The sequence below is a fragment of the Moschus berezovskii genome, chromosome 14 (genome assembly GCF_049115385.1).
Source record: "Moschus berezovskii isolate FMDL1 chromosome 14, NW_MosBer_1.0, whole genome shotgun sequence".
Taxonomy (NCBI): Eukaryota; Metazoa; Chordata; class Mammalia; order Artiodactyla; family Moschidae; genus Moschus; species Moschus berezovskii.
The window spans coordinates 51,202,102-51,274,190 of record NC_142473.1 but is presented as its reverse complement, the minus strand read 5'-3'; the positions used below and the strand labels follow the sequence as shown (position 1 = coordinate 51,274,190).

The window sequence follows — 72,089 nt, the reverse complement described above, 5'->3', positions numbered from 1 at the left end:
ATGACAGTCCAGGGTTCACTGGGACAATGTTATAGTTAACCTAGGGTTAGGGGTAAGTGCTTAGAAACAGGAAGTGTATGCCTAAGTCAAGATTTATAGTCTACATAAGAACTTCTTCAATCATCATATTGATCCTTTGTGTTTCTCTCTTTTTCTTTGATGATCTTACCAGGATTTTATCAATATTATCAATCTTTCCAAAGTACTAGTTTTGCTCTTTTGTTGAATTGCTAAATTTTCTCTATTGTTTCTCCTTCCAATTTTATTCATTCTACTATTATCTTTAATAATTCCTTAATCTTATTAACCTTGTCTAAATCTATAATTCTTTTTCTAATTTCTTAAGTTGTCACCTTAGGTAATTGATATTAAATCTTCATACTTTCCTAATATAAACATTTAAAAGTGTAATTTTCCCTCTACTTTAGCTATATTCCACAACTTTTACTACAGGTCATTATAGTTTGAAATATTTTCTAATATTCTCTATGATTTCTTATTTGAATCACAGATTATTCAGAAGTATTTTGTTTAATTTCTGGTTGTTTGGACCTTATCATGACATATATTGTTATTGTTTCCAGTTTAAATATATGTTGTGTTTTTTCTTTGAAATTTATTAAGACATAATTAATGACCCAGCAAAAAAATGTACCCCGCTCCCCCCACATTTTCCAACTGTCCTTTAACATTATCAAGTGACAGTCGCTCAGTTGTGTCCTACTCTTTGTGACCCCATGGACTGTAATCTGTCAGGCTCCTCTTTCCATGGAATTCTCCAGGCAAGAATACTGGAGTGGGTAGCCATCCCCTTCTCCAAGGGATCTTCCCAACCCAGGGATCAAACCCAGGTTTCCCGCATTGCGGGCAGATTCTTTACCATCTGAGCCACCAGGGAAGCCAAAGAATACTGGAGTGGGTAACCTATCACTTCTCCAGGCATCTTCCTGACCCAAGAATTGAACTGAGGTTTCCTGCATTGCAGGGGGATTCTTTACCAGCTGAGCTACTAGGTAAGCCCTTGTAACATTATCAAGCTCACCCAAAGAAAGTGAAAGGCACCCTCTGCTGCCTACTAAAATAGAACCTTATCTTCTACTTTCTCTTGCTTGTTTCTGCATACGGGAAGAAAGGTCACTAACTGGACAGAGACTGTTGGAGTAGTGGTGGGTTGTTGAGTCTAAGAGTAGGTAGCGTGTTCCAACCTGTCCATTTCACTGACTGCCTAGAGGATCTATAAGGACAACAGCGGACTCTGTTTTGCTTCACATTCAAATGTCATAAGTTCACTTGCATGAGTACCCATGATCGGCTTCCCAAAGAAAACTTGGGAGCCAGCCACTATCTTTTTGTAGTTTACATTTTTCTAGATCTTCATCCATTTATGGGGATCCTACAGATGGCTCAGTGGTAAAGAATCCTCCTGCTAATACAGGGGATGCAGGTTTTATTCCTTGGTTCAGGGAGATCCCCTGGAGATGGATATGGCAACCCACTCCAGTATCCTTGCCTGGAAAATCCCATGGACAGAGAAGCCTGGCAGGGCTACAGTCCATGGGGTCGCAAAAGAGTCAGACAAGACTCAGAAACTAAGCAAGAACAACAAAGATATTTGTACTTGGAGCCAAATTTTCACATCAAGTATATCCCCCCAGATTGGGGAAGGGAGTAAGCAGCGATCCTAAGATCTAGAATTAAGGGAATGAAATTGATGGCCCCCTCTGTTTTCTCTGGTTCCACATATATCAGTCATGACTTACTGGAGAGCTATGCTCTATTATCAGTTCAGTTCAGTTCAGTCGCTCAGTCGTGTCCGACTCTCCACGACCCCATGAATCACAGCATGCCAGGCCTCCCTGTCCATCACCAACTCCCGGAGTTCACTCAAACTCATGTCCATCGAGTCGGTGATGCCATCCAGCCATCTCATTCTCTGTCGTCCCCTTCTCCTCCCGCCCCCAATCCCTCCCAGCATCAGAGTCTTTTCCAGTGAGTCAACTCGTCTCATGAGGTGGCCAAAGTATTGGAGTTTCAGCTTTAGCATCAGCCCTTCCAATGAACACCCAGGATTGATCTCCTTTAGAATGGACTGGTTGGATCTCCTTGCAGTCCAAGGGACTCTCAAGAGTCTCTATTATTACTTTCAGTCAATTCAGTCATTCAGTCATTTCTGACTCTTTGCAACCCTATGAACTGCAGCATGCCAGGCTTCCCTGTCCATCACCAATTCCTGGAGCTTGCTCAAACTTATTTTCATTCAAATGGTGATGCCATCCAACCATCTCATCCTCTATTGTCCCCTTCTCCTCCTGCCTTCAATCTTTCCTAGCATCAGGGTCTTTTCCAATGAGTCAGTTCTTGCATCAGGTGGCCATTACAAAATATTGGAGCTTCAGCATCAGTCCTTCCAGTGAATATTCAGGGTTGATTATCTTGCTGGTTTGACCTCCTTGCTGTTCAAGTGACTCTCAAGAGTCTTCTCCAACACCACAGTTCAAAAGTATCAATTCTTTGTCCCTCAGCTTTCTTTATAGACCAGCTTTCACATCCATACATTACCTTGGCTCCTCTTTAATTCCTTGTGGGTGATCGCTACTACTAAGAATACAGGGAGGATTAAGAGTAGAAAACCTGCGCTTCTAATCTAAAGCAGTACTCCTGAGTTTTTTTCTCTCAAAGAGGCACTCTGTTTCTACCAAGTTGAGGAACATCTAATTCTTGGATGAGAGATCTGTATTCCTAATCCTAAACAAAAACCACACCAGAAACTACTAACAGAGTAAAAGAAGCACTCTCTGCAGAGGTGCCAAGTTTGTGCGTTCATCCTGTATCACAACTACTGAAGACATTTCTTGCTTTGGAGATTAAGTCGAACACTTAGCTTTGAGAAGTTAATGAAACACAAAATACTCCTATCTACCAGAAGCTTATGGCTTAAAATGAAAGCTATATACAAAACTTCTAATACCACAAAATGAAATCTAAACTGTAATCATTCTGATTCAGGAGCCTGGATTGAAAATATGATGCACTTTCTCTCTCTCCCAAAAGTCTCCTTCAATAGACAAAGAATTATGAAAATAACAATAACAGTTCTAGGATACAGGGAAGTGTAAAACGATTGGTTCGAATATTTTCTGAATTTTCTGGATCCATAAGTCAAATTGGATTGGAAATATAGAAAAAAACAAAATGAAAAAATCTGCAAACCAATGTAAATGTGGATGATAGAATTATGAGTTAAGGAAAGAGTAATTGGAGAAGTTAAAGCTTGGTTTAGAGATAGGAAATGTTCTTGTTAAGAGATCTAGGGAATACTCCAAGCTTAGAATAAATAGATATAATAACATAAAAGAAAAATCATTCAGTGAATTGATGAAGAAATTATTCTTGTAGTCTCAGAGGAGATGGGTCAGTTTAGTATCCTGTGCTAAAAAAAGTGACAGGGAAACCAGCTCCCTCTATAAATGAAGGAGATGTTGCTGAATCTCCAAGCCCTGTCATCGCTGTGGGACCATACAGAGAGAATCAGTTAATTCTGAGGTAATGTCAGTAAACCAGCAGAAAAGACAAAAAGGTTAATCCAAAGCATCAGTACCAACATTTAGCTGAATGGCTACACAGTGAAATACTTAAATAAAATTGATAAATGTTTATCATGGGTAATCAAGGAAAAGAGAAAAAGCACAAGTAAACACTGCTAGGAATGAAATAGAGGATATACCACAGACACAGCAGAAACTTAAATAATAAAATAATTTAAATAATTTTCTCATACTAAATTTGGCTGTGAGTAAAATAAATAGATTTTTAGACAAGAACCACAGATCTTTTCAAAAGGAAATTTTAAGACGTCCTTCAGGCAGAGAAATACGTATACTACTAGAAAGATCTGAGATGAAAACTGTATACTGCTTAAGCTATAGGTTAGTCTGTTGTAACAAAGAGCCCCCCAAAATATAGTGGCTTAACCAACTTCAAGTTCATTTTTGTCACAGATTTAAGTCAGGTTTGGTGACCCAGGAAGAATCAAGGCACAGACTTTTCTATAACGTAGCCTTGCCATTTTCAACACACATTTCCATCTTTTGATCCAAGGAAGCTGCTTCACATCCACATTCCAAGCACTGGAAAGTAGTATAAATGGAAGGACAAAGCAAATTACTCCTTTTATAATCTACTCAAACTAAATACCTCTAGTGTCAAAGTAGTTGCTTTCCAGTGTGTGTGATATAGCATAGGCTGGCTTCCCCAGGACAATTTACCATAGCTTAAATCCCACACCTAGAACAGAGTGATGAGAATATGTAATCCCTCCTGCAATAAGACCAATCTTCCTTTACTCACCCAAGTGTGACAACCAAATTAAAGACTTCATACTCAGCTTTGTAATAGAAAACTACTTATTAGAAGTAAAATTTACAACGAAAGGAGAAATTGGAAACACTAACCATCTACCCTACCACTTCTACCATGATGGAATCTCAAGATAGGATACTCTGATCACTTGAGCGTCTCACTTGTAAGTACCAGTGACTTGATTTCTTCCAGGACTAAAAATTATTGTAACTGTTTTAGGGACTCAAAATAATTTAGATCAATATTAAGGCAATATCCTACAGACAGGCAACAAATAAATTATGACAATCCTCTTATAACTTTTTACCCAGTTCCTGTTGGCAGAGATGGAGGGAGGCCTCATTGAAATCACTCCATATCCACATTTCAGAAAGAGTAACTCAGTTTAAGTGGCATAACTGCTTCTCAATTTACTAATAAACCTATGTTTATCAACATCATATTCTAGCATATGTTATAGTTGTGAGATACAAATAATTACATGGTTACTTTTGCTTTGCTAAATTAATACTTATCAAATACATAAATTCAACACTTTATCTTATTCCTTCTTTATCCAAAGAAAAATATAGGTAAATTAAAACACAATAAATCTGAAATACAACAGATCTTTTAAAAAAGAAAACCACTATTCACATGTGTTTCTTCACTAAATATAGGGATATCACATTATTCCCTATCACAGTATCTGCTCCACATAAGTTTGTTTTAAATAAAAAACACCCATATTTCAGTAAAAGGTATTTTCTCACATTGTGACTGTCTCAAATGATTTGAGAAAGGTTCTTACTACACAGGAGCCTAGTGACCTGAAGCTCATAGCACTTATAAGTTTTGATGACACTCAAACTAAAACCAAGCAAACATTGGAACTTTCCATACACACTCTAGGAGATGTTGCACAGTCAGTCATTAGATAGAAAAAATGGCATATCCAGAGCCATCATCTGTGTCTCCTAACCCCAAACCCCTCCATCACCGGGAATAGAGAAATGTTCAGATTAGGAAATAAAGGACAGAGGAAATATTCACAATCAGGCTATCTAGGCACATCCCAATCAGCTGTGGAGCCAAGTGTTCATGATGTTCTTTGCCATGAGACTATTATGACCAGAAAGATTTCTCATGATAACAATGGACTCGATCCACGTGGTGAAGACCAACCATGGGCTCCTGGCAGCATGGCTGGCAAGAACCTTTGAATAAAATGATTGGGATGTGCTCAGATCTGTCCTTTTATGTCAAACACCCTGAGTACTCGCTGGCGGATCTGCTGAGTCTTCACCCCATAGACCAGAGGATTGAGTGCAGGTGGCACCAGGAGGTAGAGTGTGGCCAGAAGAACATGGACGTGATGAGGCACCTGCTGGCCAAAGCGGTGAGTGAGGAAGGAGAACATTCCAGGCACATAGAAGACCAGGATGACACAAATATGAGATCCACATGTGCTAAAGGCCTTAAGTCGGGCCTCACCCCCTGGTACCTTCAGCACCGCCTGCAGGATGAGGGCATAGGAAACACCAATGGCCAGGACATCTAGACCAACCACAAGCAGTGCCACTGCCAGCCCATAGGCTCGGTTCACTGTGCTTTCTGAGCAGGCGAGTTTTACCACAGCCATGTGTTCACAGTAGGCATGACCTATGACGGTGGCCTGGCAGAAGACAAGTCTCCTCAACAAGATGGGGAAGGGGAGAAGGAGGAGTATCCCCCGCACCAGCACCGCCAAACCAACGCGCCCTATGACCCTGGGATGCAGGATGGTAGAATGGTGCAGGGGGTGACAAATGGCTACATAGCGATCCAGAGCCATGGCCACAAGTACACCCGACTCCATGGAAGAGAACGCGTGGATGAAGAACATCTGGATCAGACAGACGGTGTAGCCAATCTCATGGGCGTGAACCAGGAGCACTGCAAGGGTTTTGGGTGCAGTGGAGGAGGCCAGGACCAGGTCAATGCCAGAGAGCATGGCCAGAAAGAGGTACATAGGCTGGTGCAAGGACGGGTCAGTCCAGATGGTGAAGAGGATGGTGACATTGCCCAGCAGGGCAAGGAGGTAAAGAACACACAGCGGCAGTGCTATCCAGTGCTGGCTTTCCTCTAACCCTGGGACGCCGATCAGGAAAAAGGACGGCTGGATCAGCCTCCAGCTGGAATTACTCAGGGTTGTCATCAATGGCTTGGAAAGGGAAGAGGCAAGAAAACCAAAATCATGATTTCTTCATTCTTTATGGATTATCACATTGTCCAGATCTGGCTACCATCTTCATGAGATGAAGAAGGAAGTTTAAACTGTAACACAAGGGAATAAAATCAGATACTAGGAGGAAAATCTCTTTTTCTTCAGATAATTTAGTGAAGGCAAGATATCCACATATCTTAATTAAGGGAGAGTTGGACACGACTGAAGTGACTTAGCAGCAGCAGCAGCAGCAGTTTCATTTAGCGGAGAAGGCAATGGCACCCCACTCCAGTACTCTTGCCTGGAAAATCCCATGGATGGAGGAGACTTGTGGGCTACAGTCCATGGGGTGGCTAAGAGTCGGACACGACTGAGTGACTTCACTTTCACTTTTCACTTTCATGCTTTGGAGAAGGAAATGGCACCCCACTCCAGTGTTCTTGCCTGGAGAATCCCACGGGCGGGGGAGCCTGGTGGGCTGCCGTCTATGGGGTCGCACAGAGTCAGACACGACTGAAGCGACTTAGCAGCAGCAGCAGTTTCATTTAGCGGAGAAGGTAATGGCAAGCCACTCCAGTACTTTTGCCTGGAAAATCCCATGGACAGAGGAGCCTGGTAGGCTCCTGGGGTCGCTAAGAGTCGGACATGACTGAGCGACTTCAATTTTACTTTTCACTTTAATGCATTGGATAAGGAAATGGCAACCCACTCCAGTGTTCTTGCCTGGAGAATCCCACGGACGGGGGAGCCTGGTGGGCTGCCGTCTATGGGGTCGCACAGAGTCAGACACGACTGAAGTGACTTAGCAGCAGCAGCAGTTTCATTTAGGGATAAGGGTAAGCGTAGGCTGCTTTTAGAGATATGTTAAAACTCAAACATTCAATCACTTCTAGTCTGCAAGTGTCTACACAGAAGAATTCTTTTTCTGCCCCTTGACATTGATCAATACTATAAATCAGCCTGCTATTTTTTAAATTAGTATTCCTCAGATTCCATGACTTAGTACTCTACCAGTGTTTCTCTTATATCTCCAGTCCACCGCTTTCTCCATCTACCTATTAGTTATATGTTGCTGATTGCAAGGGTTCACTCTTTCCTCTCTTCCATATTCTGTACTTTATCTCTGATTGAGCTCACATGAGTTTAAGTATTTATATACTTTAATTTATATACTTCCAAACAGCTTTTTTAAGTCAAATATCTTTCTGAAACACAAATCCACTTTTCCACTTGCTTCCTAAATATCTATACCACATGCTCAACATATTCAAGACAATTAACTTAGCTATTCTTCCTAAATCTGCTCCACTTCACTTTTGCCATATTTTTGTGAATTACATCACCATCAACCTATCCAACCCAATATACAAACTTGAAATTACCCTTGCTTATTATGTCTCTCTTGCCTGCAAAGTCCCATGGTCAGAAGAGCCTGGAGGGCTACAGACAGATTCTGCCATTACTTAGTGTGAGTGACTGAGCATGCACAATTCTGTCTCTCATCCTTTTTACATAATCACAGTATCTGTTGACTGGATTATTAACCCTTCTTATATCCACTTCTTTTTCTCAACCCCCAGTGTCAATGTTTAGGTCATACTCCCTACTCCTCCAAACTGGATTGTTTCCTTAAATCTCTCTGCTTTTGTCACTTATCCTTTCAACCCACTCTCTATTCTCAAGTCATTTATTCTTAAATGCATCTAAAATGCAGATGTCATCATGTCACTCCTACAGTTCAATTTAATCTGTGAAATAAAACCTACATTGATGACTGGTATACAAGGTTTGCAAAGTCTATCTTTTTGTATCACTTTGACTTGTACTTAAAATATTCCCACATGTATAGTTTACTTTAACCATTTTTATGTTTTTGGAATTATATGAGTATACCATCCTATTTTACAAGGGCCTTTTTATGTATTCTTTCTCCTCCTCTTTATCTGAATTGCTGTTTCTTCAAACTTCAGAGTCCACTTTCTTCTGCCTCTTAAAAAGGATACGATGACTATGTTTGAACCACTGATTGAGTTATGAGCATTTTATTTTATTATCTTTCTTTATTCATCCACAATTTTCTGTTTTATCTATATCATAGAAATTCTTTCAGTGTCTTAATGGTTTATATCAAGCAAAGGAACATGTCTCATTGAAATTTATAATTATCAGCTAGCTGGCAGAGACTTCAAGATGTAACAGGCTAACATAAGCCGTGCAGAAAGACATTAAAATTTTAATTCTGCACCATTCACAGTCTATAAATGAAATCTTGGTGTGATACTTAAAAACTCTCTGCCTATGATGCCTCATCTGATGGTAAAGCAAATACTATGTCTTATAAGTGTTTATAAATATTAATTAAATGATGTATATCAGTTATACTATAAATTATACACAAACTCATAGCTGGTTCTGTAATCTTACCCTCAAAGGCAAAGCCTTTTATGATACTTCTCCAAAGCAGTTCTGGTGACTGTGAACAAAGTACTGAGCAGGGAAGATGTTATTACCAATTGACAGGTCCCAGAGGCCACCCAATGGAGAAGGCAATGGCAAGTCACTCCAGTACTCTTGCCTAGAAAATCCCATGGATGGAGCAGCCTGGTGGGCTTCAGTCCGTGGTGTCACTAAGGGTCGGACACGACTGAGCAACTTCACTTTCACTTTTCACTTTCCACTTTCACACATCCGTTCCGTTCCGTTCCGTCGCTCAGTCGTGTCCGACTCTGCGACCCCGTGGCCTGTAGCCTACCAGGCTTCTCCGTCCATGGGATTCTCCAGGCAAGAATACTGGAGTGGGTTACCGTTTCCTTCTCCAGGGGATCTTCCCGACCCAGGGATCAAACCTGGGTCTCCCACATTGGAGGCAGACGCTTTAACCTCTGAGCCACCAGGGAAGCCCACTTTCACACATAGGAGAAGGAAATGGCAACCCACTCCAGTGTTCTTGCCTGGAGAATCCCAGGGACGGGGGAGCCTGGTGGGCTTCCGTCTATGGGGTCGCACAGAGTCGGACACGACTGAAGTGACTTAGCAGCAGCAGCAGCAGAGGCCACCCAAACCCATCTGAATAGAGCCAAAGGTAACCTCCCGATTGGTTAGAGGCACACAGAGCTAAGTCTGCTGTCCCAGGGACAGGTGATTGGGTAAGCAAAGAGTGGTACCTACCCCTGACCAGATGGCTAATGTTGGTCCAGTGTTGGTCATCACTCCTAAGCCTGTACATCCTGATTACTATGATAAGAAATCTCATATTCAGGAAGCTAAGAAACCCCACATTGCTGTGTAAGCTCAGACTTCTCATATTCACAGGTCAAACTCAGACCCAATAAATACTTTAATGGATTTTGTACTTCAGTATGTTCTATCTTCCATCTATTGTGAATGTTGTGGGCTAAAAGTTATCATAATTGAGCCATTCCTTTGGACAAAGAGCTGATTCACACAAAATTGCTTCTCTTTCTTGAGTGTAGATCTTGCTCAATGACTGGTCTATGTACAAATACAACATCCTGACATATTTTCTCCTATATGACACAACACTGAAGTACCATCCCAGCTCAAGAGCATCCCTATGGAATCAACATCAGAACCTGGGATAACTGGATCACAGTTTAACTTCTTTCTCTGCTTCATCCTGCTTCCTCCCTCTTGACATGTGTTATTTCCAAGTATACTTCAAAATAAGCTGCCTACGTACAAATCTCTGCATTAGGTTTATTCTAGAGGACCTAACCTAAGATAAATGCCACCTGTCTCAGGTGAATTGAGCACTCTGCTTCTCTTTGGGGAATTCTGGCAAGCATACAAACATCAACTTCAATACTATACCAAGTATAGGATAAATACACATCTCAGACAACTCATTCCAGGAAGTTTCTAATGAGGTAGGCTAAGATCTTCTTTATCATATCTTTCCATCACCAGGTAAACTCTTCAGTCCACCCCAGGGACCATGTTCTCCTTTGGAATAAAGTTTCAAGTGCAGTTTTTTTCATTCTTCCAGTCTACAAACATTTCACTTATAGCTAGTGGGAAGCCCCAGTTATTCATTTATTCAATAGATATTAAATATCTATCAGATCTAAGTACTCTAATAGATACTGGACAAAAAAACAGCCACCAACAGCTGATGAGATAAAATGGTCCTTGTGATCACAGATCACGGAATAATACTTTTAAATACATGATCATAGGAATAACTAATAAAAGTTATAAGTGTTATAAGCCAAAACTAAAGTGTTTTATGAGAACATTCTTAGCCTGGACAGTTCGGGGAACCGTCCTGAATTCAAGTTTGTGACCAAAAGAATGGGTTGAAAGTGAAGAGAGGGATAAGAGTAAGCTGAGGATACAAAATCCCTGAGGCAGGAGAGAAGGGAGCTTGGTATTGTCAAAGACCTGAAGAAATCAAGACATTGGGGAATGTAGTTCTCAGGAACTTAGCCCAGCCTGTAAGTAAGACTGTAACATGCACATTTTAGGTCATTTTAAAGGGCAGAAGAAAGTTATGAAGATTTTAAGCAGAAGGTTGAAACACAATCAGATTCTCATTATTAAGTATCATACTAGGAGTATGGATAGGAAGCAATGAAGCATAGATGATGGGACATCTGTTGGAAACAAGCACAGCAATCTTTAACTAGGTTCAAGTATAAGTATATATCATGGGAATCGGTAAATGAGATAGGATCTTTGGGAATAAAGAAACAAAGAATAAGAAAACCTAGAGTGTTCAATGGGTCATTCATCCTGAAGTTTCCCTCCAGGACTATGGGTAGCCAAATAATAAAGAAGATATTGATTAAGTCATCATTTGATGAAAGAAGAGATATTAGTAACGGGGAGAGGTAGAGGATGACATGTGTGAATGACACGAACCTCAAAAGCACCAGTCTGTGCTTGTTTGCTTGCTGGTCTGTTTTTACAAAAAAAAAAAAAAAAAAATGAAATAACTGAACATTGCATTTGGGAACAAGAATAGTAAACTCGCTTCCAAATCAGAGGTAAAAGAGGTGTGAGAAAATGAATGTTCCCCACTTAGTAGGAAGTGTAACATTTTCATTAGAAAAATATGAGAATTATGAGAGCACCATCTTCATACACATCTAGTAGACATTAAATGACAGAGTTTATGTATAATGCAGTTTTATTCTCTAAGCTTCAGGGTACCACAGAATAAGAGGAAAATAACAAGAGCTGCTCATATTATCAAAATTTTACACTAATATCAATACAAAGAGGGAACAGCCACAGGGCTGTGGAGGGAGATACCTTAGGTGGATGGAGGTTTGAGTGATAATTACCATCAACAGAGAGTTTTGAGCTCTGATGGAGCAGCTTTGGCTGCTCCCTCTCTTCTGTCGATCTTTCTTCCACTCCCATCAGTGCAGCAGGGATAAGAGAAAGGGGGTCCTCCTCTTTTTGCCCTTTCTTTGAAAAGCTTTCTTCTTACTAATAATATTAAAGATTAATATTTAACAGAGAAAAATATGGGATCATACAGTGTGGCATAGAACAGAAGCTACTTCAGAGAAGGATTGAGGCAGACTCCCCATAGGGACCATAAATTTAATCCTGGTCCACTTACCCACCCAACAATTCAGGCTGATAGTCTCTAAACTCTAGTCATTTATAACATCAATTTAAACCCAGTCTAACCCATGTCCCATCTCTGCCCATGGCCTTCCATTGAGAATTAATCCTCTATAACTTAGAACCAATCTTTACCATAGCACTATCACATTTTATCATAATTTCTATATTTTCAAGTTCATTTCATCATCACACTGACAGCCTGGTAAATACTCAAGGTGAGGAAGAAAATAATGAAGAAAAGGAGAGCAATAAAGAAAAGAAGAAAGACAAATGCTAGTTTTCTCTTTGTTCCTTGCTCTGCACAGCAGAGAGCCTGTGTTATAAACATGTCCTCTAATATGTTTGCATAGTATCCAAAATACCACCAGTTGAAGAATTTGTAACACTAAGTTAACGTGCCCTTAGTCATGACAAGGGTGAAGACAGTACTATAAATAGTGATTGCAATGGCAATGACATTTTTGTGATAATTTAGTTTCTCCAATAAAAATGTATTGAGTACCTACTGTTACACTTAAGAAGATTTATGTATTCATTTATGGAAAAACACAATGTGACTGATGAGGAAATATGCTAGTGATGACATAGTCCATGAAAAGAATGAGATGTATTTATTGAACAAGCATTTATTGAGAGCCTATTATGTGCCAGGTACTATGATAAGAAGACAACACATTTAACTCACAGTTTACTAGAGATGGGGGACAGAGATCATTCATTCAATCAGTATATATATATATATATATATAGTGATGGATAATGAAAGAAATACACACAAAGCTCTGGGTTCAAAAAACAGGTGACCTTATCTAGTTCAAAAATATCTTCCTCAAGAAGGTGAGGTTTGAATTGAAATTCAAGATGAGTAGAAATGGCAAGGAAAAGGACAGGATGGTGCATTTCCATTAGGAAGAGCCCAGACAATACATAACTGGAGGAAGTTGGACTCTCGAAGAACTAAAGAAGGAAACATGTTATTACAAATACATAACACTCACTCAACACTACATATATTGCAAGAGTGTATAAATACTTTAGCACATACAAGAAACATTACAATGAGTACCAATGGTAAAAACTGGAAGACAGTGGGCAAGAGAGTTAGAAATGAAGACAGAAAATAAACAAAGCAAGAATTAGAGCAATAATTACTGTGTGCAATAAACTTTAACTCAGGTCTTTGTACCAGAGACTAAAAACGAGGAAATAAAGAATTATCATTAACCTGAGAAGTTAAAAATACATAATACTATAAGAGCCATAGAGGGTCATCCATCTCAAAAACAGGCTAGAAAAATACAAAGAATAAAGATTTCAAATGCTATTGACAATTTTGGAGTCAGATGGAACATGAATATTTTACAGAGTTTCTCTCTTAATCGTAAGACTTAAAGTGTCTCCAGAATTTGCCACCCCAGTTTCTGTGATGCCAAAGTTTCTCTGATAGAGGGAGCCTTACTGCTTCCACAGGCAGGCTATGTGTCAGCATCATGGTGGTGGGAGGTGGCCCATGTTTTCATATGAACTCCTGAGTCACTTGATCCATATCTATTAAAGTCTAATTATTTCTTAATTACCTGATGCACTTATTTGGTCAAGACAAGTAAATAACAAACTTTTAGGGGAAAGGGTATCCAAAAAATTACTTGCTGATTGATCAACTGATACACCCCAGCCCTTCTCAATTTTAATCCAAATATCTAAACACCATGGGTCTCAGAAGAAATTTCCCAACTTCTAAACACTCAGGATAACTTCATTTGCTTTCTCTTCATTGTCCCCACCAGGTAAGTGGCATGGTCTTATGGGGCTCCCATCCCACAGGGGAGGGTCACCTTGGCCCCCAAGGTCCAACTAATGAGAACTACACTCAGGTAGGATCAATATGGTTGAGACTTAGAATTTTACACAGGTGCTCCCAGATCTGCTTGGTCTTGACTCCATAGACAATGGGGTCCAGTGCAGGGGGAAATAGCAAGTAGAGATTGGCAAGGATGACTTTGGCAGCAGAGGCTGTGGGTTGGCCAAAGCGTTGCATGATTACAGAAAGAAAACCTGGTCCATAGAAAAAGAGAATGACACAGACATGAGCTGTACATGTGCTGCCAGCTTTAGCACGTGCCTCAGATGAAGGCAAATGAATCATGGTCCTCACAATCTGCCCATAAGAGTAGGAAATAAAGGCCACATCCCCAGCACCGAGAAAGATTGTCACAGCAAAGGCATAGAGGTTATCCACGGTGGTGACCCCACAGGCCAGTTTCACCACTGCCATATGCTCACAGTAGGTGTAGGCAATTGTGTGGGAGCCACAGTAGGGCAGCCGACGGGCCAGGCTTGGAAAGGAGATGGTCAAACCCACACCTCGAAGCACCACCAGGCCTCCAATCTTGGCAACAACTACTGGGGTAAGAATGGTTGCATAACGTAGTGGGTTACAGATGGCCACAAAGCGGTCCAGGGCCATTGCCACCAGCACTCCTGACTCCATGGCAGAGAATGCATGGATGAAGAACATCTGGAAAAGACAGGAGTAGGAGCTGATGGCTGTAGCACCAAACCAGAAAATGGCCAGCATCTTGGGCAGAGTGGAGAGAGAGAGAACCAGGTCAACAAAGGAGAGCATGGCAAGAAATAAAAACATGGGCTGGTGAAGACTGCGTTCTGTCCGGATGAGAAAAAGCAGGACACCATTCCCAGTCACTGCCAGGAAGAACATGAAGCAAAAGGGAAGTGAGATCCAAATGTGGACTGCAGTTAGTCCTGGGATGCCAGCCAAGAAGAAAGTATGTGGGAAGAGATGAGAGTTATTGGAAAAAGTCATGGTGGTCATCTCACTTAGAAGTGTGAAGTGCCCCTGCAAAGAAAGGCAAGCAGATTAAATTCAATGAGAAGGTTAGGAGCTCAGAATATGTGGTCTCATTAACTCCACCATCACCATCAGTCTTCCCCCATTATTCTAAGAAAAGAGTCAAAAGTAATTTTCAATTTAGTCAATATTTCTGCAAAATCTTTAAACACAGAAGAGGCAAGTCAGCTTGGTCCACTGGGAAATAAATTGAACCAAAAAAAGCAGAAACCAGTTTCCAGAATTACACTTCCTACTATATCTGTGACCTAGAGCAATTCACATAATTTAAGCAAATCATGATTCAAGTAGATGCCCAGGAACTGTTGTAAGTGAAACTCCTTCCCATCATGCTCTTATTCCCAAATTCTGAATGCTAGTGATTGATCTAATCAGCATAGATCTCACATAAGTTTTATACAACCAACCTTCATCTGAAACTGCCCCAAAACCTAACATCTGGAAAATTCCTTAATTTGGAGACATTCCACTTCTCCAAACTCCACTGACTTCCAGATTACAGAATAAATGGTCCCTGATGACTCCAACACTGATTAGATTCTTCTTTGGGTTATTCCCCAGTCATTTCACAAATGTATATCTTGCTTCTTTCCCCAAAATCTCAATGGAGATCTGATTTCACTACCTCCTGTATCTCCCTCTCCTTCAAGGAGGTGTTGTACAGGGGTAGACACAAAGTTCAGAGTTGTGGTGACCTGGAATAAACAGAAACTTTTTTAATAATAATCATATGAAAGTCAAAAACTCTATATCACAGCTATACTGCTGAGAACAGGAAATAAAATGATCAGATATACATTCCAGTTCAGTTTTTCATGTAATCACATAAAGTGTACAGAATTATACATATCCCCAACATATACTATACTCAAACTATCATTTTTTAGGTTAGAAAACACAGGTCTAGAAATAAGTAAAAGACCCAGAGTCCCAGAGTTATTAGTGGCAGAATCAGACAAGATCTCACATCCACTGACCCACGAGCTAGGTTTATCATCTTGTCTTCGAGTGAACAGTGACTGCTATGGGGCAGAGGAAGAACACTCAGGACACTGTGGACAGGAGTGGGTAGTACAGGAATCAAACGGCATGGCAGAGAAAGAATGACTTAGGGATTGTGTGTCTCTCCAGCATCCCCCAACATCTCCAGTACCACAATCCTCTCATGTCAAAGAAAAACACAAGGACATGCAGAGACCTGGGCCCAGGGTCTGAGAGGGTTTTGGAGCGTAAGAGTGAGTCACATTCCAGGCAGAGACATTACAGCTGGGTTCATCTCATACTTTCAATGACAGCAAGAAGGAGTCTCTAAACATGAGGGAAAGGAGTAGAAGTTAGTCCAGGAGCATAGTTCAGAAAAGAAGGAACATATATGCATTAACATACAATATTTGTTTTTCTCTTTCTGACTTACTCAACTGTGTAACAGACTCTACGTCTACCCACATCTCGACAATTGACCCAATTTCATTCCTTTTTATGCCTGAGTAAATGGAAAAGAGTCTGATGCTGGGAGAGATTGAGGGTGGGAGGAGACGGGGACGACAGAGAATGAGATGGCTGGATGGCATCACCGACTCGATGGACATGAGTTTGGGTGAACTCCGGGAGTTGGTGATGGACAGGGAGGCCTGGCGTGCTGTGATTCATGGGGTCGCAAAGAGTCAGACACGACTGAGCGACTGAACTGAACTGAACTGAATGGGTCACAAAGAGTCGGACACGACTGAGCGACTGAACTGAATTGAACTGAATATTACATTGTATACATATAACTGATTCACTTTGTCATACAGCAGAAACTAAGACTATATTGTAAAACAATTATACTACAATTTTTAAAAAAGAAATTAAAAAAGAAGGAACAGTGCAGCTTTAAAATGACCAAGAACATTTTGCTTTTCTCTCCAAGAGAAATTACATGACTGTTGCCCATACCTTAAACCATAGCTGCTAAGGAGACTATGTGATAACAGCAGAAGGCATAAGGGCTTGGAAGATAAGGATATTTGAGTGGACCTATAGTTCTGGTTCTTGGTATAAACTCTGGACCAGAAGTCAAGATCCTGGTTCGAGGTACTATTTCTGCCGTATGTCTGCTGTGTAACTTTAAGCAAAGCATCTAACCATTTTCAAGCCTTATGTCCTCACATGTGAAATGAACATATACTAAAACCTACCTCACAGGATCATTATGAGAATCCAATGACATACAATATGTGAAAATTCCTTATCAAATGCTAAAAACATTAATTTTATTGTTGCTGAATTATAATAAGTAAATGATGCATTAGGAGTTATCTGATTAAGAGCAACAGAAACTTTAGTGATTCAGAGGCAATGCATTTGATTTGACAAAAGATGATAGGGTCCAAAAAAATAAAAAGGAAGTAGATTCATCCCGTGGTTGGATGTTGTTTAGTAGTAACCCGGAGCCACCCAGTCAAAAACACTATATCCTCCCAGATAATGCTCCCTTTGTCCCTCCCAACACACATTGTTTCCCTCAGCATCCCCAGAATATGGTGCTGTGAGGGAAGGGGTGCTGGAAGGTGTCAAGAAATGTGACTTTGACCACCTGAGCACCAGCTTCAGATTCCAAAAAGCTGCCCAACCTTAAGCCTCAGCACACTTTGTGGAATGAAACAGTGTCTTCAGGACTGTGTAGGAAATAATTACATCTAACGGCCCAACTATCCCCTCAGGACCCAGCAAATGTCCCTCATTATAAACCTGATGCCTCAAGGGAAAGTCTAACCCAGTAAACTCAACTCCTTTATTTCCATGAGGGAAGTAGTAAAATGAGATTAAGAATCCTGGAGCTAGAGGATTTCTGAAGGCAGATTTAGGGGCCTCCATAAATGTTTCCCTAAGGCTCACCCTGCAGGTTTCAAGGAGAAGCTGACTTATAAATAACTTACTGTTGAGCCAGAACCAACAGGATGTTTGCCTGCTTTGGAGGAAGTAATTCTCACACACCCAATTTCCCCCCTTGTATATGACACAATGTGAAAGTGTTAGTCACTCAGTTGTGCCTGATTCTTTGCGACCCCACGGACTATAACCTGCCAGGCTCCTCTGTCCATTAGATTTTCCAGGAAAGAATACTGGAATGGGTAGCCATTCCCTTCTCCAAGGGATCTTCCTAACCCAGAGATCAAACCTGGGTCTTTCACATTGCTGGCAGATTCTTTACCACATAAGCCACCAGAGAAGCCCATATACAACACAAAAGGTCTAGATAGATCTCTGATGATGTACACATCATCAGTATTGGTGATATTTCCCCTTTTCCCTACTGATATCAATACAATACATATTTACCCCCAGACAGCGTATCAGATTATCCAGATCTGGGAAGGTTGGGGGAAAAGTTAAGTTGTAGATGTAGCCTATACGAATCTCTCTTCCTTGGGCCTACCCTTAAACATTACTCACCAAAGAGCTGCACTAACCTACAGAGGGATGAGAAGTTAAGCTACCAGTCAGGTCCCAAGAACAGGGTATTTAATGGTTACCTTTTCAGGCACTGCCTATAGGGATCCAAAGTGAAACTCCCACCATCCAGATACCAATTAGTACTCTTCTCCCTCTTCAAACAAAGGTCTAACAAGGTCTCTTCTTATTACTGAGTCCTCAGGGAACAGCCCCAATGGGGACTATTCTGAACATCATACTCCAGGGTGCCATGTCAAGAGAGGGCTAAGGGCCTGCAAACAGAAGCAAGGAGAGACGTCCTGTGATGGGAAATGGGACCACCTAATTTGATCACCAAGCAACCTGATTTAGGGAAGGTAAGAGGAGGGCAGGGAGATGGGGAGGGACAACACCAGGACCAGCTACAATATTACCTATATGACCCCATGACAAAGGTGGAACCATGCGAGGAAGAATGGATTAATAGGTGACAGTGTTCATAAGAAGAGAGAATCTGGCCATGGAATAAGGCTGGAGAAAATGCCAAATGTCGTCTGCGCTAGATTTCAATGGTAGACACAAGGGCAGGCCAAGTCCTGTAGGTATTGCCATCCATATCTTATCTCACCTTAGTGAGATTACCTTCAGCTCTGTCTCTTCTTAGCCAATTTCTCTACACTTGACTCAGTCACTAAAATCACTCCTTAAAGTGGTGCCAGATTAATCTATGAGAGAATATTCAAGAGAATAGAGGATGTGGACTTTGCATTAGATTGAGAAGGACTGGAAAAATTGAGTGTGTGCATACAAGGATATGTGTGGTGGTATGCATGACTCTTCATGGATTCTTCAAAGCCACTAAGAAAAAAACTTTGTTTTTTGAAGGAAAAAAAGTATTTTTTTTATGAAGCCAAAGGAAAAATAAGAACAAATACATGAAAATTTGTAGTTCTGGACTTGGCCAGACTTGTATGTCTTCAGAAAGATAATCCCTAATTAGAAAGATAGAGGTTAACACAAGTTATATTAAAAGAGAATAGCACAATTTGATTGGAAATGGTCATTACCCAGAACCAGTTCATTCATCTAGGAAAGCCGTGTTCTAAGGGTACTAACCCAGTTCCAGAGGGAAGAAGACATGGTAGGTGTCATTTTAGGTAGAGCCAAGATTATGAACACTAACCTGAAGTACTCAACTTTCTAACACTGAAGCCAAGCTTGGTAACAGTGAGCTTAGGATAGATCACTCTATCTTAGAGGATGCTAACATATCTCTGCCCGGCGGCGCAGACGCGACGCGAGAGACGCCGGCCCCGGCGGCGCAGACGCGACGCGAGAGACGCCGGCCCCGGCGGCGCAGACGCGACGCGAGAGACGCCGGCCCCGGCGGCGCAGACGCGACGCGAGAGACGCCGGCCCCGGCGGCGCAGACGCGACGCGAGAGACGCCGGCCCCGGCGGCGCAGACGCGACGCGAGAGACGCCGGCCCCGGCGGCGCAGACGCGACGCGAGAGACGCCGGCCCCGGCGGCGCAGACGCGACGCGAGAGACGCCGGCCCCGGCGGCGCAGACGCGACGCGAGAGACGCCGGCCCCGGCGGCGCAGACGCGACGCGAGAGACGCCGGCCCCGTCGCAACGAACCACGCAAAGAGGTGCGGCCGTGAGGAGCTACCCCACGCCTGAGGCCAGGGCCGGCGGCCAAGAGGAGCTACCCCACGTCCAACAGGCGGTGGCTGCGCGGGCGCAGGAGGGCCGAGAGGAGCTACTCAGCGTTCAAGGTCAGGAGGGGCGGCCTTGAGGAGATACCCCTCGTCCAAGGTAAGGTACAGCGGCTGCACTTTGCTGGAGCGGCTGTGAAGAGATTTTCCACGACCAAGGTAAGAGAAACCCAAATAAGACGGTAGGTATTGCTAGGGGGCACCAGAGGGCAGACAAACTGAAATCATAATCACAGGAAACTAGCTGATCTGATCACATGGACCACAGCCGAATGTGGTCCCCTGGAGAAGGGAATGGCAAACCACTTCAGTATACTTGCCTTGAGAACCCCATGAGCAGCAACAAAGGGCAAAATGATAGGATACTGAATGAGGAATTCCCCAGGTCGGTAGGTGCCCAGTATGCTACTGGAGCTCAGTGGAGAAATAACTATAGAAGGAATAAAGGGATGGAGCAAAAGCAAAACCAATACCCAGTTGTGGATGTGACCAATGATAGAAACAAGGTCCGGTGCTGTAAAGAGCAATATTGCATAGGAACCTGGAATGTTAGGTCCATGAATCAAGGCAAATTGGAAGTGGTCAAACAGGAGATGGCAAGAGTGAACATAGACATTCTAGGAATCAGTGAATTAAAATGGACTGGAATGGGTGAATTTAACTCGGATGACCATTATATCTACTACTGTGGGCAGGAATCCCTTAGAAGAAATGGAGTAGCCATCATGGTCAACAAAAGAGTCCGAAATGCAGTACTTGGATGCAATCTTTAAAATGACAGGATGATTTCTGTTCGTTTCCAAGGCAAACCATTCAATATTACAGTAATCCAGGCCTATGCCCCAACCAGTAATGCTGAAGAAGCTGAAGTTAATCGGTTCTATGAAGACCTACAAGACCTTTTAGAACTAACACCCAAAAAAGATGTCCTTTTCATTCTAGGGGACTGGAATGCAAAAGTAGGAAGTCAAGAAACACCTGGAGTAACTGGCAAATTTGGCCTTGGAGCACGGAATGAAGCAGGGCAAAGGCTAATAGAGTTTTGTCAAGAGAACGCACTGGTCATAGCAAACACCCTCTTCCAACAACACAAGAGAAGACTCTACACATGGACATCACCAGATGGTCAACACCGAAATCAGATTGATTATATTCTTTGCAACCAAAGATGGAGAAGCTGTATACAGTTAGCGAAAACAAGACCAGGAGCTGACTGTGGCTCAGATCATGAACTCCTTATTGCGAAGTTCAGACTTAAATTGAAGAAAGTAGGGAAAACCACTAGACCATTCAGATATGACCTCAATCAAATCCCTTATGGTTATACAGTGGAAGTGAGAAATAGATTTAAGGGACTAGATATGATTGATAGAGTGCCTGATGAACTCTGGATGGAGGTTCGTGACATTGTACAGGAGACAGGGACCAAGACCATCCCCATGGAAAAGAAATGCAAAAGAGCGAAATGGCTGTCTGAGGAGGCCTTACAAATAGCTGTAAAAAGAAGAGAGGCGAAAAGCAAAGGAGAAAAGGAAAGATATAAGCATCTGAATGCAGAGTTCCAAAGAATAGCAAGGAGAGATAAGAAAGCCTTCCTCAGTGATCAATGCAAAGAAATAGAGGAAAACAACAGAATAGGAAAAACAAGAGACCTCTTCAAGAAAATTAGAGATTCCAGGGGAACATTTCATGCAAAGATGGGCTCGATAAAGGACAGAAATGGTATGGACCTAACAGAAGCAGAAGATATTAGGAAGAGGTGGCAGGAATACACAGAAGAACTGTACAGAAAAGATCTTCACGACCAAGATAGTCACGATAACGTGATCAATGACCTAGAGCCAGACATCTTGGAATGTGAAGTCAAGTGGGCCTTAGAAAGCATCACTATGAACAAAGCTAGTGGAGGTGATGGAATTCCAGTTGAGCTATTTCAAGTCTTGAAAGATGATGCTGTGAAAGTGCTGCACTCAATATGCCAGCAGATTTGGAAAACTCAGCAGTGGCCACAGGACTGGAAGAGGTCAGTCTTCATTCCAATCCCAAAGAAAGGCAATGCCAAAGAATGCTCAAACTACCGGACAATTGCACTCATCTCACACGCTAGTAAAGTCATGCTCAAAATTCTCCAAGCCAGGCTTCAGCAGTATGTAAACCGTGAACTCCCAGATGTTCAAGCAGGTTTTAGAAAAGGCAGAGGCACCAGAGATCAAATTGCCAACATCCGCTGGATCATGGAGAAAGCAAGAGAGTTCCAGAAAAACATCTATTTCTGCTTCATTGACTATGCCAAAGCCTTTGACTGTGTGGATCACAATAAACTGTGGAACATTCTGAAAGAGATGGGAATCCCAGACCACCTAACCTGCCTCTTGAGAAACCTGTATGCAGGTCAGGAAGCAACAGTTAGAACCGGACATGGAACAACAGACTGGTTCCAAATAGGAAAAGGTGTACGTCAAGGCTGTATATTGTCACCTTGCTTATTTAACTTATATGCAGAGTACATCATGAGGAACGCTGGGCTGGAAGAAGCACAAGCTGGAATCAAGATTGCTGGGAGAAATATCAATAACCTCAGATATGCAGATGACACTACCCTTATGGCAGAAAGTGAAGAGGAACTCAAAAGCCTCTTGATGAAAGTGAAAGAGGAGAGTGAAAAGGTTGGCTTGAAGCTCAACATTCAGAAAACGAAGGTCATGGCATCTGGTCCCATCACTTCATGGGAAATAGATGGAAAAACAGTGGAAACAGTGTCAGACTTTATTTTTTTGGGCTCCAAAATCACTGCGGATGCTGATTGCAGCCATGAAATTAAAGGACGCTTGCTCCTTGGAAGGAAAGTTATGACCAACTTTGATAGTATATTAAAAAGCAGAGACATTACTTTGCCAACCAAGGTCCGTCTAGTCAAGGCAATGGTTTTTCCTGTGGTCATGTATGGATGTGAGAGTTGGACTGTGAAGAAAGCTGATCGCCGTAGAATCGATGCTTTTGAACTGTGGTGTTGGAGAAGACTCTTGAGAGTCCCTTATACTGCAAGGAGATCCAACCAGTCCATTCTAAAGGAGATCAATCCTGGATGTTCATTGGAGGGACTGATGCTAAAGCTGAAACTGCAATACTTTGGCCACCTCATGCGACGAGTTGACTCACTGGAAAAGAGTCTGATGCTGGGAAAGGTTGGGGGCGGGAGGAGAAGGGGACGACGGAGAATGAGATGGCTGGATGGCATCACCGACTCTGTGGACATGAGTTTGAGTGTACTCCGGGAGTTGGTGATGGACAGGGAGGCCTGGCGTGCTGTGATTCATGGGGTCTCGGAGAGTCGGACACGACTGAGCGACTGAACTGAACTGAACTGAACATATCTCTGAAACTTTGGTAGAAAAAGTCAGGTCAGAACCTCATTGGAGGAGGATGAGCAGGCAGGAGCAATACAAAGGTCAATCCAAGTGGAACTGAAGGGGAGAATGAGTAACTGAAACAAGAACTTATGACTCAGAAAATAGAGAAGTTGGGGGTTCCCTGGCAGCCCAGTGGTTAGGACTTCACACTTTCACTGCTGAGGGTACAGGTTCAACCCCTGGTCAGGGAACTAAAAGCCTCCAAGCCATGTGCCCTTTGCCTGCCAAAAAAAAGAAAACTACTAAAACTAAAACATTAGACTAATGTAAACATGGACCATCTAACTGAAATCCTCAAATCCTCACCTGAATTCAGAAATTGGGTAAAACATCAAGAGATCAGGACAAGACCAAAGCTCCGAGAACATTCAAGAGGCTTTGGATCAATAATCTAGATCAATAAAAGTATTTCTTGAGTTCCTCTTAAGGGTTGGGAAAGAAAGAAAGAAATATGGATTTTTAGAGTTAGGTGAAAGATACACATCAAGCTGAAGCAAAGCATCACCAAAGGCAAGCAGAGGTACAAGCAAAGATTTCTGTGGCCACACCTTAGAGAGATGGAAACACCTTGGAGAGACAGAATCTAATTATGCCTGTGGGAAACAAGGAAGGCTGTACTAATTGAGAAAATATTAAGAAGAAAGTTGAAAAGTGAGAATAGAATATTTCAGGATCAAACATTAGCATTAAAGACACCAAAACTACTAAAGTATGGAATTCTTGATGAATAGCCAAGAACTGAAAATTGAAGGATTAGTGGAGAGGAATGAGATTTAAGAAGGAGGTTGGAGCCAGGCTCCGACAGGTCTTAAGTGCTCTTCCGAATAACACTACGTGTTAAATGTGAGGTCAAGGAAGACAAGGAAAAAGGGAGTTGTTTAAGCAGAGCAGTGATGACAATAAATTAGTGACTTAGTAGATTTCTTACATATATTCTGGGCATGAAAAGAAAGACATGATATCTGAATGAGTAAGAATTAGTGAAATCCGAGAAGAAATCTGTGGCAATAAAGTAAAAAGGAGGATATTGGATCAAGTCTTTACTGCCAATTAAGAAACAGACAATAATCCCATACAAGCTTTTAGAAAATAGTGGAGAAAGGAACATGTTCCTACTCATTTTCTGAGGTCAGTATTCAGTTCAGTCACTCAGTCATGTCCGACTCTTTGCAACCCCATGAATCATAGCAGGCCATGCCTCCCTGTCCATCACCAACTCCCAGAGTCCACCCAAACCCATGTCCATTGAGTCAGTGATGCCATCCAACCATCTCATCCTCTATAGTCCCTTTCTCCTCCTGCCTTCAATCTTTCCCAGCATCAGAGTCTTTTCCAGTGAATCAACTCTTCGCATCAGGTGGCCAAAGTATTGGAGTTTCAGCTTCAACATCAGTCCTCCCAATGAACACCCAGGACTGATCTCCTTTAGGATGGACTGGTTGGATCTCCTTGCAGTCCAAGGGACTCTCAAGAGTCTTCTCCAACACTACAGTTCAAAAGCATCAATTCTTTGACACTCAGCTTTCTTTATAGTCCAACTCTCACATCCATACGTGACCACTGGAAAAATCATAGCAGTATGAAAAAAGGTCAGTATTAACTGATAACAAATTAGAGACTTACAAAACAAGGAAATCCAGACCAATAACCCTCATGAACAGAGATGTAAAAATCCTTTACACATGATTAGCAAATCAAACTCAACAAAATATAAAAATGATGATGAGTAGATGGGGCTTGATGATGCTGTGAAACTGCTGCACGCAATATGCCAGAAATTTGGAAAACTCAGCAATGGCTACAGGACTGGAAAAGGTCAGTTTTCATTCCAATCCCAAAGAAAGGCAATGCCAAAGAATGTTCAAACTACTGCACAAATGCACTCATCTCACACACTAGTAAAGAAATGCTCAAAATTCTCCAAGTCAGACTTCAACAATACGTGAACCATGAAATTCCAGATGTTCAAGCTGGTTTTAGAAAAGGCAGAGGAACCAGAGATCAAATTACCAACATCCGTTGGATCATCAAAAAAGCAAGAGAGTTCCAGAAAACCATCTACTTCTGTTTATTGACTATGCCAAAGCCTTTGACTGTGTGGATCACATCAAACTGCGGAAAATTCTGAAAGAGATGGGAATACCAAACCACCTGACCTGCCTCTTGAGAAATCTGTATGCAGCTCAGGAAGCAACAGTTAGAACTGGACATGGAACAACAGACTGGTTCCAAATAGGGAAAGGAGTACATCAAGGCTGTATATTATCACCCTGCTTATTTAACTTATATGCAGTATACATCATGATAAATTCTGGGCTGGATGAAGCACAAGCTGGAATCAAGATTGCTGGGAGAAATATCAATAACCTCAGACATGCAGATGACATCACCCTTATGCGAGAAAATGAAGAAGAACTTAAGAATCTCTTGATGAACGTGAAAGAGGACAGTGAAAAAGTCGGCTTAACGCTCAACATTCAGAAAACTAAGATCATGGCATCTGGTCCCATCAGTTCAGTTCAGTTCAGTCGCCGACTCTCCGTGACACATGAATCACAGCACGCCAGGCCTCCCTGTCCATCACCAACTCCCGGAGTTCACTCAAACTCATGTCCACAGAGTTGGTGATGCCATCCAGCCATCTCATTCTCTGTCGTCCCTATCTCCTCCCACCCCCAATCTCTCCTAGCATCAGACTCTTTTCCAGTGAGTCAACTCGTCGCATGAGGTGGCCAAAGTATTGGAGTTTCAGCTTTAGCATCAGTCCTTCCAATGAACACCCAGGATTGATCTCCTCTAGAATGGACTGGTTGGATCTCCTTGCAGTCCAAGGGACTCTCAAGAGTCTTCTCCAACACCACAGTTCAAAAGCATCAATTCTTCGGCGATCAGCTTTCTTCACAGTCCAACTCTCACATCCATACATGACCACAGGAAAAACCATAGCCTTGACTAGACAGACCTTGGTTGGCAAAGTAACGTCTCTGCTTTTTAATATGCTATCTAGGCTGGTCATAACTTTCCTTCCAAGGAATAAGCGTCTTTTAATTTCCTGGCTGCAATCAGCATCTGCAGTGATTTTGGAGCCCAAAAACATAAAGTCTGACACTGTTTCCACTGTTTCCCCATCTATTTCCCATGAAGTGATGGGACCAGTTGCCATGACCTTCGTTTTCTGAATGTTGAGCTTCAAGCCAAACTTTTCACTCTCCTCTTTCACTTTCATCAAGAGGCTTTTGAGTTCCTCTTCACTTTCTGCCATAAGGGTGGTGTCATCTGCATATCTGAGGTTATTGATATTTTTCCCGGCAATCTTGACTCCAGCTTGTCCTTCTTCCAGCCAAGCATTCCTCATGATGTACTCTGCATATAAGTTAAATAAGCAAGGTGCCAATATACAACCTTGACGTACTCCTTTTCCTATTTGGAACCAGTCTGTTGTTCCATGTCCAGTTCTAACTGTTGCTTCCTGAGCTGCATACAGGTTTCTCAAGAGGCAGGTCAGGCGGTCTGATATTCCCATCTCTTTCAGAATGTTCCACAGTTTATTGTGATCCACACAGTCAATAGTTTAATAGCTCAATGGAACAAAAAGGAGAGTTCAGAATACATACACACATATATAAATAATCAGTTGATTTTTTTTTTTACTAACGTGCAAGGTACTGTGATGGGAAAGTGGTAAACTTTTCAATAAGGGGTATTGAAACAACTGGATATTCATATACAAAATATAAACTTCTTCCATTAAGACCAAGTAGAAACTAAAGACACAGACCACCCCAGATAAATGACAAGTATAATAAGCAGGGGAATTTACTTAGGAGGCTTGTCCTGGGCACCCACAAGATGAGTAAATCTTCACACCACCAGCCAGAATATTAGGAGTTTATAGAGAGATCTTAACTGGGTTCACTCAGGTGGTCTCAACAATACATGACTCTCTCTTCAGCTGCATCCTTGAAAATGGGTCTGGCTATGGGAATGATGGGTGGTACACCCATTCCCAGGACAGGGAGGGAGTGAGGATCCTGATTGCCCAGGTCCAGCTCAAGAATCAATCAGCAGTCACATCCTCTGAATGAGGTAATCTAAAATGTTAAGACAACGTAAAAGCTAAAATTATTAATTTTCTAGGAAAAAAATAGGATAAAATCTTTGCAACTTTATGTTAAGCAAAAATTTCTTCAATAGGACACAAAATGTGTTTTATTTTAAACTATAGTTTACTAGTTTTATTTTATAATTTTATAGTTTTATTTTAAGCGATAAAATAAACATTGATTCCCTGGTGGCTCAGACAGTAAAGAAACTGCCTACAATGTGGGAGACCTGGGTTCAATTCCTGGTTTGGAAAGATCCCTGAAGGAGGGCATGGCAACCCACTCCAGTATTCTTGCCTGGAGAATCCCATGGACCGAGAAGCCTAGTGGGCTGCAGTCCATGGGGTTGCAAAGAGTCAGACATGACTGAGTGACTAATCCCAGCACAGCATAGTTCATTAGTTTTATTTTATAATTTTATAGTTTTATTTCAAACTATAAAATAAAAATTGATATATTAAAATTTACCAAAATTTTAAAATCTGCTCATCAGAAGACACCAAATGGTGTCTAAATAGAAATAAAAGGCAGAAGGAAGCAGGTGGCCAACCCATCAGCCCCTCGAGGGGTGGCACCACACTGCTCCCTGTTGAGCCCAGGCCGCCAACAGGCAGGTGGCCGGCCTGAGGGCGTGGCGCCATGAAGCTGTACAACCTAAGTGTCTGTACAAAGGTGAGTCCAAGGCAGTGCTGCTCAAAGCCACATATGATGTGTCCTCCTTCAGCTTCTTCCAGAGGTCCAGCGTTTAGGAATTCACCGCCTTCACAAGCCAACTGATTGTGGGGGGGTTGGTAGTGGTGGTTTAGTCGCTTAAGTCGTATCTGACTCTTGCAACCCCATGGACTGTAACCTGTCAGGCTCTTCTGTCCATGGGATTCTCCAGGCAAGAACACTGGAGTGGGTTGTCATTTCCTTCTCCAGGGGATCCTGATTGTGGAGTGTTCTGAAAAAGGTAGCTGAGCTTCTGTCGAACAAGAATATCTGTGCCATGTCTTCATGAGAAATGACAGTCTTGCGGAAGTCGTCATTGCTGACAGTGAACATCCATCCTGGGGGTCTTTCACCTTGCTAGAGAAGGTACTAGATGAATTCCCTAAGCAGGTCCACAGGATAGACTGGCCAGCTGAATCCTCCGATATCATCCAGTACACAGGCCTGGATAGTCACCTCAGTAGACACCAGAACCCCCGAGAAGCTGACTCCATGACTAAAGTGCAGGCTGAACTGGATGAGACCAAGATCAACCTCCACAACACCATGGAGTCTTTATTAGCACGAGGCGGGAAGCTCAGTGACCTGGTGTCCAAATCCGAAGTGCTGGGAATACAGTCGAAAGTCTTCTACAAAATGGCCAGGAAATATAACTAGTCCTGTGCAACCATGTGACGGCCGCTGGCAGAACACCTGCGCTGGCACATCACTGTCACTAGCATCAGAACCACACCACCATCCCCCATCCCAGGAAGCAGAGCCACTTCACAACAACCCGAGTGGCCACTTCACAACAACCCGAGTGGCCACTTCACAACAACCCGAGTGGGACAGACTCAACTTCCGCTTTGGAGCTCCTGGGAGGAACCAAAGGGTGGAAGGCCCCTGGGGGTGGGGAACATTCAAATTCACATGCCTAGTTGTTTTTGAAAAGAAAACTTGAGGCCGGTAAAAGTGTGTTTTGGGGCCAAATGAAACCATAAAGCTCAGTGACTCTGCAAAATAAATAAAAATAAAAGGTAAGTTGAAGACTTGGTGAATATATTTGCACTGCATGGGTCTGAGAAAGGATTTGAATCCAGATTATGTAAAAAAATTATACAGAGAAATAATAAGACAATTCAGAAACAGTAAAAATATTTGAACACTTCTCAAAGGAAGATTTATGGATAGCCAACAAGTTCAGAAGCAAATTAAAGATGTTCAATATCATTAGTCATTGAAGAAACGCAAATTAAAACCATAATAACTTACAAGGACGGAGAAGGCAATGGCAAGCCACTCCAGTACTCTTGCCTAGAAAATCCCATGGATGGAGGAGCCTGGTAGGCTGCAGTCCGTGGGGTTGCTAAGGGTCGGACATGACTGAGCGACTTCACTTTCACTTTTCACTTTCCACTTTTACACATTGGAGAAGGAAATGGCAACCCACTCCAGTGTTCTTGCCTGGAGAATCCCAGGGACAGGGGAGCCTGGTGGGCTTCCATCTATGGGGTCACACAGAGTCGGACACAACTGAAGTGACTTAGCAGCAGCAGCAGTAGCAACAACTTACAAGGATAGACATATTAGGATGGCTGAACTTAACACTGATCATTCCAAGTGCTGGAGAAGGAAATGGCAACCCACTCCAGTAATCCTGCCTGGAAAATTCCATGGATGGAGGAGCCTGGTAGGCTACAGTCCACGGGGTCGCAAAGAGTTGGACACGATTGAGCGACTTCACTTTCTTTCTTTCTATAGTTCCTTTTGGAGAAGGAAATGGCAACCCATTCCAGTGTTCTTGCCTGGAGAATCCCATGGACAGAGGGGCCTGGTGGGCTACAGTCTGTGGGGTTGCAAAGAGTCCAACATGATTGAGCAACTAACACACACACACACACACACACATACCAAATGCTGATGAGGATTTAAAGAAACTGGAACTCTCAAATTGCTGGTAACAATGTAGAATGGTAGAACCACTTTGGAAAACAATTTGGTGGATGCATTTTAATAAAATTAAACGTATGCTTGCCACATAACCCAGCAACTCCATGCCTGAATTTTTAAATATTTTTATTTGGATATAATTGAACTTGGGCAAATTCCAGGAAATGAGGGACAGGAAAGGGACAGGGAAGCCTGGAGTGGGGTCCATGGGGTCTATGGGGTCACAAAGAATTGGACATAAATTGGTGACTGAACAACATAAGTGATTTCCAACTTGTCTTAATTTCAGGTGTACAGCAGAGTGAATCTGTTATATACATATATATCCACTTATTTTTAGATTCTAATGTTCCATATAGGACATTACAGAGTATTGAATAGAGTTCCCTGTGCTATACCATAGGTCCTTATTATTCATTTTATATACAGTAGTTTGCTTGTGTCAATCCCAATCTTTCAATTCATCCCCCCAACCCCTCCCAGGTAACCATAAGTTTATTTTTTACATTTGTAACTCTATTTCTGTTTTGTAGATAAGTTCATTTGTAGCCTTTTTAGAGTCCACACATAAGTGATTCATATGACATTTGTCTTTCTCTGACTTACTTCACTCAGTATGAAAATTTGTAAGTCCATCCATGTCACTGCAAATGGCGTTATTTTGTTCTCTTTATGGCTGAGTAATATTCCATTGTATATATGCACCACATCTTCTTTTTCCATTCATCTGTCGATGGACATTTAAGTTGCTTCCATGTCTTGGCTTTTGTAAATAGTACTGCAATGAACATTGGAGTATCCATGCCTAAATATTTACTAAAGAAAAATGAAAAATTTTAGGTAAAAAAAATCCATTTTATTAATCATTTCCTTTACATTTAGTCCTTTTTTATGAGCTATTTAAGAAATTTTTATTTATCCCAAGTTTATAAATATATTCTTCTATGCTATCATTTAGAGCTTTTACTGTTTTTAACATTTATTCTCAAAATGACTTTTATGCCGCTAGGGATCAAGTTTGCCTGTGGGCAACCTATAGACCTTGTACCTTTTAAAAAAAGACTGCCCTTTCCCACACTGCTTTGCTTTGTGTTCATATACATGTAGGTTTATCTTTCCGCTCTCTCTTCTTTTTAATAATCTTTTTTTTTCCTGTACTACACTGTGTTAATTATTATAGCCTTATAATATATACTGTTTATATAGCTTAAGTTCATCAATCTGATTCTTCTTCTTTAGGTATTTTTATCAACAAATATGTGGGAATGTATCAGTTTGTAAGATTAGGTTGAGTGCCATATCAAAATATCCATGATATCCTGGCTTTCCAGTGTCATATATATCCCACTGGTGTCAACAACCTCTCATATCCTTGTGTCATTTGGAGAAAGATGTTATTCTATCCCCTCCAGCGCTCTGAGTCAGTTGACTGAGGCCCTCACACCTGCAACACAATCTACTTCGTTTACCCAATCTTTCCTTCTCCCTGGTTTTCCATGGGTTCTGATCCCTAATAAACTTCTTGTATCCTTGACTGTTTCATTGTCTACTTCCCATGAATCAAACCTGAGTCCCTTTGCAGTCCAACTGAAACTATCACAACATTGTTAATTGGCTACACACCAGTACAAAATAAAAAGTTTTTAAAATTTGATACATTTTGGTTTAGTAGGAAGATCAGTTCAGTTCAGTTCAGTCGCTCAGTCATGTCCAACTCTTTGTGATAGGAGAATATAAATCTCAAGTAGATTTGAAAGAGTATGAGAGGTAAGGAACTGGGAGCTACACACTGAGAGAAATGCTTTAGGAATTTGTAGAAGAGAGGAAGCAGATTTAGGACAAGGGAGCCGGGTGGGAGAAAGTTGAGATCAGGAGGTATATTAGTCAAAGTCCTAACAGGAAACAGATGATACATGCAAAAGGAAAGATTGAAGAGAGTATAATGAAGAGAACAGTCAAAATACAAGCAGGGGTGGCGAAATACACCAGGGCTGGTAACATCAAAGGCATTACTCTCCCTAGGCTGGACAACAATGGAGAGCTCACTATTGACAGAGTCAAGGGAGTCATCAAGTCACCTCATGGGAGCAGTGGCCTTAGGAGAGGCCCCAGGCACTACAGAACAGTGAGTGGATTTGTAAGGGGCAACTCAGAGGGATAAATCCCTCAACTTGTCCTTCTTGCTGCCTCTGCTCAACTGCCAGTGCTTCCTATTAGCCACTATCAACATCCAGAGGCAATAGCTTTACCCTCTCTGGGTACAGAGCAAGGTAAAGTGGGTCTGGGAGTGGGGGAGAATGTATCTAGGAGAGGAAATATAAATATGCTCTTATATGGGAGAGAAAACCATTGAGAAAAGGCATAGTAAAACATAAAACAGAGAGAATACACCTGCTGGAAAATGGTCCCTATGGAGGGTGAAGAAAATTGTGTCTTGCTGGAGGGGCAGGCCTTGATGGAGTCACACAGATGGAAAAACACCTCTCTCTAAACCTTCATCAGCAGAAATGAGTACTAATAGTGCTTCCCAAGGGACTGAGGCTTGAGTACTTCTCTTCCCTGAGATGAGTTTGATATGTTGAAGGCCTTTCCAGGCTGCAGTGAGAAAACATCAAGTTTTGATGCACACAGAGAAAAAGATTAGAGAGAGTTTCTTGGAGGACCGAAGGAGTAACATAAAGGGTCCAGGGCACCTCCAAGTTCCAATCTATGCAACAACTCAGGCGCCAGCGGAGCAGAAAGGATGTACTCTTTGCAGCAAAAGCAAGAGTGTAGCCAATAGAACAGAAACCATAAAGAAGGCTGAACCGCGAAGAACTGCTTCTTTCGAACTGAGGTGCTGGAGAAGACTCTTGAGAGCTCCTTGAATAGCAAGGAGATCAAACCAGTCAATACTAAAGGAAATCAACCCTGAATATTCATCAGAAGAACTGATGCTGAAGCTGAAGCTGAAACTCCAATAATTTCACCACCTGATTCGAAGAGCTGACTCACTGGGATGGTTGGATGGCACCACTGACTCAATGGACATGAGTTTGAGCAATCTCTGAGAGATAGTGAAGGACAGGGAAGCCTGGGGTGCTGCAGCCCATGGGGTCACAAAGGGTCAGACATGATGAGCAACTGAGCAACAGCAACAGAAGGCCGTTCCATATGCAGAGGATCTCCCCAGGACCTCCTGCAGGGAGTGGCCCGGAGCCCCGGGGTGAGAGGCGGAGGCTCTCTGTTCTTGTTGCCCAGCCTCTTTCTTCCTGCTTTCTCGTGTTCTCACTTTTTTTCCTTACTTTGATCATTACAATTTTGGCCCTCTTTTCCCTCAAGATCTGTATAAAGACAAAGGCCTGAGGTCTGGAAAACAAGTGAGAAAGTGTACCTAATAGAAAGAATAGAAACCCCTACCAGAGGAAAGAGTCCCAGAACCACTGCTTCTTGGAGCCTGACACAGGAGAGGCATGCAGGAAACACTGAAAGGATGGTGAAAGCAGGAGAGCATTCTGTTTAAATTACAGATCCAAGAGCCTGAACAGAGATAGTGATTTAATTCACTCATTTCTGATTTTAAAAAACCAAATCAAGAATTAGAAACAGACATAAAATCAACAAACGAGTTAAGACTGTTTATCCGAAAAGCATTCAAATATCAATAACCTCAGATATGCAGATGATATCACCCTTACGTCAGAAAGGGAAGAACTAAAGAGACTTTTGATGAAAGTGAAAGAGAAGAGTGAAAAAGTTGGCTTAAAACTCACTATTCAGAAAACTAAGATCATGGCAGCCGGTCTCATCAATTCATGTCAAATAGATGGGGAAACAATGGAAACAGAGACAAATTTTATTTTCTTGGGCTCCAAAATCACTGCAGATGGTGACTGCAGCCATGAAATTAAAAGACGCTACTCCTTGGGAGAAAAGTTATGACCAACCTAGACAGCATATTAAAAAGCAGAGATACTACTTTGCCAACAAATGTCCATCTAGTCAAAGCTGTGGTTTTCCCAGTCGTCACGTATGGATGTGAGTGTTGGACCATAAAGAAAGCTGAGTGTCAAAGAATTGATGCTTTTGAACTGTGTTGTTGGAGAAGCCTCTTGAGAGTCCCTTGGACTACAAGGAGATCAAACCAGTCAATCCTAAGGAAAATTAGCCCTAAATATTCTTTGGAAGGACTGATGCTGAAGCTGAAACTCTAATACTTTGGCCACCTGATGCGAAGAGCTGACTCATTGGGAAAGACCCTGATGCTGGGAAAGAGTGAAGGTGGGAGGAGAAGGGGATGACATAGGATGAGATGATTGGATGGCATCACTGACTCAGTGGACATGAGTTTGAACAAGCTCCAGGAGTTGGTGACGGGCAGGGAAGCCTGGTGTGCTGCAGTCCATGGGGTCGCAAAGAGTCAGACATGACTGAGCGACTGAAGTGAACTGAACTGATTCACCAGCACCACACTGGTGGTGAGCTACAGCGACATTCTATTTAAAGTCCAGATCTAGACAGGGATTTTCACCATCAGTGTTTATTTATATTGTTGAAAAAATTATAAATATGTTTAAAAGGTGCAAAATATAAATAAGAGCTCACATTAATTAAAATTATCCCAGTAAAATTTTAGCAATGCATCTTCCTGCCAAAAAAAAAAAAAAAATACCAAAGAGAATCTCTTAGATAATTAGTAGCTTTGGAAAGCAGCAGTGTAAAATAGTTATGTTTTGTGAAATGTTTTAGAAAGCAATAATGATCCGAAGGTTTTTAAAATAATAATAGCTAATTTGGAAAGATAAAGAGATAAAAGAGAAATATAAGGTAAAAAATTCTAAAACTACTTATGACACTTATGACAGAAATTTCCATTAAATTTCTGAATGGAAAGACTCAATGGGATAAAGATAATCAGTTCTTCCATATTACTCTGTATGTTTCAATTTAATACGACCAGTCTTTTTTTTTTTAATTGAAAAAATTATCCAAAATTATTAGTAAAATTCCTACTCTATCATTTGGTAAATATACTAATTCAATTAGTACTGGCATTAAAAACAGAGAAAACTGACTGGTCATGCAATGATCCTTGAATATATGCTTGAATTTAATATTTGACAAAAAAAAAAGCGCATTGCAATAAATGGGAAGGTTTATTTACTAAGTAGTGCTGCAACAATGATTTAGCTATCTGTTGTTGTTCAGTCACTGTCATGTCTGACTCTTTGTGACCCCATGGACTGCAACATTCCAGGCTTCCCTGTCTTTCACCATCTCCCAGAGCTTGCTCAAACTCATGTCCATTGAGTCAGTGATGCCATCTGACTATCTCATCCTCTGTTGTCCCCTTCTCCTCCCGCCTTCAATCTTTCCCAGTGTCAGGGTCTTTTCTAATGAGTCAGCTCCTCGCATCAGGTGGCCAAAGTATTAGAGCTTCAGCTTCAGCATCAGTCCTTCCAATGAATATTCAGGACTGATTTTCTTTATGGTCCAAAAGGAAACTTTTGGAAACTCAGTTTTCTTTATGGTCCAAATCTTACATTCATACACGACTACTGGAAAAACCATAGCTTTGACTAGATGGACCTTTGTCGGCAAAGTAATATCTCTGCTTTTTAATATGCTGTCTAGATTGGTCATAACTTTTCTCCCAAGGAGCAAGCGTCTTTTAATTTCATGGCTGCAGTCACCATCTGCAATGATTTTTTAACCCAAAAAAATAAAGTCTGTCACTTTTTCTACTGTTGCCCCATCTATTTGCCGTGAAATGATGAGACTAGATGCCATGATCTTAGTTTTCTGAATGTTGAGCTTTAAGCCAACTTTTTCACTCTCCTCTTTCACTTTCATCAAGAGGCTATTTGGTTCTTTGCTTTCTGCCATAAGGGTGGTGTCATCTGTATATCTGTATTGATATTTCTCCAGGCAATCTTGATTCCAGCTTGTGTTTCATCCAGCCCAGTGTTTCTCATGATGTACTCTGCATCTTGATGCAGATAGGTTGTACATAAAGCCATATACATAAAGGATGGGCTGTGTATAAAGCCAAAATAGAAAATTACCTAAGTATGTAAATGGGGGAAAAAATCTTTTAAAATGTCAAAGTTAAAAAATAGTCAAAGTTCACAAAACAGTAATGAAAAAGGTAAACCAAAATTATAATATCAATTTTTACTTATTCTAAACTATAGATTTTTAAATTGAAATTTTTAATTATGGCATGGATGTGATGAAAGAGACACTCATAAATTATGGATGTGTAAAGTACTACTGTATATCTATGAAGCAACATTTCAGTGTCTGTCAAAAATATAAAAGCACATATTGTCACAAAGGGGTAGAAAAACCTCTTTGAAAGACAGTTTAGCAATTATCAATGGAAATCATTTTTTGGTCCATTTCGCCCAGTAATGTGGAAATTATGGATAAACTTATATATAGGAGGAACCTGGTAGGCTGTAGTCCATGGGGTCCCTAGGAGTCAGACACGACTGAACGACTTCATTTCACTTTTCACTTTCTGCATTGGAGAAGGCAATGGCAACCCACTCCAGTGTTCTTGCCTGGAGATTCCTAGGGATGGGGGAGCCTGGTGGGCTGCCGTCTATGGGGTCGCACAGAGTTGGACACGACTGAAGCGACTTAGCAGCAGCAGCAGCATGCTTAAATATATATGAACAGTACTTTTATTGGATCATGTTTTACCATAGAAAATACTGGAAAAAATTAAATGTCTTTCAAAAGTTCTCATTAAGATCTCGGACATATACATGGTACAAAATCATGCAACTTAGCAATGAGGCATATCTATAACATGATATGCAGTGGTCTCTGAGACAAGTTAAAAAAGAAAAGAAGAGGAAACAATAAGAAGAGGATGATTAGTATGCTGACATTTGTTTTTGTCTTTTATGGGAAAATATATACAAAAACTATAGATGCAAAAACTATCTCTAGAAAAACTGGTATTACTGGCTGCCTCTGGTGAAAGAGAAGGGATTTGGGAGGCCCAAACATAGGAGTCTTACTTTCCATTGTTTTACTTTTTAATGTTATTTGATTTTTCTTTTTTTACCATCTACATGTGTAACACTAAGAATATCAAAATACTATTACAAGTAAAATTTTAAGATGGCTATGGCCTTTCCCAGGTAGCTCAATAGTAAAGACTCTGCCTGCCAATGCAGGAGCCACAGGAGACTTGGGTTCGATCCCTGGTTTGGGAAGATCTCCTGGAGGAAGAAATGGCAACCCACTCCAGTATTCTTGCCTGGAGAAACTCATGGGCAGAGGAGCCTGGCAGGCTATCGTCCATGGGGTTGCAAAGAGTCAGACATGACTGAGTGACTGAGCACACACACATGATATGCCGTTTGTACATATCACCTTTGTATCATTTTTGAAATTCTAATCTGGAAAGTAAAATACTGCTGAGTAATATATGAAAGAGCCAAATATAGAAATACAGGAATTGAGATTTCACATGGCTTTTAACAATATTTAAACCTTGATAGTGTATTAAAAAGCAGAGACATTACTTTGCCAACCAAGGTCCGTCTAGTCAAGGCAATGGTTTTTCCCGTGGTCATGTATGGATGTGAGAGTTGGACTGTGAAGAAAGCTGATCGCCGAAGAATCGATACTTTTGAACTGTGGTGTGGAAAAGACTCTTGAGAGTCCCTTGTACTGCAAGGAGATCCAACCAGTCCATTCTAAAGGAGATCAATCCTGGATGTTCTTTGGAGGGACTGATGCTAAAGCTGAAACTGCAATACTTTGGCCACCTCATGCGGCGAGTTGACTCACTGGAAAAGACTCTGATGCTGGGAAAGGTTGGGGGCGGGAGGAGAAGGGGACGACGGAGAATGAGATGGCTGGATGGCATCACCGACTCTATGGACATGAGTTTGAGTGTAGTCCGGGAGTTGGTGATGGACAGGGAGGCCTGGCGTGCTGTGATTCATGGGGTCTCGGAGAGTCGGACACGACTGAGCGACTGAACTGAACTGAACTGAACTGAAAAATTACGGTTCATTTATTCATCCATGCAATAAAGTTTTACTGCCTATTTTATGTCTTAGACATACTACTAAGAGACAAAGGCAAGATACAAAATTATTTTATAGGATATAAATTTCTTAAATATAAAGCAAAAAAATGGGAGTAAAATAAATATTAATATTTGTTATCTGTTAGATAACAGATAATTGGTTTGTTGATATATTTGGCCATGTAGACATACAAGTAGTGATAACAAATAGGTATTCAAACATTTCTGTTTAGAATTAACTTGGGCTTTCTTTATTGCTCCTCTGTGGAATATTTCCCAGAGCCAAAAGAAAGTTGAGGGTCATTCATGAATACAAGAAACTGTGTCATTGGTGGCAGTCCCTGATCAGGACCCTCAGCTGAACTTTCAAATGCAACCTCTTTCTTATTTCAGTTTTATGGACAGCCACCAAGAATAGCATCACTTACTCAATGGACCCGAGTTTGAGCAAGCTCCAGGAGATGGTGAAGGACAGGGAAACTGGCATGCTGCAGTTCATGGGTTCACAAAGAGTCAGACATGACTGAGCTACTGAACAACAACCAAGAATAGGGCACCTATCCCAAAGATACTTCTACCAGTGTTACCAACAGTTCCAGCCTCCAGATTTCCCAGTTCATCTTGATGGGGCTCCCTGGCATTCGTGATTGGCAGCACAGGATCTCCCTGACGCTGGCTATGCTCTACTTTTTAGTCTTTGGTACCAATCTCCTCATCACGATCACCATCCAACATGAGCTCTCATTGCATGAGTCCATGTACCTTTCTCTGGGCATATTGACAGCTGTGGACATTAGCCTGGCTACCAGCATCGTGCCTAAAATTTTGGCTATCTTCTGGTTTGATGCCAAGGCCATTCACCTCCCTAAGTGTTTTGCTCAGATCTGTACCATCTTCTGCTTCATTTGCATGGAATCTACTATCTTCCTCTGCATGGCAGTAGACAGATACACACCACCTCTCACTCCCTTCAATACCTCTCCATAGTCACTAAAGAATTTTTGGTCAAAGCCAAAGGGTTCATGGCGCTCAGGAAGAGCCTGTTGACCATCCCAGTGCCTATACTGGCTGTCCAGAGACATTACTATTCCAGGAATGAAACTGACCACTGCCTATGCTCTAACTTGGGGGTTGCCAACCTGGCTTGTGATGACATCATTGTGAAAAAATTTTACCAACTGGTCTTAGTATGGATCCTGACAGGGAATGACATGGTTCTGTTTTTTTCTTCCTGTGCTTTAATCCTTGATTCTATGCTGAGACTGATATTACCAGAAGTAATGTCAAAAGCTCTGAGCACCTGTAGCTCCCACATCATCCTCATCCTCTTCTTCTACACAGGTGTCATTGTGCTATCCATCACACACCTTGCAGAGAAAAAAGCTTCCTATTATCCCTGTGCTCCTCAATGTGCTAGACAACATCATCCCTCTGCACTCAACCCCGTGATCTACGCACTTAGGATGCATGAGCTCAGACTGAGCATCTAGAGGCTGCTTGGGCTGCATGAAAACAAGCTGACCAATTAACTCCAGTTTTACTTCATTTTATTTTTTAATTTTATTTTTGTCACATTGGGTCTTTGTTGCTTCACACAGGCTTTCTCTAGTTGCTGTGAGAGGAGGCTATTCTTCATTGCCCTGCATGGGCTTCTCATTGCCATGGCTTCTGTTGTTGTGGAGCCCCAGCTCTAGGTTGCGTGGGCTTCAGTAGTTGTGGCACATGGGCTCATTAGCTGTGGCTTGTGGGCCCTAGAGCTTGAGCTTAGAAGTTGTGGCATAGGGATTTAGTTGTTCCTCGGCATATGGAATCTTCCCAGACCAGGGACCAAACCCATGTCCCCTACATTGGCAGGTAGATTCATATCCACTGCACTACCAAGAAAGTCCAACTCCAGTTTTAGAATGCTATTAAGGTGTTAGGTAAGGACAGAAGTTTTAGCTCTCAATAGACCTGGGTTGTAATCTGCCTTTATCTCTTACTAGGAAAAAAATGGGCAGTAAAATAATGAACACTGTCAGTCTCACTAATCAAAAGATACATAGGAACGTTACAATAAAATGTCTTATTAGTGTAAAATAAGAATAGAAAAATGTAATGTCCCTAACAACTGATGCCACCCTGAGATTTATACGCTTTTTAAATTTATTTTTAATTGGAGGATAATTGCTTTACAACATGAATCAGCCAGAAGTATACATATGTCCCTTTCCTCTTGAACCTCCCTCCCTCCTCCCACCCATCCCATTCTTGTAAGTTGTCACAGAGCACCTGGTTGAGCTCCCTGTGTTATACAACAGCTCCCCACCAGCTATCTATTTTACCTGTGGTAATGTATATGTTCCAGTGTTACCGCCGCTGCTGCTGCTGCTGCTGCTAAGTCACTTCAGTCATGTCTGACTCTGTGCGACCCCACAGACGCCAGCCTACCAGACTCCCCCGTCCCTGGGATTCTCCAGGCAAGAACACTGGAGTGGGTTGCCATTTCCTTCTCCAATGCATGAAAGAGAAAAGTGAAAGTGAAGTCACTCAGCTGTGTCCGACTGTTTGTGACCCCATGGACTGCAGCCCACCAGGCTCCTCCACCCATGGGATTTTCCAGGCAAGAGTAATGGAGTGGGGCGCCATCGCCTTCTCCGATGTTCCAGTGCTGCTCTCTCAATTTGCCCCCACCTCCTTCCCCTGATATGTCCCCCTGTCTGTCCCCTATGCCTGGGTGGGACTGATACTCTTATACAGTGAGTAAGACTGTAAACTGATCCAAATGTACGAAAAAGAAATTTCACAAAATTTATCAAATGTTCATAAATGTTCAAATTTGTTTATTCATAATTCTATTTTCAGAAAAATATCCAGAAGAATTAGTTTAAATGTAAGCAAAAATTTACTCATGAGAAGTTCATTGTAACATAACTGTTCATAGAAAATGGAGTCTATAAATTTACTTGAACTGTTAGATATTTGTGTTTTTCCTGTGTAATTTTTGTAACAAGAAAAAGTTTTAAGTATATGTTTATTAAGAAGGGACAGAGAAAAGTTTTGTACCAGAAAACCTCAATAGCATCAATAATAAGAAAAATTATTTTTAATTAATGTATAATAAGTGCTAAGTTCTTCTTATAGGCCAGAAAATTAAGACATACATATTAGCTATTACATTTATGTATACATATATATCATCTGATCTAATGCAACGACACTATGAGGCTGTTACAATATTATTCTCAGTTTACAGCTAAGGGAACTGGGGCACTGGGAGTAGGGATATAGAACTTGCCTCTGCCAGTAGTTTTCAAGTGTGAGAGCTGGGATTCAAGAGATTGGAAGTTTGATTGCATAACCTTCACACTGTTCTCCCTTAGCCTTGCTGTGTTCCAGAATTTCTGCATGATTTTGAGCAACTTATGAAACCTCACATGTTTCAGTTCTTTAACTTAAAAGTCATAATAATCAGAAGTTTTAGCTCTCAATAGACCTGGGTTGTAATCTGCCTTTGTCTCTTACCAAGAAAAAAATGCTGGAAATCACAGCATGCTGTGACAATCAGACAATCAAGAGATAATAAAGAAAACATGCTTTGAGATTCGATACACACATGGGGAAAAAAATGGTCAAATTGCGTAGCAAAATTTTCTTCCTAGGAAAGGAAGACGAGGGCTCAGAAATGCCTTAGAAAAGTAGCTCCAAATAACCAATTATTTAAATTTAATTTTATTTTTTGAACATCTAATAAAAATGCACACTTTCACATTCAAGAACTCTGATCCTTGATCATTTTGTATGTTCTCTAAGTTTAGTACAGAACTGTGTACAAGATGTGTGTGTGTACTCACTCAGTTGTGTCCAACTTTTGGCAACCCCATGGACCACCAGGCTCCTCTGTCCATGAGATTTTCCCAGAAAGAATACTAGAGCGGGTTGCCATTTCCTCTGCTAGATTCTTAATAAAGACTTTATCCATGATGCAGTGATTCAGAGAAGCATAACACGGTCTGCTGAATCATTTGTATCAAAGAAAATACTCTAGACCACGGTCTGGAAAAAGACCTCAGGAGGTATGCATGTGAGTCCACCCTGGAAAACAGCCTCTTGGAAGACAGCACTGGGACTGAAACAACATCCAAAACTGTGAGCTCAGCCCACCAGGGAAGTAGCTGCTGGGCAGCACAGCAGACCTGCAGGCAGGCAGTCCACCATCTGAGACAGGCCATCCTAAGAGTTACGCCTAGAAACCTACCCAAGAACAAAGGCTACAAACTTCCTCCAAAAGGAATTCCTACTTCACTCTTGTTAGACAGTGGTCACTGATTCAGATCGAAAGCAGTTCTGCACAGTGTGAGTCTATGTGTAGCAGCCCAGATTGCAGACCATTGCCAACAGCTGCTGTGGTGATGTGTCTCTCAACTCTTTTAAAAATACATGAACATCCAATATGTGACCTAGAGTCTCAGCAAATTTCTAACACAACAGAGAGATTAGAGCAGTTAATTATGCTCTCAGCACTCTTCACCATGAATATAAAAAGGTGTGCCTTCTGTTTAATCTTCATGAACTATTCCTCTTTGTCATGTGTGTTCAGTTCAGTTCAGTCGCTCAGTCGTGTCCGACTCTCCGCAACCCCATGAACCACAGCACGCCAGGCCTCCCTGTCCATCACCAACTCCCGGAGTTCACTCAAACTCATGTCCATCGAGTCGGTGATGCCATCCAGCCACCTCATTCTCTGTCGTCCCCGTCTCTTCCTACCCCCAATCGCTCCCAGCATCAGAGTCTTTTCCAGTGAGTCAACACGTCACATGAGGTGGCCAAAGTATTGGAGTTTCAGCTTCAGCATAAGTCCTTCCAATGAACACCCAGGATTGATCTCCTCTAGAATGGACTGGTTGGATCTCCTTGCAGTCCAAGGGACTCTCAAGAGTCTTCTCCAGCACCACAGTTCAAAAGCATCAATTCTTCGGTGGTCAGCTTTCTTCACAGTTCAACTCTCACATCCATACATGACCACGGGAAAAACCATAGCCTTGACTAGACGGACCTTGGTTGGCAAAGTAATGTCTCTGCTTTTTAATATGCTATCTAGGCTGGTCATAACTTTCCTTCCAAGGAGTAAGCGTCTTTTAATTTCCTGGCTGCAACCAGCATCTGCAGTGATTTTGGAGCCCAAAAACATAAAGTCTGACACTGTGTCCACTGTTACCCCATCTATTTCCCATGAAGTGATGGGACCAGAGGCCATGATCTTCGTTTTCTGAATGTTGAGCTTCAAGCCAACCTTTTCACTCTCCTCTTTCACTTTCATCAAGAGACTTTTGCGTTCCTCTTCACTTTCTGCCATAAGGGTGGTGTCATCTGCATATCTGAGGTTATTGATATTTCTCCCAGCAATCTTGATTCCAGCTTGTGCTTCTTCCAGCCCAGCATTCCTCATGATGTACTCTGCATATAAGTTAAATAAACAGGGTGACAATATACAACCTTGACGTACTCCTTTTCCTATTTGGAACCAGTCTGTTGTTCCATGTCCAGTTCTAACTGTTGCTTCCTGACCTGCATACAGGTTTCTCAAGAGGCAGGTCAGGTTGTCTGGTATTCCCATCTCTTTCAGAATTTTCCACAGTTTATTGTGATCCACACAGTCAAAGGCCTTGGCATAGTCAATGAAGCAGAAATAGATGTTTTTCTGGAACTCTCTTGCTTTCTCCATAATCCAGTGGATGTTGGCAATTTGATCTCTGGTGCCTCTGCCTTTTCTAAAACCTGCTTGAACATCTGGGAGTTCACGGTTCACATATTGCTGAAGCCTAGCTTGGAGAATTTTGAGCATGACTTTACTAGCATGTGAGATGAGTGCAATTGTGCGGTAGTTTGAGCATTCTTTGGCATTGCCTTTCTTTGGGATTGGAATGAAGACTGACCTTTTCCAGTCCTGTGGCCATTGCTGAGTTTTCCAAATTTGCTGGCATATTGAGTGCAGCACTTTCACAGCATCATCTTTCAGGATTTGAAATAGCTCAATTGGAATTCCATCACCTCCACTAGTTTTGTTCACCGTGATGCTCTCTAAGGCCCACTTGACTTCACATTCCAAGATGTCTGGTTCCAGGTGAGTGATCACACCATCGTGATTATCTTCGTCGTGAAGATCTTTTTTGTACAGTTCTTCTGTGTATTCTTGCCACCTCTTCTTAATATTTTCTGCTTCTGTTAGGTCCATACCATTTCTGTCCTTTATCGAGCCCATCTTTCCATGAAATGTTCCCTTGATATCTCTAATTTTCTTGAAAAGATCTCTTGTTTTTCCTGTTCTGTTGTTTTCCTCTGTTTCTTTGCACTGATTGCTGAGGAAGGCTTTCTTATCTCTCCTTGCTATTCTTTGGAACTCTGCATTCAGATGCTTATATCTTTCCTTTCCTCCTTTACTTTTCGCTTCTCTTCTTTTCACAGCTATTTGTAAGGCCTCCTCAGACAGCCATTTTGCTTTTTTGCATTTCTTTTCCATGGGGATGGTCTTGGTCCTTGTCTCCTGTACAATATCACTCATTTGTTTTACTTTATATAAATTTAATACTGTCACACTATTTTATTTTTAATTGCTTATTTATCTCTTCTCACACATTCATTTTCATATCCAGTTGATATTTTAATTTGGGCCTGTCTTTTCAAAACAGCATTAGCTGCATCTTTATTATTTAACCTATTCTGAGAGACTTACCATTTAAGTCGGGAGATTCAACCTAGCCACATTTATCATAATTCCATATTTGTGGTTGCCTTTGTCATCATTTATTTTCATTATGTTTTCTTGGTTTTTTTTTTTTAACTTCTGATTTTTGCTGAATTGACCCATTTCAAGAGTGAAAATTGCTCAGTCGTGTCCAACTCTCGCAACCCCATGGACTCTACAGTCCATGGAATTCTCCAGGTCAGAATACTGGAGAAGGTAGCCTTTCCCTTCTCCGAGGGATCTTCCCAACCCAGGGATTGAACACATGTCTCCCACATTGCAGGGTGATTCTTTACCATCTGAGCCACAAGGGAAGCCCAAGAATACTGGAATGGGTAGTCTATCCCTTCTGCAGCATATCATCCTGACCCAAGAATCAAACTGTGGTCTCCTGCATGGCAGGCGGATTCTATACCAACTGAGCTATTAGGGAGGATCTCCCTATATATCCATTTCTTTGACTTAGAAGTTTTATCAAATATATATGCTTGACTGGTTACTATATTCATAACTTTAGGGACACTTTCAACTTTATATTTCTGTATTATTCCAAATTATATAGTAGTGATTCAGTATTTTGTCCTTCTCATACTAAGCTTAAGATAAGAATGTAAAGCATTTTTCTGTCCCTTTTATTCCCTATCAAGCTTCTCACCGGGTATGACATATTACAAAGATGACTGCAACATCTCCATCCCTCAGACTCTTTTGCAATGTAACCAGGAAATTCCCCATTGAGAAGTTGAATCTAATTACCACCCACCACCTTAAATCTGAGCTGGCCTTAGTGATTCACTTACAGCTAATAGACTGTGACAGAAGTCCTGGCCAGGAAAACACATCCAGCATCCACCTGTGCCTCTTGTAATGTTTGGTCCCTGGATGCTTCTACTAAAAATCCTGCCATCATGCAAAAAGGAGTCTAAACCACATGACAAGGCCATGGGTAGGTGTTCCAGTCAGCAACCTCAGCTGAGCCCAGCTTTGAAATTGTATCAGTCCAGGAGCCAATCCTGTTGAGTGATTCCAACCCTGGGAATTTGATTAACCCCCAGCTATTTGAGGTTCCTGAGCTGAGATTTCAGATACATGGAGTAGAAAGAAAACCTTTCCACTGCACTGTTCTTGAATTCCTGACCCACAGAATCTGTGAGAGTGATAAAATAGGTGCTGTTTTATACTCTGTGTTTGTACAAAGCATAGATAACTAGAATACTGAATTTTGCTGATATCATTTGGAATTTTAGTCTCAAGTCATTGCTGATGATTAATGTAAAACATATCTTCTATATCAAAAGTATTTTAGAGCTTTTAGCATAGTTCACAATTACATTAAGAAAATTTATTTTTGTTTCACTGTGAAGCTTTACCAAATTCACTGTTTATAATTTTTTGCATACATTTCCCCAGTGTATCATCCTCTGTCCAATAAAGAGAGGGAAGCCATATAACCTGAACAGGAAATATTAAATAAAAAGAATTGTCAACTATAACAAGGAATTGGAAAATCAAGGGGTTGTCTGGTAAGTAGAGAGAACTCTAAAGATTATATAAATAGCAGATATAGGAGCAGCCAGTGCCACTAGAGGTGAGATGGATTCTCCGAAGGAAGAGCTCCAATGGGCTGAGATCCAGTCCTTGTTGGAGAAGGTACAGGATGGCACACTGAATGGGAAATTTGCTGTGATTTTGTGCCAGCAGAATTTGCCAGAAATCCAACTTTCAGGATGCCAGAGAAAACTGTTCACAAGAAGGTATATTACCAGAGCGTTCTGCTACAAAATCATACCGGGGAGCTTCTAGGAGGGGCTGCTGGCCACCATGTGCTGCATAAGCTGTACTGTGGAAGTTGATAAGGCTCAGCAAAGCCTGCGGGCACTTAATCATAAAAAGATGACTGAATCTCAGTAGGAGAGCTCTGTGCATTTTAACTAACCTAGGCTCCATCTCTCCCTCTGTGACTCGGTGACATTCCTGGAAAGAGCAGCCTGTGCTCCCTGTGTGGGCTCGTGGTCCTGGAAGGAGTAGAGCAGACCTTGTTCTCAAAGAATTGTTGTCATTTTTTAACCCATCTGGTGGCTCCCTGAAAGACAGAAACAAAGAGCTTGTCTTTATTTCTCGTAACTCAGAACTCTCCGCAGATAAAGTAGAGGTTATAAAGATATAGTGGAGGTTACTTGAGGGCATTTGGCAAAAAATATTTAAACACAAATGTATTAGCCTCTGTGATGTGGAAAGGAATGACACTCAAAGCAAACAATGGACATACCAAATGCTTGGGCAGAAAAGCTGAGGAGTGAGATGTCTTGGCAAATAAGAGCTTTGAAAAGCTCCCACATATTCCTGGGGAGCTAGAAGGCCATAAGCATGCCCAGATCTAGGGGCATAATCAGAAAAACCAAGATAAAAAGAAGACTCAAATTACAAAAATTAAGTATGAACATGGAAACATTACCACCAAGCTCACAAAAAGGAAAAGGATTATAAGAGAATAAAAAATTGCATGCCAGCAAATTTGATAACCTACATTAAAGAGAAAACTTTCTAGAAACATACAAACTACCAAAACTGGCTCAAAAAGATATCTAAAATATAAACAGACTCATGACAAGTAAAAAGGTTGACTCAGTAATCAAAAAAAGCTTCCAACAAGAAAAGCCCAACCCCAGAAGGCTTCATTGATGAACTCTCTCAAATGTTTAAAGAAGAATTAACACAGAGCCTTCCTAAATTATTCCAAAAAAGAGAGGATAATAGAATGCTTTGTGGGCTCCCCAGGTGGCACTAGTGGTCAAGAACTCACCTGCCAATGCAGGAGATGTAAGAGACTAAGTTTCAATTCCTGGGTTGAGAAGCTCCCCCAGAGGAAGTCCTGGCAGCCCATTCCAGTATTCTTGCCTGGAGAATCCCATGGACAGAAGAACCTGATGGGCTACAGTCCATGGGGTCTCAAAGAGTCAGACACGACTGACGTGACTTAGCATAGCACAGCACACACAGAATACTTCTGAACTCATTCTATGAGACCAGAATTACCGTCATCATACTTTTAAATTCCTTAAGACTTCTCCCATATGCCTCTTCTCAATATTTATTCACACATTTGACAAACATTTATCAAACATGTACTAAGTGCCGGGAACTAATCTAAGTGCTGGGTTTAGAGCAGTGAACAAAAATGGCAAAAAGCGTATTCTCGGGGAGCTTACATTTTAGTATGAGAAAAAGAAAAGAAAAACAAACAAATGACTTACAATATGCATGTCATGAGATGCTATGTGGCATGGAGATAAATTTAAAGCAGAGAATTATACAGAGTTGGAGTTGCTAATTTAGATAGAATGATCAGAGAATACATCTCTCATTAAAGAACATTTTATCTGAATACAAACTCAATATCATTCTTTTATTCCAATTTAATTAATAGTAAAAGTACAAGATGGTGCTGTAGAAGGATGTTCACTCATCTTCTCCTACAAGAACTCCAAAATTACAACTTGCTGCTGAACAACCGTCACCGTCACCACTGAAAAAAGATACCCCACATCCAAAGGCAAAGGAGAAGCCACAGCAAGACTGTAGGAGGGGCAAAATTGCATTTAGAATCAAACCCCATACCTGCCAGAGATGCTAGGAGGGCTCAAACAAAACCTTGTGTGCACCAGGAGACCCCAAAGAGACTGAGTCAGTCCTGCCTTTGAATGTTTGAGTGTCTCCTGCGGGTCAGCAGCTGCTTACCGCAGGGGCAAGGGCTCTAGGTGCAGCAGACCTGGGTATAGCATAAGCTCTGTTGGAGGAGGTTGCCATTTACCCCACCATAGAGCCACCAGAAATTACACAGGACTGGGGAAACAGACTCCTGGAGGGCACAAACAGAACCTTGTGTGCACCATGACCCAGGAGAAAGGAGCAGTGACCCCACAAGAGACTGACCCAGACTTGCCCGTGAGTGTCCAAGAGTCTCTGGCAGAGGCGTGGGTCGGTGGTGGCCCGCTGCAGGGTCGAGGGCACTGAGCGCAGCAGTGCGTGCACAGGACCTTTTGAAAGAGGTCACCATTATCGTCAATACCTCCACCATAACTTGGTCTCAGGTGAAACAACAAGGAGGGAACTCAGCCCCGCCCATCAACAGAAAACTGGATTAAAGATTTAATCCCAGTCTGATGGGCACATGACCCCACCCATCAGAACAATATCCAGTTTCCCCTTCAGTCAGTCTCTGCCATATGAAAGCTTCCATAAGCCTCCTATCCTTATCCATCAGAGGGCAGACAGAACGAAAATCACAACCACAGAAAACTAATCAAACTGACCACATGGACCACAGCCTTGTCTAACTCAATGAAACTATGAGCCATGCCATGTAGGGCCACCCAAGACGGACAGGTCATGGTGGAGAATTCTAACAAAACGTGGTCCACTGGAAAAGGGAATGGCAAACCACTTCAGTATTCTTGTCTTGGGAATCCCATGAACAGTATGAAAAGGCAAAAAGATAGGACACTGAAAGATGAACTCCCCAGGTCAGTAGGTATCCAATATGCTACTGGAGAACACTGGAGAAATAACTCCATAAAGAATGAAGAGACAGAGCCAAAGAAAAACAATACCCAGTTGTAGATGTGACTTATGTTGGAAGTTAAGTCTGATGCTGTAAAGAACAATATTGCATAAGAACTTGGAATGTTAGGTCCATAAATTAAGGCAAATTGGAAGTGGTCAAACAGGAGATGGCAAGAGTGAACATTGACATTTTAGGAATCAGCGAACTAAAATGGACTGGAATGGGTGAATTTAACTCAGCTGACCACTATATCTACTACTGTGGACAAAAATCCCTTAGAAGAAATGGAGTAGCCCTCATAGTCAACAAAAGAGTCTGAAATGCAGTTCCGTTCCATTCCGTTCTGTCGCTCAGTCGTGTCTGACTCTTTGCGACCCTGTGGACTGTGGCCTACCAAGCTTCTCCGTCCATGGGATTCTCCAGGCAAGAATACTGGAGTGGGTTACCGTTTCCTTCTCCAGGGTTACTTGGGTGCAATCTCAAAAACAACAGAATGATCTCTGTTCATTTCCAAGGCAAACCATTCAATATTACAGTAATCCAAGTCTATGCCCCGACCAGTAATACTGAAGAAGCTGAACTTAAACGGTTCTATGAAAACCTATAAGACCTTCTAGAACTAACACCCAACAGAGCTGTCCTTTTCATTATAGAGGACTGGAATGCAAAAGGAGGAAGTCAAGAAACACTGTGAGTAACAAATTTGGCCTCAGAGCACAGAATGAAGCAGGGCAAAGGCTAATAGAGTTTTGCCAAGAGATCACACTGGTCATAGCAAACACCCTCTTCCAACAGCACAAGAGAAGACTCTACACATGGACATCACCAGACAGTCAATACCAAAGTCAGACTGATTACATTCTTTGCAGTCAAAAATGGAGAAGCTTCATACAATCAGCAAAAACAATACTGGGAGCTGACTGTGGCTCAGATCATGAACTTCTTATTGCCAAATTCAGACTTAAATTGAAGAAAGTAGGGAAAACTACAGACCATTCAGTTATGATGTAAATCAAATCCCTTACGATTATACAGTGGAAGTAACAAATTGATTCAAGGGATTAGATCTGATAGAATGTCTGAAGAACTATGGACGGAGGTTCGTGACATTGTACAGGAGGCAGTGATCAAGACCATTCCCAAGAAAAAGAAATACAAAAAGGCAAAATGGTTGCCTGAGAAGGGCTTACAAAAGCTGAGTAAAGAAGAGAAACTAAAGGCAAAGGAGTAAAGGAAAGATATACCCATTTGAATGCAGAGTTCCAAGAATAGCAAGGAGAGATAAGAAAGCCTTCCTCAGTGATCAGTGCAAAGAAATAGAGGAAAGCAATAGAATGGGAAAGACAAGAGATCTCTTCAAGAAAATTAGAGCTACCAAGGGAATACTTCATGTAAAGATGGGCATATTAAAGGACAGAAATCATATGGACCTAACAGAAGCAGAAGATATTAAGAAAGGTGGCGAGAATACACAGAAAAACCATACAAAAAAGATCTTCATGACCCAGATAACCACAACGGTGTGATCACTCACCCAGAGCCAGACATCTTGAAATGCAAAATCAAATGGGCCTTGGGAAGCATCACTATGAACAAAGCTAGTGGAGGTGATGGAATTCCAGCTGAGCTATTTCAAATCCTAAAAGATGATGCTGTGAAAGTGATTTACTCAATATGCCAGCAAATTTGGAAAACTCAGCAGTGGCCACAGGGCTAGAAAAGGTCAGTTTTCATTCCAATCTCAAAGAAAGGCAATGCCAAAGAATGTTCAAACTACTGCATAATTGCACTCTTCTCACATGCTGGCAAAATAATGCTTAAAATTGTTCAAGCCAGGCTTCAACAGTACATAAACCGTGAACTTCCAGATTTTCAAGCTGGATTTAGAAAAGGCAGAGGAAACAGAGATCAAATTGCCAAATCCGTTGAATTATCGAAAAAGCAAGAGAATTCCAGAAAAACATTTACTTCTGCTTTATTGACTATGCCAAAGCCTTTGACAGTGTGGATCACAACAAACTGTGGAAAATTCTTCAAGAGATGGGAATACCAGACTACCTTACCTGCCTCCTGAATAATCTGGATGCAGGACAAGAGACAACAGTTGACTGGACATGAAATAACAGACTGGTTCCAAATCAGGAAAGGAGTGTGTCAAGGCTGTATATTGCCACCCAGCTTACTTTACTTATATGCAGAATACATCATGCAAAATGCCAGGCTGGATAAAGCACAAGCTGGAATAAAAGATTGCCAGAAGAAATATCAATAACCTCAGATACACAGATAACATGATGCTTATGGCAGTAAGTGAAGAAGAGCTAAAGAGCCTCGTGATGAAAGTGAAAGAGAAAAGTGAAATTTTTGGCTTAAAACTCAACATTCAGAAAACTAAGGTCATGGCATCTGGTCCCATCACTTCATGGCAAATAGATGGGACACAATGGAAACAGGGAGACTTATTTTGGGGGGCTCCAAAATCACTGCAGATGGTGACTGCAGTCATGAAATTAAAATATGCTTCCTCCTTGGAAGAGAAACTATAACAAACCTAGATAGCATATTTAAAAGCAGAGACATTACTTTGCCAACAAAAGTCCATCTAGTCAAAGGTATGGTTTTTCCAATTGTCATGTATGAATGTGAGAGTTGGACCAAAAAGAAAGCTGAGCGCCGAAGAATTGATGCTTTTGAACTGTGGTGTGAAGAAGACTCTTGAGAGTCCCTTGGATTGCAAGGAGATCTCACCAGTCCATCCTAAAGGAAATCAGTCCTGAATATTATTGGAAGGACTGATGCTGTAGCTGAAATACTTTGGCCACCTGATGGGAAGAACTGACTCATTTGAAAAGATCCTGATGCTAGGAAAGACTGAAGGTGGGAGGAAAAGGGGACGACAGAGGATGAGATGGTTGGATGGCATCACCCACTCGATGGAGAGGAGTTTGAGTAAACTCCGGGAGTTGGTGACAGACAGGGAGGCCTGGCATGGCATGGTGAAGTCCATGGGGTCGCAAATCCGACATGGCTGAGTGACTGAACTGAACTGAAATGTACAATGTCTTGAAGGACAATAAAGGCAAGTGGACCCAGTGGGAGGAACTTATCAATTCAGAAAAATAAAGAAGTTTCAGGTAAAATTAAGTTCTAAAAATTACACCATATTTTTGGCAATTGAGGTCATTAATAAGAGCAATTTCCATGTGATGTTGAAAAATTAAATTGCAGTGAGATGAGATGCATATAGGATGTGAAGATAAGGCAGTGACACAAAGAGGTTACTCACGTTTGTGAAGCAGGAAATGAGGGTGGGGAATCTGTGGAAATGGCATGGAGTAAAGATACATTTTGAGATAGGGCGACTTCAAAACTTTCTTTAAAGAAGAGCACTATTCATCACACAAGGGTGAACTAATCCCTCAGGATCCTGAGCTGAAAAGTTGTCCATCTGCTGGACTGCCCTGGGACTAGAGTTGAAACTACTCCCAGACATTAAGTGGCTAACCCCTAAGAGCCCTTGAGTTCTATTCCTACCACAATGTAAAAAAAAAGATCCTGGAAGATGCTTGAAATACAGTAGGGAGAGCCTAGAAAGCAGAACACCAGGATTAGACATCTCAGGGATCAAATTTATACAAAAACTCCAAACTCTGGGTATGGCCGGTGAGGACAGGAATCTGTTCTAAATAACAAAAGGCCAAACACGAGCAACTGAAACAAGGAGAGCAGGAGCATCTACAGAAGGCATTGCAGCCTGAGACGCTCTTCAGAGCTCCTTCTGAAATAGTGAGCGAACCGAGGAATGTATGACCTGCATTCTGGGTAAGGGGATGGATGCATCCTGTGTTCTCACAATCCTGTCCTGATCTGATTTTGATTATGTAACTTATCTTTGGCCTCCATAGTTAGCTCTTCTTGTTTGATTTTTCACCTTTAGTTCCTTCCTTCTCTCAGGTTCTCCACATTTTAAGGGACCAAGGTCCATAATTTAGGAAACAGGAGAGAAATGACACTGAGTTCTAAAATCATCAGTGAATAAATTATAAACAGAGGGGTCTAAAATAAAAATTCTGTATTCAAGATTCTCAGAACAAACTTCAAAGAAAAGACTACTTGACTACATCCAATAAAAAGAAGACATATAACTTTTAAAGTCACATTCAAGCTGAATTCCTATTAAAATCTGACCAAAAAAAACTTGAAGAAGTTTGCCATCATACCTACTTTACATTAATAATGAATTTTCAACCATTTATTTGAGATATGAAGCAAAAAGTAAGATAAATTAATATCCATAAAAAGAGAAAATAACAATGTATGCAACCAACTTTTTGCTTTATCTAGAACATCAGAAAAAGAATATCAGTGTTAAGAATTTACAACAGTTAGAAAAATAGCTAATACACAAGACAAAAATAAAACAAATATAACTTCAACACATAATAAATCCAAACTGTACTTTATCTTCAATCATTAATTGGTGGATGTAATATACCCATAAAATGTTTTAAAAATGGCACAAGTTTAGCGCAATGGATGAATGAAAAAGGAAATTAAAGAGAACAATATAATTACACTGAAGAAAATAAATTCAATGAATTTCCCTCGGTCATAAATACACATTGGAATACATAATACAAAAACGTCACATCCATTTAAAACATCCCAAAATACTATTTGTCATAATAAGAACAGTGCAGAACAAAAAAGAACTTTTTTGATTGGGTCTGAGATAGGTTCATCTTTTATTCAGTTCTTTGTGGACAATTGTGAAAGAGTAAAGGACTGGTGACTCATTGACAAGGATTCCAGACAAGATATCTAAGGCCATCAAGCCAACTTCCTTCCTTTGACCACCTTAAATAGCGTATCTTTCACATCGTTGCTTCTCAGAGTGTACATCAGTGGGTTCAGCATGGGTGTTACTGTCCCATACAACACTGTGATGGTATTATCCTCATCTTGGGAAGATTGAGAGTGTGGGCACATATACATTAAGATTTAACAAATGCAGAGGAAAAATCATAGTTATGAATGAGAAAACTTGATAGCATAAGGACATGAACTTTTTGTCAAAATTAATCTACAAATTTAACATAATTCCAACTAAAACTACTATTTTAGAACTCAACATGGGAATTCTAAGGTTAATCTGGAAAATAAACACATGAAAAAGATTTTGAAATTAAAGAGAATAAGTAATAAGAGAATATAGTTCTATTGCATATTAAGTATATTATAAAACTAAAACTAATTCAGTTTTATATTGGCACAAAATTAACCATAAAAAATAGAACAGTTGATTGCCCAGGTAAAATTTATGCATATAAAAGTTTATTATGTAACACAGGAAGCATAATAATCACTTGAGAAATGTAGAAGACATTTCTAATAATTATTAGAAACTGACTTATTTAAATACTTCTCATTAACAGTAAAATTAACACCATGTACATAAGTTAAGACACAGAACCAAAAGGTCAACCATTAAAAGATGGAAAGTCATAAGAGAGGAATTGGTCAAAAGTTTGAGTAAAGAATAATTTCTTGTAATTGTTTCCTGCTTGTAAAACGGAATGCTTTGCGAATTTTATGAAAGCTACATGGACCCTTCCCCCAGAATAATGCAAATATAGACAAAATTTTTTCTTATGAATTTGGGAAATTTACAGTTTCGGATAGATACCGTCCATAAATTTTTGGTGAAAAAGTTCTAATTAAGCTGAAAACACATAGGAAAAAAAAGAAAAGAATATAAGTATCAAAGTAAAATGCATACATATACACGTAAAGCCAAACAAAAGTTAGGGGAGATATTATTAAAAAAATATGAAAACTTTTAGTGGCCATTGATAATTTATAAATTTTTTAAGACTTAAAATGCTTTTAAAGGGTTCTCCAATTAGTTAGGAAATTTATATGTTCTATATTAAGAAAAAGCACAGAATAAAGGACTCTACTTATGTGAAACTTCATCTGTATAAAAAAATAAGCTTTATCGCTTATTAGTGTTTTCAATATATGATTCTTATCTAGACTAATCATTTAAGTGCTGTATCCTCTATGCATATGTGAATAGCAACAGCTGTTTGATGAAGATTAAATGAGATGCGTTTTGTCAGAAAGAATTTGTCAGCTTCAGGTGCTGTTTAGATAAAAGCAAGGTTCTCATTGTGGCTTATTCTCTTTCTTAAGATCTCCAAGAACAGGGAGAACACTTCTGCCCTTAAACTTTACCTCCTGAAAGTTTGGATTCTTTACATATCCATATGTGTTCTGCTCTGTGTTCATAACCCCCACATATTAAAAATAACTACTCAAAATTTCAAGAAAACAAAGCCATAAATCTTCACTTTTATTCTACTAAAAGCTTTATGTTAGAATCTGTTTTGGCTCTTCCATTGTTCTTATCTGAACTTTTTCCAAGGGTCTCAAGCAAGTTGAGGACATGTTACGCTAAAAAGAACTGAGTCATTGGTGAATCTCTACATGAATTTTGATTCTCAGCTGGGCTAACTGCAGCCTATTCTTGTTTTCCCTTAATTCACAGATAAATGTTGAGAAGAAGACATCCCATGACATGGATACCACCCTAAGAATAACCAATGGCTCAAGGTTTCAAGTGTCTGAATTTGTCCTAATGGGGTTTCCAGGCATTCACAGCTGGCAACACTGGCTCTCCCTACCCCTGGCTCTTCTCTATCTCTTAGCTCTTGGTGCTAATCTCCTCATCCTGATCACCATCCATCATGAGTCTACCTTACACCAGTCCATGTATTACCTCCTTGGTATTTTGGCTGTAGTGGACATTGGCCTGGCTACTACCATCATGCCCAAAATCCTGGCCATTTTCTGGTTTAAAGCCAAGACCATCAGTCTCTCTGAGTGCTTTGCTCAGATGTATACCATCAACTTTTTCATGGGCATGGAGTCAGGCATCTTCCTCTGCATTGCTGTGGATAGGTATGTAGCCATTTGCTATCCCCTTCAGCACTCTTCCATAGTCACTGAGACTTTTGTGATCAAAGTCATACTGTCTATGATGCTCAGGAATGGCCTACTGATCATCCCAGTGCCTGTACTTGCTGCCCAGAGACACTACTGCTCCAGGAATGAGATTGACCACTGCCTATGCTCTAACTTGGGGGTCACCAGTCTGGCCTGTGATGACATCACTATTAATAGATTTTACCATTTGGCCTTGGCCTGGTTTATGGTTGGGAGTGACATGGGTCTGGTCTTTGCTTCCTACCTGTTGATTATTCGCTCAGTACTGAGGTTGAATTCTGCTAAAGCAACATCTAAGGCCCTGAGTACCTGCAGCTCTCATCTCATCCTCATTCTCTTTTTCTACACAGCTATTATTGTAGTATCTGTCACCCATCTGGCAGGAAGAAAGTTTCCCATCATCCCTGTTCTTCTCAATGTGCTGCATAGTGTCATCCCCCCAGCCCTTAACCCTATGGTGTATGCCCTTAGGACCCAGGAGCTGAGAGTGGGCTTCCAAAGGTTGTTTGGTCTGGGTGAGAATATGTCTAGGAAATGAGCCAGCTTTAAATAGCAGAAAGTTATCATTGGTATTGAAAGCGCACAGGCTTTGGAGCCCAGTCGTTCTGGGACAAAATTTTAATATCACAATTACTAGGATCATCAATTCAAATTAATTCACTTATTTTGCATAGTACATACTATGTGCAAGGCACTGTTCTAGACATTTCACAAATAGTAACTCATTTAATTCCCAGAACAACCCTGTGAAGCAAGACCCATTGTTATTTACACATTTTGCAGATGAGGCAAGAAAGTTGAGAAACTTTCCTAAGGTCAAATAGGAAGGAAGTTGTGGAGTGAAGTTGGAACCCAAGCAAAACGTAGGCCAGGAATATTCAAGGAACTGAATCATCTTCCTTTGACAGAGTGAGTTAAATAGAAAGGCTTTATTGTATCTATGGGCAAGGCTTATCTATGAACTATCTGGAGAAGGCAATGGCACCCCACTCCAGTACTCTTGCCCGGAAAATCCCATAGATGGAGGAGCCTGGTGGGCTGTAGTCCATGGGGTCACAAACAGTTGGACACAGCTGAGCGACTTCACTTTCACTTTTTACTTTCACGCATTGGAGAAGGAAATGGCAACCCACTCCAGTTTTCTTGCCTGGAGAATCCCAGGGATGGCGGAGCCTGGTGGGCTGCCGTCTATGGGGTCGCACAGAGTCGGACACGACTGAAGCGACTTAGCAGCAGCAGCAGCAACAGCAGCATGAACCATCAGCTTTCACCTGTTTTATTAACAGTGATCCCATACACCCAGAGCAGAAGTATTGCAGCTGATAAAAAGTAGTGTACTAATGCATGGGTCAAACTGCCTGTTTCTCTTTCCATATGGTGCTTGGACTAAGTCCCTGAGATCCTTTAACATTTCGGGGAGGGAAATGTAAATCCCAAAAGAACTACTGGAATTTCTTCTAATCTTACCATCCAAGAGACTAGATTTCCAATTCTACCAACAGGCTGATAAGGATAATTCAGACAAAGCCTCCCAGGTAGAATAAGGGTATAGAGAGAATGGAAAACTAACAAATTAGTAAAAACTATGTGGCTAAGATCTGAGTATCAAAGAAAACTCAGACAGATTTCTTATCTGTTCAACATATAAAAAGAACTTAGAAGTTGCCACTCCCATCCTTATATCGAGATGAACCTGAACAAACTAAAAATCAACTGTTTTTCTGGACCCATCAGAGAAGTGAAATCACAGAACTAACCAACAACCTGAAGTCAGAGAAATATCCCCCACTCCAGGTAGGATATGTCTCTAATAAAGTCTTTTCCCCTAGAGAGGAGGCCTCTAACATGGAGCATGCTCTGGGCTTATTTCACAATCCATTCTTGGATCTTACTATAAGAATCTGCTAGAATTGCTAGATTTAAAGTGTGGAGCCTCCCTAAGACTACAACTCCAAGTGTTTCTCATTTTCATGCTAGTCCACACACATCCTCCAGGATTTGTCTAAACTACCTTTGAAGTCCTCCTACCAGCTTATGGCTCCAGTAGCTTCTGCTCCTATCAGCCAGATTCTCTGTATTCTCTGTCTTTACCTGTCCTCCCAAATTTGGGGGTAGAAGTTACCCTGCAATGTCAATTCTCTGATGAGTAGAAGAAAAATCACTGAATTTCCTTTTTTTCAGCTTTTTGTTGTTGTTGTAAGGATAGGAGTGATGATAGAAAGCTCTTTACAGGTCAGAAGTTCTAGTACTGGATTATAACTAAAAAGTACAAAATAAATATCCATGACTCCATTCTGATATAAATAAATGATCCAATAAATAAATATGTAAGGGAGAATAGACAAACCTCTTAAGCAGAAAAATTCTAAATAATATATGTAGATACACCACCTTCAAGTAGGTGAAGCATAATTCCTTATTTCTGAAGTGCATAGTAATATCTTCCCAGAAGTCTGCCTTGGCTGCAAGTAGAAAAAGGAAAATACAACAAAGACATGTATTTGAATGCCTAAATTTTATAGATTTGTATACCCTCTTGTTCAATATGCTGTCAGTTAGCCGAATGTTAGCAATTTCTTGAGTCAAACTGACCTTCACCAACTGCAGATTCCCTGCAGATATAGGACCTTTAAAAATGGGTTTACCACATGGCTGAGAGCCATAGAGACACATGGTCTAGAGACTAGGAGAGAGAAAAGGACTGAGTTCTATTCAACATTTTTGTTTCATCAACTGCTCAGATTAAGACACTCCTACTTAAGAGTGTCCTCCAACTCTGCAGAGTGAGTGAAGGGCGAACAGAAGTGTTATGGCAAAGGACTGGCCAGCACATGGCACAGAACATCAAGAAGGAGAGAGGTGTGCCTCCTTAACTTTAGGTAACAAACTATTAGGGTTGTATTTGGCTGTGTATGCTGCTGCTGCTGCTGCTGCTGCTAAGTCGCTGTATATGAGCAGTAGATAACAGTGGCCAACCAAACTGGAGTTTATTTTTCTCATCACACACACATACACACCACCGTCAGGCAGTTCAGAATTATTAAAGCAGCACTGTTGTACCATGCTGGGAAAGATTGAAGGCAAAAAGAGAAGGGGGAGGCAGAGGAAGAGATAGCATCACCAACTCAATGGACATGAATTTGAGCGAACTCCAAGAGACAGTGAGGGACAGATGAGCCTGGAGTGCTGCAGTCCATGACGTTTTAAAGTGTTGGATATGACTTAGCGACTGAACAACAGCAACAATTGTGACATGAAGGAATCAGGCTCTTTCGACTTTCTGCTCTGTCATCCTAAACTATAGATACCTTACTCCACATTCATCCCCACATTCCAGACAAGAAGAAAGTTATTTAAAAGGGAGTCTCAACAGACTTTTACTCATACCTTGTTGGCCAGAAATGAGACTGTTGTTGAGATCTGATTGCAAGAAAGACTCAAAAGTTAAGTCTTTTATTGGTCTCATTCCCAGCCTCTGTGATGGTGGAATGTTATAGGAAGTTGGGTTTGAGTACGTTCTGAATGAACTAACTTCTGAGAACAGAAAATATACATCACGTTCTTTCCATGAAATATTTTCAGATATACATAACATAATGTGCCATGAAGAAGGTCTCAACGATTCCAGAGTAAATAAGTTCCAAAGATCTCTGAATCCACATGAGAAATTCAGCATTCACAGCAGTCTCCTCCTTCCACTCTAAAACCTAGCAATACTGACAAGATAGTCAATAGTAAGTCTATCTATCGTGAAATCGCTTAGTCGTGTCTGACTCTTTGTGACCCCATGGACTGTAGCCTACAAGGCTCCTCTGTCCATGGGATTTTCCAGGCAATAGTACTGGAGTGGGTTGCCATTTCCTTCTCCAGGGGATCTTCCCGACCCAGGGATCAAACCCGCGTCTCCTGCATTGCATACAGACGTTTTACCCTCTGAGCCATCAGGGAAGTCTATAACACAATACAAAACAAATGCAAAGCCATTTTAAAAAGAGAAAACATAAAGAAACTCCAAAAGAATAAAGAATCTATAACAGAATTATCAGAAAGAATGCAAGACCAAAAGGTGCATGGAAAAGGACTGCTACAAAAATAATACTGATTCAGATTCAGAAATATCTGATGCTAAAAGAGCGGGGGGTGGTGGGGGCATGAAAAAATCAACTTGCTGATTAATGGGTAGCAGAGTAGGAGCAGGTAGGCAGGAGAGCCTTTCCACATACACTGTTAGACCAAGAAGTGAGCCAAAAGCCAGGCAAGAGGAGTGAGTGTTCCAGAATAGTGATGCCTGGGTCAGAAAATAGGACGGCAACCCAAATGGATGCAAATATTCATGCCCCATGAGACATGGAAAAGAAGCTTAACCATAAATCTACCCCTGGCACACCCCACACCTCCCTAACAACAAGTTGCATCAAACAAATACACCGGCATTCTGAGATTGCCAACTAGAAAGAAAAACAATTAGCCAATGACCAAGATGGCTTGGTCTAAACTTTAGACAGATTTCTTCCCTGTTAGCATCTAGCCTCCCTATTCTTAGGACATTTGCTTGAGAAAACTTGTAAATTCTTTCTCTGCCCTTTTGCCATATAAATAAATCTTCTCCCAATCTTCTCTCAGTTTTACAACCTAGAAATGTCTTTCTCAAGACCTGGGAACTTTCTCCTAAAATATAAACAATGAAGGAGATAGCACCATATCTCTCAGCCTCTATGGAAACTAACTTCTAAGAACAGCTATTAGCAAGCACAGATGGCCTAATCACAGACAAAAGCCTTTGCAATCTCAGGAATAACTCCATATGCATGACAAACCCTATTGATCAACCTCTCCCTAAAGTCCTCCACTACTTTTCCACTAGCTCAGTCCAGGGCTGAAACCCATTTCTCCTGACACCTACCCCAGCCCAACTCCACCTTTTGTTTTAGTAGAACTGAGTATCTAGACCTGCTCTGTGTTGTCTCCCCCACTGCTAGCAATAGTATCAGATAAAATCAACTTCCATTTGTTCATCCTGTTCAGTGCAATTTTTATTTACTACCAAATTCAAAATTTTTGAGGAAAATCAACATGAAAGAGTGACATAAATGTTTATAAATATAACTCACACCAGAAAAGATAGAACAAATTCAACAACATCAACCCAAAAAAGAAACTCCTTTAAAGGTAACCTTCTCTATGCCAGCTCTCCACTTCAGGAATCCAGTCACTCAACCCTTCACAGCTAAAGGTGGTGACATGTGCTGTTACTTATGAGCCCTAGATAACTGCATTTAGGATCACTTAGGATCTCATGCTGACCACATCCTTATAAATAGTCCCTTTGTAAGCAATTGAGAAATAGCACAAAATTTTTAAGCCTCCCTGATAGCTCAGTTAGTAAAGAATCCGATGTAGGAGACCCTGGTTAGATTCCTGGATGAGGAAGATCCACTGCAGAAGGGATAGGTTACCCACTCCAGTATTCTTGGGCTTCCCTGTGGCTCAGCTGCTAAAGAATCTGCCTGCAATATGGGACACCTGGGTTCGATTCCTGCATTGGGAAGATACTCTGGAGGAGGGAAAGGCTACCCACGCTAGTATCCTGGCCTGGAGAATTCCATGGACTATATAGTCCACGGGGTCGCAAAGAATCAGACATGACTGAGTGACTTTCACTTTCACTTGTAAGTAATTTGAGAAATAGTAAAGTTTTGGCAAGAATGTGGAGAAAAGGGGATACTTGTATACTGTTGGCAAAAATAGAAAATTGGTGCAACCATTATGGAAAACAGTATGGGTTTCCTCAAAAAATTAAAAATAGAACAAATGTATCAACCAACAAGTCCACTCTTAGTATTTATCCAAACAAAAATAAAAATACTAATTTGAAAAGACACCTGTACGCCCATGTTCACTGCAGCTTAGAAGATAGTAGGCAGATCCTGAGGATAGAGGAATGAGACTGGAAAGTGCCATGGAAAGACCTAGGGATAAATATGTGGAACAGAGTTGTTTTAAGTTGACGGCCATTTACTGAGGTGCATGATATGGGAGAGAGGAAGTCTATTGACAGAGGAGAAAGTGACACATACACTCAGTTCTGCTGTGTCACTTGGTTTGAACATACAAATATGCCCCAAAACCAATGATATGTTTTGAAACAATTTGAGCATAACTGAATTTCACATTTGCCCTTGGGCAATTTTGTACACTAGTAACATGGGTTGGATGGAGAAAGCTGCATCAAGCTGAAAACAAACGACATTAGGAGTACACAAAACACATGCACTCAGCACACACTCCAAGTATCCACCAGCTTCCTCCATTCACTTCACAACTTTCCATTTGATTTCAGATAAGGTTATTTCTACCACTTCAAAATAATTCACAAGCTGCAATCTGTGTACCTACTTCCACAAACTTCATGTCTTTTTCAAAGCATTGTTTTCTTTGTAGTATTTGTATTGTTGTTAATCATTTAACATGTGTAAAACTCTGGTACTGTTTCTATTTTTTCTCTTTTTTTTACATGCCATTGACAAAGTTTTTGCATACTGTGCTCCTAACTCCATTCTTCCATAAATCCTATGGATTTCATGTGGGATTTGCATAGCACGGTGATTTTTAAGATTTTATAATGTAACATGTGTCACATTATAACAAAACTGACTTTACTTGCTAGAATGAGTGGGGAGAAACCCAACTATGGATAGAAGGGAGAACACATCTTTTTTTCTTTTTCCAGCCATGCAGGAACTTAGGATCAAACCTGTGCCCCTTGAAGTGGAAGCTCAGAGCCCTAACTTCTGGACAGCCAGGAAAGTCCTGAGAACACAGCTTATACCTACAATTCAACCTGGCAGAACTGTTCATCTGGTGGTACTGCCTCCCAAGACTAGGTTTAAAAGGGATGGTTCACAGATGACCAAGATAAACCCCCAAAGGCACCAAGGGTCCCTCCTGCTGGAGTAAGACATTAACCTGCCTCAAGCAAGGAGCCAAGGAGGGTCAGTGCAAGATCAGGTCACTTCACAGCTGTGATGTAGACCCCAAACCCCAGGAGTGGTAGGGAGGGGGATATATTTGCTCTGAGCCACAAATGGCTAAGCAGAGGCAGCAACAGGCATGGGCAGGGAAGCAGCCCTGAAGGATGCACCAACCTGATGACAGCTTCATGGCGCCTCACAGTGCCTCTGCAGTAGTAAGAAAACCAGCCAATACCAAGACACTGGGAGGGGAATCAGGGAGGCAACCCACCCCGCTAGGATTCTGTCCTGGACTGTACTCTGGCTCACTATCCTTGGATTTCTCAGCTTGCCTGTCTTTATCTTTCATTAGTCTCTTCACTTGTGCAAAGCTTAATAGCTGTATCTGGAACAAGGCCAAGGAGATGAGGCCGAGCTCTAACAGTCCTTGTTGAAAATGGTCAGGCGATCCAGCCAGAGGATTATGCAAAGAAAAACTTCTCAGCTATCACAGGGTCAGGCACAACTAGAGAGCCTGTGCACAATGAAAAATCCCAAGACCTGATGCAGCCAAATAAATAAATGTTATTTTTAAATAATATAAATGAAAATAAATACAAGAGGTAGTTCCTGCCTAAGTAGAACTATATATATTATTTTCAATGAGAAGAAATTATATTTAAAAGTTGCACATATGGAATATAACTGAAATGCCCATCAGTTGATGAATGGATAAACCAAACAAGGCATATCCATATATTGAAATATTATTCAACAACAAAAAAGAATGAAGTTCTGACACTATGGTACATGATACAACACTGATGAACCTTAAAAACACTATCCTAGTTAAAAGAGCCAGAAGTAAAAGGTCATATATTGTATAATTCCATATATATGACGTGCATAATAGACAAAGCCCTAGAGACAGAGAGTAGACTAGTGTCTGCTGGTGGCTGGATGATGAGGAATGATGATAATTGCTAATGGGTAACAGATCCCTTTTTGTGAAGATAAAAGTGTTCTGGAATTAGATAGCGGGTGATAGTTGCACAACTGTGAATATACTAAAAAACTATTGAACTGTATGCTTTGAACGGTAAATTTATATGTGAATTGAGCAATTATTTTTTAAAATATTGCCAAATGCTTGTCTAACAGTGAAAGCAGCAGATTTTCATTCACCGTAGTGAAAAAACGATTGTATATGGCAAAAATGTAACAAATTCTTCTGTGGCTTGACAAAGGCTGACCTCCCTCACCATCAGTTCAGTTCAGTTCAGTCGCTCAGTCGTGTCCGACTCCGCGACCCCATGAACCACAACACGAAAGGCCTCCCTGTCCATCACCAACTCCCGGAGTACACTCAAACTCATGTCGTCCATCGAGTCGGTGATGCCATCCAGCCATCTCATTCTCTGTCGTCCCCGTCTCCTCCTACCCCCAATCGCTCCCAGCATCAGACTCTTTTCCAGTGAGTCAACTCATTGCATGAGGCGGCCAAAGTATTGGAGTTTCAGCTTTAGCATAAGTCCTTCCAATGAACACCCAGGATTGATCTCCTCTAGAATGGACTGGTTGGATCTCCTTGCAGTACAAGGGACTCTCAAGAGTCTTCTCCAGCACCACAGTTCAAAAGCATCAATTCTTCGGCGGTCAGCTTTCTTCACAGTCCAACTCTCACATCCATACATGACCACGGGAAAAACCATAGCCTTGACTAGACGGACCTTGGTTGGCAAAGTAATGTCTCTGCCTTTTAATATGCTATCTAGGCTGGTCATAACTTTCCTTCCAAGGAGTAAGCGTCTTTTAATTTCATGGCTGCAATCAGCACCTGCAGTGATTTTGGAGCCCAAAAACCATATATGGAACCAATTTGTATTGAAAACACAAAGCTTTCTGGAAGAAAGGTAATGAGACCACCTGCCCCAAAGTCTCTTCATTTTGTAGTTTAATATTACCTTCCCTGATGAGTGGATGAAGATCTCAACAGAGTCTAGACCTATCTGCATCTTTTTGTTATGAATTTTTTAATTGAAGTATAGTTGATTTATAATATTTGTTTCAAGTGTTTTGCCACACAGATAAAAAACAGATGACAAATGGAGAGGGCTAGTTCCCATACTTCCCATGGTTTCATACCCTTCCATTCAGTTCAGCTCAGTCACTCAGTCGTGTCCGACTCTTTGCGACCCCATGTACTGCAGCACGCCAGGCCTCCCTGTCCATCACCAACTCCTGGAGTTTATCCAAACACATGTCCATTGAGTTGGTGATGCCATCCAACCATCTCATCCTCTGTCATACCTTTTTCCTCCTGCCCTCAACCTTTCCCAGCATCGGGGTCTTTTCAAATGAGTCAGCTCTTCACATCAGGTGGCCAAAATATTGGAGTTTCAGCTTCAACGTCAGTCCTTCCAATGAACACCCAGGACTGATCTCCTTTAGGATGGACTGGCTGGATCTCCTTGCAGTGCAAGGAATTCTCAAGAGTCTTCTCCAACACCACAGTCCAAAAGCATCAATTCTTCTGTGCTCAGCTTTCTTTATAGTCATATCAACACATGACCACTGGAAAAACCATATCCTTGACTAGACTTCATATCCTTACCTTTCTTAGTTTCTTAGTCATCTGGTAAGATAGTAAGCTCCAATTTTGCTTACTATTGGAGTAAGCTCCAATTCTACTTACTATTGGAGTAAGCTCCAATTCTACTTACAACCTGTGTTGGTTAACTGCAATGCAAAACACAGAACAGTGTCTTTGCAATATATCTAACCTCCCTCTTTTTTCTCTCGTTTGTACACTGGGAACAACCCTATTACCATATGTAACTAGGATGTTGATGAAATTGAAAGAGAATAGAAGAAAATGTACATTGAATGTGCATCCTTCCAGGCTTCTCTGTCCATGAGGTTTTCCATGCAAGAATACTGGAATGTGTAGCCATTCCTTCTCCAGGGGATCTTCCCCCACCCAGGGATTGAACTTGGGTTTCCTGAATTATAGGCAGATTCTTTACCATCTGAGCTACAAGGGAAGCACGTACAGTCCATAAAGGGTAATTTTTAAATTTTTGCAATAAAATTCAAAGCTTGGACAAATAATTCCAAGTGCCTTTGGTGGGAGATGGGGGGGTCTAGATGAATTTTTACAGTTTTTCTGTCTCCAGCAAACCTGTGTAAAAGTCAGTGTGTCTAGCACAGGACTCTGAACCCCAGCACTGCCTAACAAATTCTATGTGAATAACTTATAGGACAATAGATTTACTGTCTTTCTCAATATATATATATATTAAAAAAAAAAAATTCCGGACTATGTACTGAGGACAGACTTCATGAGGCTTGTGGATGAATTCACACATGGCTATCATCAACTCCTTGGAAGACAGATTCTCCACTGCTGTGGAACAGTGGTAGGAACCATTAGGTGACCACTCAGAATATGTAGTTTAATGTAGAGCAGGACATGAAAGCAGAAAACCTCAAGTAATCAGCCCTTAAACCATGATGAGTGGACTTGAGAGCTGTGTTTAAAGATAGTTGTGTGAAGAGAAGTTGCATTATTTTCCAACAAGTCATGCTGACTCTTCCACCAATGATCAGCAATTTCAGACTCCAAAGTGTAAGAGGAGAAGAGAAATAATCACTGAAGAGGATTCCAGATTAACCCAACTGCTTCCATGTATCCATCTGGAGGGGACATAAGAATAATTGAAATACTCTCTAGAGTACTTGGCAGCTTAAGAATTGCCCCAAAGACAATCTCATTTAATCTTCATTAAATCCTGTTAGTTAAATATGCTTTTCATTATTCAAAAATTATGAAAATCGGTGACTATATTAGTAAGCATACAACTTCAAATTTCTAGTTATTTGACACAATAAAACATTACTTGCTATTCACACAGAAAAGGAAAATATGATAATATTGTAGGTTGAATGACTACTGATGGCTCTCCTCCAAGTGTTTTTTCCCAGGTTTATTGAGATATAATTGACATATAACATGTGCAAGTTTAAGATGTACAATATTTTGTCTTGATACTCTCATATATTTCAAAATGATCACCACCATAGTATCGCTAACACCTCTACCCCATCATATGATTATCATTTTTTGTGTGTGGTGAGAACATTTAAGATGTACTCTCTAAGCAATTCTCAAGTGTATTATACAGCATTATTAGCTACAATCACCATATTGTACATTAGATCCCCAGAACTTAATTGTCTTAAGACTGGAAGTTTGTACACTTCAACCAACATTTTTCCATTTCTCCCCCTTAGACACTGGTAATCACAATTCCATTGTTTCTGTGAGTTTGGTTTTTTTAGATTCCATATGTAAGCTTTATAGTATGTGTCTTTGTGTCTGACTTCTTTCACTCTAATGCTTCATATTTCATATTTCTTCATATTTATTCATTCTGCTGTCAATGGACATTTAGCTTGCTTCCATGTCCTGGCTATGGTAAGCAGTGCTGCAATGAACATGAGTCTGCATGTATCCTTTCAAATCATGTTTGTCTGTAGATATATGCCTAGGATCGGATTGCAGGGTTGTATGGTAGCTGTATTCTTAATTTTTAAAGGAACCTCCATACCCCAACAGTATAATTTTTAAAACACTCTTTTTTATTCATTATACAATTTAATTTGTAAAATAAACTTGTGGTTATGATGGCAGTGGTATTGGAGGTTATGATGTTCTTGGAAGGTAAGCAGGAGGTAGAGGAGCCTCTGGAAACATTGGAAATCTCATATACATGAAATCTAAAACATCTTCCTCAGGCAACAAACTTCAATTTAAAACTATAGCTAACATTGATAGTCCACTAAATGCTAAGCAATGTACCATGTTGTTTACAATTTAATTTAAGCTAATTTAACAGATTTAATTTAAGCCTTAGAGCCTAGATACAACGTTTCATTTTATAGGTTAGGACTAAATTTCCAAAAAGTGGGACTCTACCCATGGTCAAAAATCAGAAAGTAAGGAAGCCAGGATTTAAATCCAGATGCATTTTTATTCCAGGGCCCATGTGCATTCTTCTGCAACACATTATAGCGTCTAAATTTGGGAACTTGGTAAGTTCTCTTTTTTCCTGTTGCTTTGAAAACTGTAAAGGAACCATGAGCTTTCGCAAGACTTCCCCACAACAGATAGCATGTGAGCCACACTGTCCCTGATTTCCTTGGTCTTTGCTCCATAGATGATGGGATTAAGCATGGGGCGAATTAACACATAGAGATTTGCCAGAAGGATGTGGATATCGTGGGGAATATTCTTGCCAAAGCAATAGGTCAGGAAAGTGAAAAAGGATGGGATGAAAAAGAGGAGAATGAATCCAATGTGGGAACCACAAGTATTGACAGCTTTGTGCCAGGCATCCTGGGAAGGAAGTCTAAACATGGCTTGGAGGATCAAAGTGTAGAAAATAGCAATGAGTGCAACATCTACCAAAACTGATGCCACTGGCACTGAGAAACCACACCAGATGTTGACGGTGATGCCAGCACAGGCCAGTTTGGCGACTCCAATGAGTTCACAGTATCAGTGGCGGATGACGTTGGTTCAACAGTATGGCAGCCTCTTCAGCAAGAATATGATAGGGAAAATGGCCCCAGGGTTCTGTCCCCAGATTTCCAGGGTCATTTTTATGATTGCAGTAAGAGTTAAGATGAGATGGTTAGATGGCATCACTGACTCGATGGAAATGAGTTTGAGCAAGCTCTGGGAGTTGGTTATGGACAGGGAAGCCTGACGTGCTGCAGTCCATGTAGTAGCAAAGAGTCAGATACGACTGAGCAACTGAACTGAACTGAGGAGTTAAGATAGCTGTGTACCTCAAAGGAGTACAAATGGCCATGTAGCAGACAAATGCCATGGCCAGAAGGAATCCTGACTCAGTTACAAAGGCAACGTGGATGAAAAACATCTGAGTGATGCAGGCATCAAAGACAATCTCCCCAGCATGGAACCAGAACATATCAAGAGCCTTGGGCACGGTGGTGGTGGACAGCAGGATGTCAGTGCCAGCTAGCATGGATAGGAAGACATACATAGATTCATGGAGAATGCATTCATTGAGGACAACAAGGATGAGGGCTCCATTTCCCAAGACTGCAGTGATGTACATCAGGCAGAAGGGGATGGAGAGCCAGGTATGGTACTTCTCCAGCCCTGGTATACCAAATAGGACAAACACAATGAGGTGGAAGGTGGTGAGGTTAGCGCCAAACATGCCTGCTTTTGGAGTCTCTCTATGAAGACCACAGAAATTAGGAGTCGTTGAGCAGAATCAGCCATAAGTTTCACTAAAGTTGAACATTAGATAATGAATTCAATCACTAATGCCTTGACTTAGCATATATAATGTTAGGCTTTCACTTGCTAGCCTAGCACTGCAAACATATAGACATAGGTTCCTGATCACAATGCAGCAATGTCTAGAATACAGACATAACTTACCATTCTCATTTACATGCTTCTACTCAGGCTTTGGCCAACCTTCACCATTCTGTTCCAATAGCTTCATAACTAATTTGTCTCCTCCTCTCCTAGCTTCCCAACCTCAACCTCTCCACAGCCATCAGCTGTACTGCAGCCTGGGTGGTATGCTCAAAACAAACAAACAAAAAAAAACTTCTTTCTGTTTCCTCTTACAACCCTTACATAATTATATACATACATATAATATGAAACTGAAAGTCACTTAGTTGTGTATGACTCTTTGCAAGCCCATTACTATAGTATTGGAATTCTATAGTCCTTGGAATTACTATAGTCCTTGGAATTCTCCAGGCCAGAATACTAGAGTGGGTAGCCATTCCCTTCTCCAGGGGATCTTCCCAATGCAGGGATCGAACCCACGTCTCCCACATTGCAGATGGATTCTTTACCAGCTGAGCCACAAGGGAAAGTATATATATATTTTTTTTTTCATATATTTTTTCTCTTAAAGAAAATTGTAGATATCAAGGGAACATTTCACGCAAGGATGGGCATGATAAAGGACAGAAACAATAAGGATCTAACAGAGGAGATTAAGACAAGTTGGCACAAATACACAGAACTATACAGAAAAAATGTCTTAGTGATCTGAATAACTACAATAGTGTAGTCACTCACCTAGAACCAGACATTCTGGAGTGTGAAGTCATGTGGGCCTTAGGAAGCATTAGTACAAACAGAGCTAGTGGAGGTGATGGAATTCCAGCTGAGCTATTTAAAATCCTAAAAGATGCTGGTGTTGAAGTGCTGCACTCAATATGCCAGCAAATTTGGAAAACTCAGCAATGGCCACAGGACTTGAAAGGGTCAGTTTTTATTCCAATCCCAATGAAGGGCAATTGCTCTCATTTTACATGCTAGTAAGGTGATGTTCAAAATACTTACTTCAAGCTAGGCTTCAACAGTGTGTGAACTGAGAACTTCCAGATGTATAGTCTGGATTTACAAAAGGCAGAGGAACCAGAGATCAAATTGCCAACATCAGTATACTGTCACCCTGCTTATTTAACTTACATGCAGAGAACATCATGCAAAATGCCAGACCAGATGAATCACAAGCTGGAATCAAGATTGCCAGGAGAAATATCAACAACCTCAGATATGCAGATGATACCACTCTAACGGCAGAAAGTGAAGAGGAACTAAAGAGTTTCTTGATGAGGGTGAAAGAGGAAAGTGAAATAGGTGGCTTAAAACTCAACATTCAAAAAAATGAAGCATGCCATCTAGTCCCATCACTTCAAGACAAAAAGAAGGAGGAAAAGTAGAGACAGCGATAAATTTTCTTTTCTTGGGCTCCAAAATCACTGCAGATGGTGACTACAGCCATGAAATTTAAAGATGCTTACTCCTTGGGTGGAAAGCTTTGACAAACCTAGACAGCATATTAAAAAGCAGTACATCACCTTGGCAATAAATGTCCGCACAAACAGCTAAAGCTATAGTTTTTCCAGTAGTCATGTACGGATATGAGAGCTGAACCAGAAAGAAGACTGAGTGGCAAAGAACTGATGCTTTTGAATTATGGGGCTAGAGAAGACTCTTGAGAGACCCTTGGACTGCAAGGAGGTCAAACCAGTCAATCTTAAAGGAAATCAACCCTGACTATTCATTGGAAGGACTGATGCTGAAGCTCCAATACTTTGGCCACATGACATGAAGAGCTGACTCATTGGAAAAGACCCTAAAGTTAGGAAATACTGAAGGCAAAAGGAGGAGGGGGCAGCAGAGGATGAGATGGTTCGATAACATCATTGACTCGAAAGACATGGATTTGAGCAAACTCCAGGAAAGAGTAAAGGCTGGGAGTCTGGCATGCTTCAGTCCATGGGGTCACAAAGAGTCAGACACAGTTTAGCAACTGAATAACAACAACAATATACATAGATATATAGATTCAGATAGATAATCTAAATATAATGTTTATATATGTTTGAAATTAGCTAGCTGGACTAGGTTTAGATTATCCCAATTTTATTGGCAACATC

General features: G+C 41.1%; 4 protein-coding genes, 1 long non-coding RNA gene and 2 pseudogenes across 6 annotated transcripts; 3 read left to right on the top strand and 4 right to left on the bottom strand.

The window, feature by feature from the left end:
• Nucleotides 1-5,581: 5,581 nt before the first annotated feature.
• On the bottom strand, nucleotides 5,582-6,592 carry LOC129553848 (olfactory receptor 52L1). The gene has a single exon (XM_055422550.2). The coding sequence runs from the start codon at nucleotides 6,533-6,535 to the stop codon at nucleotides 5,582-5,584; it is 954 nt and encodes a 317-aa protein (XP_055278525.2). The 5' UTR covers nucleotides 6,536-6,592.
• A 7,420-nt stretch (nucleotides 6,593-14,012) lies between these two features.
• LOC129553585 (olfactory receptor 52K1-like) lies at nucleotides 14,013-14,966 on the bottom strand. The gene has a single exon (XM_055422399.2). The coding sequence runs from the start codon at nucleotides 14,964-14,966 to the stop codon at nucleotides 14,013-14,015; it is 954 nt and encodes a 317-aa protein (XP_055278374.2).
• Nucleotides 14,967-28,299: 13,333 nt separating this feature from the next.
• LOC129553847 (synaptobrevin homolog YKT6-like) lies at nucleotides 28,300-29,364 on the top strand (annotated as a pseudogene).
• Nucleotides 29,365-30,412: 1,048 nt separating this feature from the next.
• LOC148775594 (uncharacterized) lies at nucleotides 30,413-71,735 on the bottom strand. Of its 2 annotated transcripts, none has more exons than XR_016039040.1 (3): nucleotides 71,116-71,735; nucleotides 46,996-47,142; nucleotides 30,413-31,119 (listed from the first exon to the last, which is right to left on the bottom strand). It is a non-coding gene; the product is annotated as an uncharacterized LOC148775594 (long non-coding RNA). The 2 variants fall into 2 exon arrangements; XR_016039039.1 differs by lacking the exon at nucleotides 71,116-71,735 and adding an exon at nucleotides 70,060-70,750.
• Nucleotides 32,246-39,825, top strand: LOC129553583 (olfactory receptor 56B4-like; annotated as a pseudogene).
• On the top strand, nucleotides 56,204-57,169 carry OR56B4 (olfactory receptor family 56 subfamily B member 4). Its single transcript, XM_055422549.2, has one exon. It carries the CDS (start codon nucleotides 56,204-56,206, stop codon nucleotides 57,167-57,169), a length of 966 nt encoding a protein of 321 aa, XP_055278524.2.
• Nucleotides 68,659-69,957, bottom strand: LOC129553582 (olfactory receptor 52B2-like). Its single transcript, XM_088843602.1, is given in 2 exon segments — nucleotides 68,659-69,255; nucleotides 69,410-69,957. Coding segments are annotated over 2 exon segments (1,020 nt in total). The 5' UTR covers nucleotides 69,833-69,957.
• Nucleotides 71,736-72,089: the final 354 nt, after the last annotated feature.

Bases quoted from the DNA above. Each gene is read 5' to 3' on its own strand.
- LOC129553848 (XM_055422550.2), bottom strand. From the start codon at position 6,535: ATGACAACCCTGAGTAATTCCAGCTGGAGGCTGATCCAGCCGTCCTTT.
- LOC129553585 (XM_055422399.2), bottom strand. From the start codon at position 14,966: ATGACTTTTTCCAATAACTCTCATCTCTTCCCACATACTTTCTTCTTG.
- OR56B4 (XM_055422549.2), top strand. From the start codon at position 56,204: ATGGATACCACCCTAAGAATAACCAATGGCTCAAGGTTTCAAGTGTCT.